The 60,948-nt window shown below is 42.4% G+C and overlaps 1 protein-coding gene across 1 annotated transcript; it reads right to left on the bottom strand.

The window, feature by feature from the left end:
* Positions 1 to 621: 621 nt before the first annotated feature.
* Positions 622 to 49,651, bottom strand: CHRD (chordin). The gene is made up of 23 exons (XM_069726936.1): positions 49,160 to 49,651; positions 47,629 to 47,732; positions 46,900 to 47,035; positions 46,587 to 46,724; positions 43,384 to 43,501; positions 42,902 to 42,998; positions 42,268 to 42,409; positions 41,992 to 42,129; positions 41,579 to 41,655; positions 24,891 to 25,038; positions 23,933 to 24,039; positions 23,685 to 23,801; positions 13,447 to 13,603; positions 12,912 to 13,153; positions 12,137 to 12,250; positions 10,342 to 10,548; positions 6,823 to 6,916; positions 5,581 to 5,631; positions 3,122 to 3,219; positions 2,939 to 3,041; positions 2,542 to 2,696; positions 2,315 to 2,408; positions 622 to 1,725 (listed from the first exon to the last, which is right to left on the bottom strand). The coding sequence occupies exons 1-23, from the start codon at positions 49,287 to 49,289 to the stop codon at positions 1,661 to 1,663; spliced, it is 2,832 nt and encodes a 943-aa protein (XP_069583037.1). The 5' UTR covers positions 49,290 to 49,651; the 3' UTR covers positions 622 to 1,660.
* Positions 49,652 to 60,948: the final 11,297 nt, after the last annotated feature.

Here is a 60,948-nt window from a genome sequence, read left to right as displayed (position 1 = left end):
GAAATACTTAACAAGTAACCGTTGATTTTTATTTCATAAATCACATGTAAAGCAACTTTGTAATATATCTTATCAGAGAAAAGTTCTTCTTTATCCTCCTGAACTGCTCATTCACTCTCAATTCATTGGTAAAATCTGTATTAATTAAAGACAGATCTTCGCATTACTTAGGAGATAACAGGTGGTGCTTCTAAAATTCTATGGAGACGGGAGGAGGAAAAAAGAAGGAAGGAACTAGAGGCAGACATACACGTTCCACTGTAAATTCCGTAGAACTTTATGAGCACCAAGTGCCATCTCCTATCTCAGTAATGCTAAAATGTGTATTCAATGACAGACTGCGAATTGAGAATTTTGAGAATGAATGGTCAATCCAGAAGAGGAAAGAAGCAGATTTGTCCAATACGGTATATTACGAGGTTTTTATTTTCATACTATTAATTTAAGCACAAAAATATAATAAAACGACTGTCACCCTTTAACCACAGTGTGTCAGCTATAATTTCCAACAAAATTGCATGTTCCTACATAGAATAAAAATGTTGGCAATCCCGGAAAACTTCTCTTAAGTATTTTCTGATCCTTTCATGCTTTCGATACACTTAAAAAGAAGTCTCTAAGTAGTTGGAACATTTTCAGCAGTTTATTTAAATTTAATAAATACATTCAACATTAATAATTAAATTGCACAGTCGATGCATCCACCAGAGGCACTATAAATAATACACATTCCTTAAAAGCGTTTGTGGGGAAAAACATAACTGATGTGTATATGTTCACCCATTCACCGTATATACCCACATGCATGTACATATGTACAGTTAGTTAATCCCACATCCCCATTGTAATCGTTGTCGCACAACTGTCTCATCCAAGTGTGCTAAATGGTTATTGTCTCCGAATCTATGCTTGTCAAGCATTGCACATTAGCAGTCTCTATTCAGATCATCTAGCAAAAGTGTTCATTTTTGGAATTGACCTGTGCAGGTCGTAGATGTAGTAGAACTTAGATATGCTTCTACACAACACAACAGCTGTTATGTAAAAAGATGGCTGGAGAGGTGTCCTGCAGTCCTCAAAGGGATAAGCGTAACCCAGGACTGAGGGTAAAGAAGGCCTCTAGTTTTGCAATTCTGAAAACACATACTTACCATGGGAAGCCTTGGTTATTGGTATAACATTAGAGTCCTGCAGATGTCTAAAAACGGAATTGTCTGTTTTTGGCACCAAGTTTTTGGAACCAGAGAGTCTTATAGAATCCCACAAAGTCTGCAGTTTTCTTGAGATGATCGTCAGATATTTTCATTGGGTTTGTATATCTGAAGAAGGTTGCAACAAGAAGATATTACATCTGCCATGCAGTAGTCACAAAATGAGCTAAAATAAGTTATTTCACATCTTCCATGTATTGCCATGACATGCAGAAGCCAAAGTCTTGAATTGTCTTGAGGCTTGCAAAAGGGACTTAAGTCCTCCATATGTCATTGAATGGATTTGTTATAATCTCAAAGCTCTTTAAAAGTGGAGTAGATATGGCCTCATAGATCGCAGCAGTTACTTTAGATTGCTTTGCCAGGGTTGAGTATCAAAGTCCAGCCATTATGTTGAATTACATCTTTTCGTAGGAATATTCTCATTCAACGGTACTCGTCCAAAACTTCTAGTAGCTCCACGTACTAACAGGCTCTTCAGATTTTAATTTCTTTTCTTGATAAACATTGTCACCTGTATAAGAAACATAGTGATTGATTTATTTTATTTAATCAGATCAAGGCAGTTTGTTTGAAGAGTTGCAATATATAATGGACGGTCATTTTCAAATAGATACAATCAACATTTTTTCTTTCACTAATTTTAAGATATCTCCCTCATTGTTTTTACTGGTGAAATAAATGCAAGTTAGGGTATGTTCCCATGGTCAGTAAACGCTGCGGGTTGGATGCTGCGTACATCCGCAGCATCCAACCCACAGTGGCCAGATGTTACAGCATAGTGGATGGGATTTCAAGAAATCCCATCTCCACTATGCGTGCAAGGACACCTCTGGCTTCCCTGCGGTGATGGACATGCGGCGCGTCTTTCCAGACCGCAGCATGTCTATTTATCTAGCAGAGACGCTCAGTCTCCGCAAGATAAATATCACCTATACAATGTATTGGGCGCGGTGATTCCACACAGTTCAATGAACACATGCGGATTCACCTGCGTTCGGCAGCCGGCAGCACTTTAGACGGAGCGGCCAAAGCACTGCCTAATACTGACCGTGGGAACGTAGCCTAACAGTACTGGCAATTGCAGTTGTAGAACGACTTACTCTGGCAGTCACTGCAGCAAATGTTGTCTGGCTTTCCAATACATTCGGGATCACTGCATTTCCATTTCTGTTTTGCACATTTTGGAGTCCCATTCTACAAAGATAAATAGAAGTTTATGCACTCTGTATGATATTTCTTATCATAATTTTTATTTCTCTTATTTTAGTTGCTTTTATAAATTTCACTATTTTCTCACCAATGTTTTAACTATCTGTTGCCCACTTACCACACAAACACAGGTGACACATTTCACCACACCATGGGTTGCCAGTACAGGATTCCACTCCTTTTTGTTTGGATAGCGTTGACCCCTAACTATGCATTGTCGGGGTTCATCAGATTGCATTCTGTCTACCAATTCCAAGGGAGTTTTCTCTTCATCTATGTGAGGGAACAGTATAGCAGTCTGATATTTATATTATGCATGCATTGGTGATCTCCACATACTTGTAGCACAGAAATAATCTCTAAGGATAATAATGTGAAAATGCTGAAATATTAGAAAATGTGTATACCCTTCTTTCTTTACTTCTGGTACTGGTGCTGTAATTTTTTTTTCACTTGGCACTGCTGTTTGTAAGGGACATGGATGCAAAAAACATCTATTCTTATTTTATTCTTACCTGGGCATTTTTTGCAGCAGTCCATTGGGTTGGCACGTATAGGGTTGGCACAAGTCAGACGTGGACATGTTTCTCTTACACAGTGCAAGTCTTGTGAGGAACTCTATAATAAAGTAGCAAAGTAGTTAGTGAAGATGTAGCAGAGGTTGCTGAGAAAAAGAGAGAACATTGTATGAATCTTACTTTGCATGAACAAGTTGCACATAATACTAGTCCAAAAGGTTCGACGACAGGATGCCAACGTGTGCCAGCTGGCCTCCATAAGCCATTAAAATAACAACCTAAAAGGGAACACATGAGTTATTAAAGGGAACATGTTAGCTAATACATGCTGCCCAATGCATAGGCATCATGTAGCAGGCACTGTCTATATTATCTTTGCCAGGTATGTTTGACACTTAAATGATGTGGCATCAAGAAGTGCACAAAACTTCGCTTTTATGCACACCTAAAAAGACGGACACTGCCAGGTACCAGGCCAGACAGCGTCCTCAGTGCCTCCATTTGCCTCATTATAGGTAATATTCCTTCGGGGTTCTGTCTGAATCACTATTTCAGAGATTTACACTGAAACTTTGGGAGGCAGAATGAACAAATCAACAGCAGGCAAAGAATTTGATTTATTAATTTTTTATGCCTTTCCTCGTGTGGTATCAGTGATTAGACAACTTTATTCTCCGGATTAGTGGGATTACAGCGATACCAGATTTATATTTTTTTTTGTTTGGCAGCTGTCACACACTAAGATTCTTTTTATTGCAAAAAACATGTTTTTGCATCTCCATATTTAGATAGCTATAATTTTTCCATATTTCAGCTGATAGAGTCATGTGAGGGCTAGAATGAACAAAAACCAGCAATTCAGGAATAGTTTTTTTAGTTTGTTTTAATGCCGTTCTGCGTGTGGTAAATTTGATAAGACAGCTTTATTCGTCAGGTCAGATCGATATCACATTTATATCTTTTTTTATGTTTTGGCGCTTTTACACAATAAAAACTTTTATAGACATAATAATTATTGTTGCATCGTTTTATTCTGAGAGCTATAACTTTTTAATCTTTCTTCTGACTGAGCTGTGGCTTGGTTTTTGCGGGACGTTTTCAGAGATACCATTTTTATTTACATTTTTGCTTTTGATCGCGTTTTATTCCACGTTTTGTTCTGTGGTATGATGAGAACAAGTTGTTTTCCTTGTTTTTTTTGTTTTTTTTTACAGTGTTCTCTGAAGGGGTCAACTAGTGGAACAGTTTTATAGGTCGGGCTATTCCGGAAGCAACGATACCAAATATGTATACTTTTTTGTTGTTTATTTTTGTTTTAACATAAATAATTGTATTTTTTGGATTAATATTTTATCTTTTTTTTGTTCTTTATTTAGTGATTTTTTTCAATAGTTTTACAATTTTTAATTACTTTTTTACTTTTTTTTAACTTGCCCAGGATAGGACATCAACCTTCCCTGCTCTGAGCGCTGATGTAACACTCTGTAATGCTTCTGCACAACAGGGCATCAGAGCAGTGTCTCACAGGCAGGGAGGAGGTGTGTCAACTCTTGCTCTGAGCAGGAGCTTACAGGCTACCGTCCCAGGGTGACCCCGGGGTCACCATGGACATCATCAGCACAACATGATCACAATCGTGTTGTGCCTATGGGAGCAGAGAGGTAGCTCCCTCCCTCCGCGATGCCCATCGATGTTGCTGTCATGACTGACAGTGGCATCAGAGAGGTTAAACGTCTGTGATTGGTGCTGACACAGATCCTGGGCATTGCTGACGGGTGTCAGCTGACACCCACATTTGATCATGGTGGCGCTCAGTGTCAGACTGCGCGATCGTCACGCAGTATATATATGGTGGTTTGCATGTTGTGAAGTGGTTAAAGGGAATCCATTGGCAGGTTTGGTACCTCATCTGAGAGCAGCATAATGTAAGCACAATCAGAGTTTTTAGAGGTTTTGTCACAGAGTTTTTAGATTTAGCAATGTAGCAGACCTAGGAAAACTGCCCGGCCCACACCAGGCTCTCTATGAACATAGTCTAATGACAATGAGCTGCTTATCACAAGAGAGGGCAGAGAGACGGACAAGCATGCATGTGCTGCTGTAGTCCAGACAATGATAATCATCAGATGATAAAATTTTCATTCTAAGTAAACAACAACACAGAACCTCACATGTGACACATCATTGAAATCTGTGTTTTAACCCCTAACTCATGCTTTCCTCTGATTACATAGCAAAAACCTCTTCTCTTTAATAGCTTTAATTTAGTCTTTAATAGCCGTAGACTAGTTGGACAGGTGGTCCCCTGCAGCTTCTCCCCACCCACTGCCAGTGACTGATACGTCTCTGCCTATACGCACATGTAGGCAGAGACCTGTCTCTCTAGATCAGTGGGAGGGGAGAAGCTGCAGGAGACTGCCTGTCCGACTAGTGTACAATACAGTCTCGGTCCCCAGTGGCATGTAAAATATGGTTTTCTCTGAAATACCGCAGCATTTCAGAGTCAAACATACATGGCTGAGATAAAACCTGTGCCCATAGATTGGGAAGCATATATTAGCTGACATGTTCCCTTTAAATGAATAGGTGAGTCAGAAATGTTAAATAAAAATAAAAAAGAGGACATAGAACAGTCCCACCTTCATTTTGAGGTCTTCCAGTTTTTTTGACATCTTTGTTTTCTTTTTTCTCTGTAAAAAAATGACATGTGAATAATGTTGATGTATCACTAAATAAACTGTGACATAAAGTAAGACAAAAATTAAATGGTTATTCTTATGTTGTCTCTTGAGCAGCTCACAGCATTCCAGTCTCTTTCACTTCCTGGCTTCTAGTAGGGTGGGCATTCCTCCTTGAGTGAAAGTAGAACTGAAGTATTTGTAGAAAAATTAAGCTCAGCACAGGTTCTGCTGTAACACATTCAACTATCGGTGGTTTGTCTTGGGGTGTACCCTGCTATCACTATATTTCCACATAGAGATAACAGGGCATTTGAACAAGCACAGAGCTCGGAATAATAATAATAATAATAATAATCTTTATTTATATAGCGCCAACATATTCCGCAGCGCTTTACAGTTTAACAGTTTCAAAACTGCTCAGAACAGTGAGAGCCCTAACTTGGAGAACTGCTGTTGGAGTAGCTGATGCTAAGAGCTGGTGATTTTGTAAGAATTATAACAGCAGTTTGTCAGGAGCTATGATGGGGGGGGGGGGGGGTCTGGGGAGGGTTTCAAGCAGATAACTGCTGTATAGAAATCAATGGGCTAGAGAGGTGTCTGGGATGTTAGGCGTTAATGGAATATAGCTATTGCGCACACTCAGTCAGGGACTGGGCAGGCACACGTGGCTGAATTCCATGGAAACCACAAGTACTCTATGAAAGGTAAAAGCTCTCATTGCAAATAGTAAAAGCAAGTAAATTGCAAACTTGCTTATTTTCATGTTGTCTTAACTAAAACACTTTAATAAGTTGACAGTGCCCCCTTAAGGGAGGAAGTAAGGGTGCAAGTCTTCATAAAATCTTCTCCTTAAAGATCCAAAGTAGACAGCAATGCCAATAAACTGGATCTTTACGCAACCAAAATAATAATTCAAGCCCCAATTAATAATTGGTCTATTATACAAGCCAAAATGTAGCATGGGTGACTAAAAATCCAGTTAATCCAGTACAGTTGGAGTGCTGCTCTTCTTCGTTGTGGTGAGAAGAACATTAGGACATGAACAAACTTTTTTAACATTCTTTTCATTTCACACCTTTTTGTTATTCTGCAATTATTATTGCTGTATTACAGGTGTGTGCCTTCTAAAATCTGAAATTTACCAATTATCATGAAAATATCCTAATTTGTTTGTGGTGTTAAATTAATGTGATCACTTACCTTCACACACTGGACAACAATGACCAGGCACTCGAATAGGCTGGGTGCAGTTTGATGGTGGACAAACAACGGGGTCACAGATAACTGTGCGTCTCTGAAAAATAGGAGATGAGAGACTGTTGGTGTTACAGCCAGTTTTGTCCTTTAGGATAGATCTTTTTTTTCTTCTTTCTATTTCTCACATTCTATGATCCTTAGCTTTTTTATTATTTCTGTGCAAACTGCCTCTTCAGAGAGGAAGAGGACTAGAACTCTAGTGCCACCTATTGGAAGTAGCAATCCTATCAGTCAATGTCGACCCTTTAACGAGCCTTGTCACATGACTTAGGATAATAGCCAAACCAGAATCTCAATTTGCAGACACTGTGTTTCGGGGTACTGCCCCTCATCAGTGCAAAGTGAATATCTGGTTTGGCTGTGTGAGAGGCGTCTGGGAGATTCTGGTTTGGCTATTATCCTAAGTCATGTGACAAGGCTCGTTAAAAGGGTCGACATTGACTGTTAGGATTGCTATTTCCAATACGTGGCACTAGAGTTCTAGTCCTCTTCCTCTCTGAAGAGACAATTTGCATATTTCCCAGAGGAGCATTGTGGCTTTAAGTCTCCTCACCTCGACATGCTTATCATGTCACTCTCCACAAGGAGAAATGATAATTCTTGGATCCCGATTATTATTTCTGTGTAATATAAGGGCTTGTTGTTTTCAGTATGAGTTGTTTGTCAGTGGCATCATTTTAGGAAACATATGACTTATTATCCCACTTTTATTAGCTCTTCATAGAAAGGAATATAAATAAAAACAACAATTCTGGCACTGTTTTTTTGCATTTCAAATGTTACGATATTTTCCTAAAGTGTTAACTTTATTCTGTGGATGAGTATGAATATAGTGAAACCAAATTTATATAGTATTATTTATTTTTTATTACTTTCGTACACTCTTAATACGCTTTTTGAAAAATAAAAATTGTTTTGGGGTCACCATACTCTGAGAGCCATAAGTTTTACAATTTTCCATCAGTGGAACTGTATGAAGGCTTTTTTTTAGCCATTTTGTGGTATTTGTGACTTTCCGATCAATTTCTAATAACCAGGAGGTAGAAATAACAAAAAAAACAGGCTGAAGATAGACTCAAAATAAACTTCTAAACCTACTTTTTTTTTAAGGCACTTTCATCAAGCATTGGTCTATAGTATGCATCGAAGTCTCCACTGCTTGGCAAGCCAGTTAAGATGAAAGATAAAAGAATAATGACCCCTTCCTCACTTGTCCTAAACTCAATTGAGAACTTGTAGACCCTTCTTAAGGCTATGTGCACACTTTGCGGATTAGCCTTAGGAATTTCTGGTGCGGATTCTGCCTCTCCTGGCAGATTTGTGCGTTTTTTGTGCGGTACCGCAGCGTTTCTTGTGCGTTTATTTGTAGTTGTTTTTATAACACTTAAATATATATATATATATATATATGTATATATATATATATACTGTATATATACAGTACATATTTTCGGAAATACATACAAGTCCAACAAGGGGACGTGAACATGTGATCCTTTTGATCGCATTAATATTACACTTTACAACTTATGCTGTATAGTGCATTATCTAACCTGTCAGTGTCTGACAATAAGGGCTCCTTTCCACTTGCGAGGAAAACGGACGAGTGCAATCCGATAAAAAATCGGATTGCACTCGGACTAATGTTATTCAATAGGTGACATTCCATTTGCGATTTTTTTTCTCAGCCGAAATCGGACTGAGAAAAAATCGCAGCACGTTGCATATTGCTGCGATTCTCGGACGAGAATCGCCAATGCAAGTCAATGGGTGCGAGAAAAAAAACATCACCTTACAATAGCAAGGTGACATTAACCCTTCATTACCCCATATCCCACCGCTACACGGGAATGGGAAGAGAGTGGCCAAGTGCCAGAATAGGCTCATCTTACAGATCTGCCTTTTCTGGGGTGGCTGGGGGCAGATGTTTTTATCATGTCGGGTTTGGGAAGGAGATAGCAAAAGCCGGCAATTGAATTACCGGCTTTTAAGCTATCTAGCGCTGTATTAAATATAAATATATATATATATATATATATATATATATATATATAGGTGTCTCCCTGACATATATATATATGTATATATACCTATTCTATGTGTATATATCTACTCTAATCTAACCTGTCAGTGTGATTTTACTGTACACCGCGCTGAATTGCCGGCTTTTCAAAGGAGACCCGTGCGTAAAAATGAGACAGCAATACGGATGTCATACGGATGTTGCGATAAAAAAAAAAATCGTATGACACTCGCATGACACTCGCATGACAATCGCAGACGTTACATCCATTTTTTCAGTCCATAAATCGGACCGTTTTTTTCTCACAAGTGGAAAGGGGCCCTAAGCCTTACAAACGGTGGGATTTCATTAGGTAAGTTATATGGCAGACACAGAGGTCGGTTTCAGGCCTCCGGTTGCCATTGCAATTTATTAGCATCCTCATGATCATGCTGCAGGGATGATTAATGCGATGACAAAATGACAAAGGAAGCAATCTCCCTTTTCCAACTCCTCACATGCTGCTATCACTATTGACAGCATCATCCGAGGGGTTAAGGTGCTGGGACTGGTGCTGTGCCCGGCCCCAGCACATGCAGCAAGAGCTTGTGTCTACGACCTGGTTCCTGTGCTTTAGAAATGAGATGTAGCTGGATGCCAACTTGCAGTAAATCACTTGTCCAATTGCGGGAAGGTGTTAGTAAAGCTGTGATAGGTAACTAGAATGTGAACAGAATGATGCTTCTAGCTTCTAAGTTACTAGCTTAATCAGTTGTTCAAAGCTAACAATTGTGTGCACAGGCAAAGAACCTCCCTGACCATAGAACCAAATATACTGCATATTACTCATCTTCTTCTCTCCATTTGGGGCTGGTCTCATTCATATTGAGACATATTCAGTAATTGCATTACAGCAAGTTTAATGTATGCCAGATGCCTCTGTTGACTTGAATGATCGTGGTTTTACAAGTTAGTACAGTGAAGCAAAGCTGTTACAAATCACACGGCTCATTACTAATAACGGTATGCAATGAAAGGAGGCACTAAGTTACCTTTCCAAAATAGACATACATTAATCCATATATTAGCTTATGGCAGTACTTTGTTATGGCAACTGTAAGCTAAAGAAGAATCTCTGTACATAAGGCTGCTCCAGTATTGCAGTGGTTAAATGACTGCAAGTGGATGAAATCTATAATCATATGGACATCACAGCCAGATGTCTGTCCTGAAATCCCTACTGTGATTAACACCATGTTTGGCCTGTCAGTCAGGCGTACACTGTAATGTGCCCATTTTGCATCCATCTGACAGGTTCCCTCAGGAAACCTTCTCTTTTGCTGCACCAAATATGGCGTGTAATGCAGTTCGCTATAAATCAGAGCGGTATAAAACAGATGTATACCAAAACTACTAGAAAGTACATAGCCATATGTCACAGCATCCATGATAATCCTCACCTGACAGAAGCATAATGAGCACTTTTTGTCATAGTCAGGGGCAAATCGAGTTCCATGAGCTTTCAGTTTTCCTTCAAAATAGCAGGATCTTGGATCTTTCTGGAGATCTTCAAGGTGATTAACATTTTCCTTCACACTTGGCTCACGCTCAATGTCCCCATGAGATTGTGTTGCACTTCCTGATTCACAAATGTTTGGAATATGCACCTGTGAGAAGAAAAGTAAAGAAGAAAACAGTATTAAAGAAGCACTCTCAACAAAAATATGCCTTAATGCTCTCTAAGGCCTCTTTCAGACGTCCAGATAATTATCCGTGTCCGTGTGTCCGTGTGCTCACGTAGCACATCAGTGTGGCACACGTGCGGCATCCATGTGCCGCCCGTGTGCCGCCTGAGGACCACACGGACTGTGCAGGAGAGACAGCGCTACACTAAGCGCTGTCCCCCCTGTGTGGTGCTGAAGCCGCATTCATCTCTTCTCCCCTGCAGGAGAGAAGAGATGAAAGATCAAGGTTTTCTTTTTTTTTGTTAAAAATAAAGTTTGCTGGTGAGCTCCCGCCTCCCATTCCCCGTGCGCCGCCCGGTCACTTACATAGAAATACTCACCTAGCTCCCGCGATGTCTCCTCTCTCCTCTCAGCGCTGGCAGCTTCTCCTGTGTGAGCGGTCACGTGGTCCCGCTCATTACAGTGAGGAATATGCGCATATTCCCCACTGTAATGAGTGGGACCACGTGACCGCTCACACAGGGCCTGCTGCCGGTGCTGAGAGGAGACATCGCTGGAGCTTGGAGCTGGGTGAGTATTTCCTAGCTAGCGGGGGGGGGCGCACAGGGGATGGGAGGCGGGAGGGGACGCATAAACTTTATTTTTAAGGGGAAAGAAAAAAAAAGATTATTCGATCCTTCTTTCCAGCGAACGCTGCTGGGAAGAAGGGATGAATTCTGGATTCAGAACGACACGAGGGGGGGACAGCGCTTAACTGTAGCGCTGTCTCTCCTGCGGGCGGTACGTGCACACGGAGGAGAGTGCACACTGTATTGCGGTACGTGCTGCCGGCGAAAAACGGACATGTCTCCGTGTTTTCAACACGGACACACGATCCGTGAAAACACAGAGACGTGCATAGACCCATTCATTTGAATGGGTCTACGTGAGTCAGTGTCTCCGGTACGTGAGAAAACTGTCACTACACGTACCGGAGCCACTGACGTGTGAAAGAGGCCTAACTAAGCGTAGGAGCAAAATGGCTTACTGATCACTGTCTTCCCCAGTTTCCAGTGTCGGCCCAATCCTCTTCTGACTCATGTGACTTCCATTTCGACTCACCAGATCACACAGGGGTTTATTTGTGGATCAAAAGTCACTTCTAAGTCTGTGAAGCATCATTTTAATGCTCCATAAAGCTTTGTTGGGAGTGCTGCTTTAAGTAATGTCTACTGCTATCTTTACAGATTTACATTATACATTGTATTCCCGGTGCGGCCACGTTCACACTTTCAGTATTTGGTCAGTATTTTACCTCAGTATTTGTAAGCCAAAACCAGGAGAGGAACAAATAGAGGAAAAGTATAATAGAAACATATGCACCACTTCTGCATTTATCACCCACTCCTGGTTTTGGCTTACAAATACTGAGGTAAAATACTGACCAAATACTGAACGTGTGAACGTGGCCTTATGCAGATATGAATAATTCATTGACATTTACCAGATGAGTTCAAAATTGTACTAATTTATAAAACAAAAAACGATCATATGAAATAAAGACATGCAACCAATGGGGCATGCTACTCACCTGACCCCGAATCTCTCCACGTGGATATAGCTTTGTGCTGACTTGAATGAAGGCTGTTCCATCATTTAGGTGTCTAAACAATTCTAGATCAAGGTCCTTAACGCTACCTTGAGCCTATGAACAGTAAATGTTGAAATACGTTTTGTAATTTTTTTGATTGAATCATCAAACTTGTAGGTTGAGAATTCTCCTTGTTATACTACATGCTGCAAAAATAAGTTAACTCTTCAATATAATTTGTCACCAGGATTTTGCTACTCCATCTGAGAGCAGCATGATGTAGCGGCAGTGGCAATGATTACAGCAATTAATCACTTACTGGGCTGCTTGCTGCAATTTTGACAAAATCACTGTTTTACCTGCTGCAGTCTACCAGTTCTCTAATGCTGAGCCCTGTATAACCTACCCACACCACTGATTGACAGCTCTCTGTGTACACTGTTTATAGCCAGAAATTGACAATCAGTGGAGGGGGTGGAATCATGCAGAACTCATGGCAGCAGGTTAACTAGTTGTCTATTGATAATCTCCTGCTGATAAATCATTAATGTTATCAAATCTACAGCAAGCAGACCAGTAAGTGACACATCACTGGAATCAGAGTCTCCGTCTCTACATTATGCTACTCTCTCATTAGGTGTCAAACACCTTATGACAAATTCCCTTTAAGAATGAAAAATTAGTAATCTAATGCTTATGTTTGCATTTAAAAAGAAAAAAAAATACACAAATGGCCAACATCTTTGTATCACTACTTAAATATTCTTAATCTTACCTCCGAACCATAAAAGCCCTTCAAAAGTCTCTTGTGTCCGTGGGAGCTCTCACTGACCTCACCCAGTTCAGCGATTCCATGTAAATGAGCATTTAGGGCGGCATCCTCTGCACGCCCCAGGCCAGTCACTACAATCTGATAGTGCAGGTGGCAGTGCTCATCTAGAGATACCCATGCATGGCCTGCTGATCCTGTCCTCAGAGGTGGTGACACAAACTGGCCTGCCAGAGGTATTGGAAGCTCTGCAGTAGCAAGAAAAAGATATAATAAATTCCAAGAAAATAAATGTGTCACAATGATCACAGATGGTACAATTCTCATCAACAGTCGTGCAAAGGGCTTCAAGAGGCAGATTCCTTGGGACCCCCACCTCCCTATCAGTATATGAGATTTATATTGCAGAGGCTGGTAAAAGCTGTCCCTTCTTAGGGAAAGCGGAAAGTCACGAAAGCCATATATACTATAGTATAGCTATACATAGTAATACTGAGATGGTACAGTATGTATATACTGCATATATAGATTTTCATATCACCTTCATGTCTGGCCCACAATCCACTATACAGCAAAGGTGTAATTTGCCCCCGTATTTCGCCTTCTGGGAATTCCTTTGTGGCTATATTGAGGAATAGTTCGCTCTGAAGCAGCATATGCAGATCTCTGCCGTTGGCACCTGTCCAGAATCCCCAAGCCTGTGTTGTAGAAAGAAGAGACTTATATCAAACATTATACTATTATTAATCATTATAGAATTATTAATTATTTTGCTATTATTATGTTGCCAGAAAAAAACCGCAGCGTTTTACTGCCCCAGCAAAATGAAATCTCCTGCACATGTTCGCTTATTTTTTCCTTGCAGATTTGGAGTGCGGCGCCCCAGGGTCCTGGGCGTCGCAGTGGTATTGCTTTCCTCTCGGGGAGAGTGATGCTACGTTTGGAGGCAAAGAAGGATAACTGCATCCAGGTATCATAAACATGCAACATATTTCACACTCCAGGCCACCAGGGGGAGCTCTTGCTCCTATTTATTAGGTCACTCCCCACGTTGGTAAAACTGGTAGTCTGTAGGGAAAGTGAGTTCAGTTCCTGTCAGAGAAACAGAGAGGAAGGAAACAGAAAGATGTGCTAAAGAGAGAGATTGCCTGAAGGGAGCTTGTCGTGGAACATCAGCTGAGGCGGAGCTGGTACGATAGGAGAATAGCAGAGCAGACGTGGGAGCCTGCAGCTCCTGGCAGAAAGAGGAAACTGAGAAGGAAAGAACATTGTTCAGTTGCTGACAGAGTGAGTTCCAGACCAGAGTCTGAGGAGGACAGAAGGTTAAAGGAGCTGTGCATGCCCTCAGAGCTGCAGCTCCTAGAAAGAGACATCGAAGGCAGAATCGTATTGCAGCGAGCGTGCAAGGAAGTTGTAGCAAAGGAGTGGATATCAGAAGGGGACCAGCCCTACACAGGCTGCCTCCTTCTGAGGAGCAGAATCCCGTAGCCGGAACACCGAGGGAGTAACATATTTTATGCCTTGCTCCAGAGACCGGCAGGACAGCTAATTTCACGTTACCTGTCCGCCCTACACCCAGGAGGCACGGTGGCACCCCTTAGAGGCTGGGGCATGATAGAGTCCCTATAAACCGCCTCAAGCCACCAGTCATACGGGTTTGTCCTATCCTATATGGGGGACAGAGAGAAAGACATTACATCTGTGAGGACCTTATGTGAAGCCTTAGGCAGTAAGGAACTACAACACTGCAGCGCAAGGGAAGGCTACTGATTTCCACCTGGACAGGGGAACTCTGGACTTGCCTCCAAACCGGCCGGACTCTGCCTGCCCTGTGATCTGATGCTCTGGACTGTGGATGCTGAAGTCTTCAGTAAAGGTAAAGAGACTGCAACCTTGTGTCCTCGTTCTTCTCTGCGCCTCTCTCCATCCTACCATCAACACACTGGGAAGCCCTGGGGACATACGGTACTTCACCTGTGGGAAGGTATACCATCTAGCTGCCATAACATCACCCCAGCGGACCCCTTAAAGCAGCGTCGGTCACCCTGACTGAATACCACAGGTGGCATCACAAACTATCCCTTTAAAGACCTTTCCCTTTTACACGGACGTCCCAGCGCCACAGACCGGGTCAGCCACCATGATATCCCCCTGTGAACACCGGCCCCGGTATCGAGTACCCCACGGACCCATGGGGGCGCTCCAGAAGCAGTTGAAAATATGCCACATGTCCATTCTTTTAGAATTTTTCAATTGAATGGGGAAAAACACATGAAAACCGCAAGCAAAAGCTGGAATATGTTATGCATCGCTTTTCCTCCAAAGAAAATAATTTTGGTACAGCAAATACCCTTGATCTCAATACTTTGTTTCCTATGAAAGTGGACGGAGTGTGTATGTGATAGAGAAGTTATATTGTGAGCTCCAATGGAGACAGTGATACATGAGAGGTACTGGTGCAGTGGGTTGCTCCCCTTGCTGGTGTACTGTCAAATTGGTGGTGGCCAACACATTGCGTCACACCTTTCAGGTTCGAGACCCACTAAGAGGCTTGCCGTGATGTGGCAGTGCGTTTTACACAATCTGTTCAGAATGTTCAGCTAAGAACTTCATGTTCAGTTTTGTAAATTTTTGCCTAGCGGCATTAGATCAGTGTAAGATTTTAGGATTTGTTGTCCATGTCTTTTTCTGCAACTATGGTAAATACTTAACGTGTGCACATACCCTTAATCTCATGACTTTCTTTCCTATGAAAGTGGACCGAGTGTGCATGAGATAGAGAAGTCAAATTGTGAGCCCTCCACTGGGGACAGGAAGATATATTAGGGACCGCTACCAGTATATATTTCTGCACAGCAGCCATTAAAAAGAACCTGTCATAAGTTCACAAATGGCCATTTTTGCCCTTATTTTATTTTCACTGCTCTCCAGTAGGGTTGAGCGACTTTTAGTTTTTCAGGGTCGAGTCGGGTTTCACGAAACCCGACTTTCTCAAAAGTCGGGTCGAGTGAAATCGGCCGATCCTATTGCAAAGTCGGGGTCGGGGATCGGTCGAAACTCGAAACCCAATGTAAGTCTATGGGTTTTTTTTTTTTTTTTTACATTTCCTTCAGGGCGATATAGCAGAAAAGCCGGTAATTCAATTACCGGCTTTTCATTTCTCCTGCCAAAACCCGACATGATATGAGACATGGTTTACATACAGTAAACCATGTCATATCCCCATTTTTTTTGCATATTCCACACTACTAATGTATATGCAAAATTTCGGCGTTCTAGATATTAAATTTAAGGGTTAAATCGCGGAAAAAATTGGTGTGGGCTCCCGCGCAATTTTCTCCGCCAGAGTAGTAAAGCCAGTGACTGAGGGCAGATATTAATAGCCTGGAGAGGGTCCACGGTTATTGGCCCCCCCTGGCTAAAAACACCTACCCCCAGCCACCCCAGAAAAGGCACATCTGGAAGATGCGCCTATTCTGGCACTTGGCCACTCTCTTCCCATTCCCGTGTAGCGGTGGGATATGGGGTAATGAAGGGTTAATGCCACCTCGCAATTGTAAGGTGACATTAAGCCAGATTAATAATGGAGAGGCGTCAATTATGACACCTATCCATTATTAATCCAATTGTATGAAAGAGTTAAAAAAAACACACACACATTATTAAAAAGTATTTTAATGAAATAAGCACACCGTTTGTTGTAATATTTTATTGTACGCTCAATCCACTCGCTGAAGACCCTCGCTCTGTAACAAATAAAAAATAATAAACCAACAATATACATACCTTCCGTAGATCTGTAACGTCCCACGTTGTAAATCCATCTGAAGGGGTTAAAATATTTTACAGCCAGGAGCTCTGCTAATGCAGCGCTGCTCGTGGCTGTAAACCCCAGCGAATGAAGGTAATGTAGGTCAATGACCAGTAGTTACCTTCATTCGCGGTGATGCGCCCCCTGCTGGATGTCCCTGGAGCATGCGAAAAGTTCCCAGGCTCGACGTCATATGAGGACATCCAGCAGGGGGCGCATCACCACAAATGAAGGTAACTACAGGTCATTGACTACATTACCTTCATTCGCTGGGGTTTACAGCCACAAGCACAGCTGCATTAGCAGAGCTTATGGCTGTAAAATATTTTAATCCCTTCAGATGGATTTACAACGTGGAACGTTACAGATCTAAGGAAGGTATGGATATTGTTGGTTTATTATTTTTTATTTGTTACAGAGCGAGGGTCTTCAGCGAGTGGATTGAGCGTACAATAAAATATTAAAACAACCTGTGTTTTTATTTCATTAAAATACTTTTTAATAATGTGTGTGTTTTTTTTTAACCATTTAATGCAAATGGATTAATAATGGATAGGTGTCAGAATTGACGCCTCTCCATTATTAATCTGGCTTAATGTCACCTTACAATAGCAAGGTGGCATTAACCCTTCATTACCCCATATCCCACCGCTACATGGGAATGGGAAGAGAGTGGCCAAGTGCCAGAATAGGCGCATCTTCCAGATGTGCCTTTTCTGGGGTGGCTGGGGGCAGATGTTTTTAGCCAGGGGGGGCCAAAAACCGTGGACCCTCTCTAGGCTATTAATATCTGCCCTCAGTCACTGGCTTTACTACTCTGGCGGAGAAAATTGCGCGGGAGCCCACGCCAATTTTTTCCGCGATTTAACCCTTAAATTTAAGAGCTAGAGCGCTGCAATTTTGCACATACACACTACTAACATTAGTAGTGTGGAATATGCAAAAAAAGGGGGATATGACATGGTTTACTGTATGTAAACCATGTCTCAAATCAAGTCGGGTTTTGGCAGGAGAAATGAAAACCCGGTAATTGAATTACCGGCTTTTCTGCTATATCGCGCTGAAGTTAATATATATATATATATATATATATATATATATATATATATACAGGTCCTTCTCAAAAAATTAGCATATAGTGTTAAAATTCATTATTTACCATAATGTAATGATTACAATTAAACTTTCATATATTATAGATTCATTATCCACCAACTGAAATTTGTCAGGTCTTTTATTGTTTTAATACTGATGATTTTGGCATACAACTCCTGATAACCCAAAAAACCTGTCTCAATAAATTAGCATATCAAGAAAAGGTTCTCTAAACGACCTATTACCCTAATCTTCTGAATCAACTAATTAACTCTTAACACATGCAAAAGATACCTGAGGCTTTTATAAACTCCCTGCCTGGTTCATTACTCAAAACCCCCATCATGGGTAAGACTAGCGACCTGACAGATGTCAAGAAGGCCATCATTGACACCCTCAAGCAAGAGGGTAAGACCCAGAAAGAAATTTCTCAACAAATAGGCTGTTCCCAGAGTGCTGTATCAAGGCACCTCAATGGTAAGTCTGTTGGAAGGAAACAATGTGGCAGAAAACGCTGTACAACAAGAAGAGGAGACCGGACCCTGAGGAAGATTGTGGAGAAGGACCGATTCCAGACCTTGGGGAACCTGAGGAAGCAGTGGACTGAGTCTGGTGTGGAAACATCCAGAGCCACCGTGCACAGGCGTGTGCAGCAAATGGGCTACATGTGCCGCATTCCCCAGGTAAAGCCACTTTTGAACCATAAACAGCGGCAGAGGCGCCTGACCTGGGCTACAGAGAAGCAGCACTGGACTGTTGCTAAGTGGTCCCAAGTACTTTTTTCTGATGAAAGCAAATTTTGCATGTCATTCGGAAATCAAGGTGCCAGAGTCTGGAGGAAGACTGGGGAGAAGGAAATGCCAAAATGCCTGAAGTCCAGTGTCAAGTACCCACAGTCAGTGATGGTGTGGGGTGCCATGTCAGCTGCTGGTGTTGGTCCACTGTGTTTCATCAAGGGCAGGGTCAATGCAGCTAGCTATCAGGAGATTTTGGAGCACTTCATGCTTCCATCGGCTGAAATGCTTTATGGAGATGAAGATTTCATTTTTCAGCACGACCTGGCACCTGCTCACAGTGCCAAAACCACTGGTAAATGGTTTACTGACCATGGTATTACTGTGCTCAATTGGCCTGCCAACTCTCCTGACCTGAACCCCATAGAGAATCTGTGGGATATTGTGAAGAGAAAGTTGAGAGACGCAAGACCCAACACTCTGGATGAGCTTAAGGCCGCTATTGAAGCATCCTGGGCCTCCATAACATCTCAGCAGTGTCACAGGCTGATTGCCTCCATGCCACGCCGCATTGAAGCAGTCATTTCTGCCAAAGGATTCCCGACCAAGTATTGAGTGCATAACTGAACATTATTATTTGTTGGTTTTTTTGTTTGTTATTAAAAAACACTTTTATTTGATTGGATGGGTGAAATATGCTAATTTATTGAGACAGGTTTTTTGGGTTATCAGGAGTTGTATGCCAAAATCATCAGTATTAAAACAATAAAAGACCTGACAAATTTCAGTTGGTGGATAATGAATCTATAATATATGAAAGTTTAATTGTAATCATTACATTATGGTAAATAATGAAATTTAACACTATATGCTAATTTTTTGAGAAGGACCTGTATATATATATATATATATATATATATATATATATGTGTCTGAATGACATTTATATATATATATATAACGAAACCCGACTTTGAAGTAGAGATCGCCGACCGCCGACCCGATCCCAGAGTGGGATCGGGTCGGGTTTCACGAAACCCGACTTTGCTAAAAGTCGGCGACTTTTGAAAAGTGCCGATCTGTTTTGCTCAACCCTACTCTCCAGAGTAATCAGTTTTTATTTTTTATATATCCTGCATATGGTTCCAAAGATATGGGTCCAAAGGGGCGGAGCTTACAGGGTAATAATGCAGAGCAGCCTAAAGACCCACCCTGGGGAATTAATGGAATGCAGCTTCGTGGACTTGCAGTGCTGCGCTCCCTGGTGACATAAACTCATATGAACTCTAGCGTGGGAATTTTTCAGAATATTTACTCGCGCTAGAGTTCATATGAGTTTATGCCACCAGGGGGCGACGCACCGCAAGTCAACGAACCTGCATTCCATTCATTCCCCAGTTTTTACAGCCAGGGGCAGCTGCATTAGCAGGCTCCTGGTTGTAAAATGATTTAACCCCTTCAGATGGATTTACACCATGGGACATGACTGTATGGTGGACAGGTATGGGATATTGGTGTTTTTTTATTTTTCTATTTTTTTCAGAAGATCGAGGGTTATCAGTTGGATTGAGACTACAATAAAGATATTAAAACCTCATGTGTATTTATTTCATTAAAATACTTTATTCATAATGTGTGTGTTTATTTAACCCTTTATTACTATTGGATTAATAATGGATAGGTGTCTTATTGACATCTCTCCATTATTAACCTGGCTTAATGTCACCTTACATTAGCAAGGTGACATTAACCCCTTATTACCCCATATCCCACAGCTATTCAAGAGTGGGATGAGAGAGGCTAAGTGCCAGATTTGGCGCATCTTACAGATGTGCCTTTTCTGGGGTGGCTGAGGGCAGATGTTTTTAGCCATGTGGGGCCAATAACCATGGACCCTCTCTGGGCTATTAATATCTGCCCTCAGTCACTGGCTTTCCCACTCTGGCGGAGAAAATTGCGGGGGAGCCCACGCCAGTTTTTTCCGTGATTTAACCCTTTATTTTAACACATAGAGCGCCCTAATTTTACACACAGACACTTCTAACATTATTAGTGAGGAATATCTAAAAAAATAAGGGATATGAAATGGTTTACTGTATGTAAACCATATCTCATATCCTGTCGGGTTTGATAAGGAGATAGCAAAAGCCGGCAATTGAATTTCTGGCTTTTATGCTATCTAGCTCTGTATTAAATATAAATACAGTATATATATCAAATATTTGAAGCTGAGTGTGTGTGTGTATGTGTGTATGTCCGGGATTGGCATCTGCACCGTCGCAGCTACAGCCACAAAATTTTGCACAGTCACACGTCTGGACCCTGAGAGCGTCATAGGCTATGTTGTGAGGCGAAGTTTTAACCCCGCGCGTTCCAATTCACCAAACAAATTTGCCCCTATCTACATAATGGGGAAAAAGTGAAAGGAAAAGTGTTGGAGGCAAATTGACAGCTGCCAGATGTGAACAAGGGGGACTTAAAGAGTGAGAGCGATGGCGCCAAAGAGTATATACCGTACAGTTGCTAAGGTGGGGCCCAGACATGGGATACTCACCACACAGGGGGATATGAACACACACATAAAATGCGCCACATACTACCACGTGCTTTAACACATATACCACCCTCAGCACACATTTTACCACACATACACCAACCTCGCCACATAAAAGTCGAAACACAAAAGTCGCCGCTCAAAACTCGCCACGCGCAAAACTCGCCACATGCAAAACTCGCCACACGTGCAAAACTTAGCTCATGGAAAACTCGCCACACACAAAACTTGCACACACGGAAAAATTGCCACATGCACAAAAGTTGCAACACATGCCTCACAGAAAACTTGCACATACTCAAAACGCACCACACATAAAACTCGCCATGCACAAAACTTGTTGCACACAACTTGCTACACTAACCTGTCACATGCAACTCGACACACAAAAAGTTGCTACACGCATGTCGCCACACAAAACTCATCTCACAAAAGTCACTACATGCATGTCGCCACATGCAACTCAACACACGCAACTTGACACATGAAACTCACCCTAAAACACACACATGTCTGGTATTATCCTTCAAAAATAAAAATCTGATTAATAAGCAGACAAACTACAAGAGCAACAAATGTACCATATAGGAAATACGGCAGCTGTCAGTCACATGACCTGTCTATTATGTGTATGTGTGAGCTAATATATACTGCCAGGGGGGAGGGCTTCCTGTTGGCTGGGGATTTATCAGGCTGCCAATTTAGCTTACAAATACTGAGGTAAAAATACTGACCAAATAACGTGTGAACGTGGTCTAATACAGGAGGAGATGACAAATATATACTATATACAGGGGAGATGACACACAGATATATACTATATACAGGAGAGATGACACACAGGTATATACTATATACAGGAGGAAATGACACACAGGTATATACTATATACAGGAGGAGATGACACACTGGTATATACTATATACAGGGGAGATGACATACAGGTACATACTATATACAGGGGAGATGACACACAGGTACAGTATAAACTATATACAGGGGAGATGACACACAGGTATATACTTTATACAGGGGAGATGACACACGTATATACTATATACAGGGGAGATGACACAGGTATATACTATATACAGGAGGAGATTACATACAGGTATATACTATATACAGGAGGAGATGACACACACATATATACTATATACAGGGGAGATGACACACAGGTATATACTATATACAGGAGGAGATGACACACAGGTATATACTATATACAGGGGAGATGACACACAGGTATATACTATATACAGGGGAGATGACACACAGGTATATACTATATACAGGAGGAGATGAGACACAGGTATATACTTTATACAGGAGGAGATGACACACAGGTATATACTATATACAGGGGAGATGACACACAGGTATATACTATATACAGGAGGAGATGACACACAGATATATACTATATACAGGAGCAGATGACACACAGGTATATACTATATACAGGAGGAGATGACACACAGGTATATACTATATACAGGAGGAGATGACATACAGGTACATACTATATACAGGAGGAGATGACTTACAGGTATATACTATATACAGGAGGAGATGACACACGTATATACTATATACAGGAGGAGATGACATACAGGTATATACTATATAAAATAGGAGATGATTCATAGGTATATAGAGGAGGAGATGACATACAGCAGGTATATACTATATACAGGGGAGATGACATACAAGTATATATATATACAGGAGATGACATACAGGTATATACTATATATAGGAGGAGATGACATACAGGTATATAGTATATACAGAAGAGATGACATAAAGGTATATACTATATACAGGAGGAGATGACACATAGGTATATACAGTATACAGGAGGAGATGACATACAGCAGGTATATACTATTTACAGGGGAGATGACATACAGGTATAGACTATATACAGGAGATGAAATACAGGTATATACTGTATATAAGGGAGATGACAAACATGTATATACTGAGGGGAAAATGAGAGGTGTGAGGTGAAAATGAGGGGAGTGAGGTGAAAATGAAAAGGTGTGAGTGCAAAATTAGAGGAGTGAGGGAAAATAGTGGAGTGATCGGAAAATGACAGATGTGAGGTCGAAATGACAAGTGTTAGGGGGGAATGAGAGGAGTGAGGGAGAAAATTAGAGGTGTGATAGGGAAAATGAGAGGCGTGATGGGAAAATAAGAGAAGTGAGGTGCTATAACTAACCACCGATATTTACTATGCCCAGGCAACGCCGGGCTCTTCAGCTAGTATATATATATATATGTGTCTCACTAACATATATACACTCTATATACTGTGTATATATATATATATATATATATATACATATATGTTTTCACGAATATTTGAGCCCATGGATCCATTATATGTCCATTTTTCAAGCCGGCGAGAAAATCTCACCGTACGGATGCCATACGGAGGATTACATGCGCAAAATACGCAGCCACACCTTTTCCAACGGATGACATATGGATCACTGTTCAGGAAACATTTCTGCGTATTTGGTTCGTAAAAAGCGGACAGTATTTTTATACGTTATGTGTAACTCCAGCCTTACTATTACCTTTCCATCATGGTAGTCGTTTGTCAGATCATGCAAAATGTTTCTCTTACTCTTCCTTCGAGGTTTAGTCTCCAAGGTCACCGATGTCACTATGCTCATAATGCCAGCAACTTGGAGCTGCAAACAGACAATTATGCATTTTGACGAGTGCTACTTGAAATTAGAAACCAAAGACATTGGTATTAAAGTGAAGAATCGGATTCCAATATAAGTCACTGAAATACCCAGAGACATACTAGAAATCATACCTGATACTCCAGAGTTCCATTTTCATGCAGTGTGATGGTTGCTGAGCCCACTGATCCAGTCTTCGTAGGGCTTAAAGCATCGCCTCCTGCCATTACACTCTGCAGTGCTACGTTGCAAGATGATATGTGTTAGATTTTAAGGCCGGGGTCACACTTGCGTGTACAATGCAAGAAACTCGTACGAGTCTCTTGCATCAATACTCTGCACTGCTGCCAGCACTCGGGACCGGAGTGTCGGCTGCATGTATTTCTATGTATCTGAACACTCCGGTCCCGAGTGCCAGCGGCAGTGTCCTGGGAAGCTAAAATTCAGAAACAATGTAAATATAAATATTAATTAGTAAAAAAAAAAGTCAACTTCTTAATTTATAAACTTTTTAACTGATTTTCCTCCAAACACATTAGTCCTAGCTAAGATTAAGACAATTGTAATGTTTATACAATTTTTTTGTTTTTTATTTGGGAGAGCATGAAAAAATCTCAATATGGGTATGTTCACATGTGATGATTTTGCTGCGCTTTTTGTTTCTTTTATATGCAAATGTATATGCAAATTTTCAGTTGGGCTTTAAAATACCAGCAAAGTCTATGAAATTTCAGAACTCTCACGCACACAGCTTGTTTTTTTGTCCTTAGTATTTTGTGCTTTGCATGCTTTTTGCAGAATAGAGCATGTCACTTCTTTCAGCGTTTTCACCTATTGAAAGTAATGGGTGGTCAAAATAAGCTGAAAAAAACGTAGGTGTCAGATTTTACTGTGTTCTTTGGGCCAAAATCTTATGAAGTAAAATATTTTTTTGTCACTAAACTTTATTGGCATGCAAAAGAGACAAATAGCATGTAGCATGACAAAAAAGCAGTGAAAATTAAGCAAAAAATGCAAGAAAAACAAGCAGAAAAAAAAAATGCTGCAAAAACGCCATGGGTGAACATAGCCTAACATGTCATAAGTACTTACTGTCACATGACTTTCTGACAGTTATAGGGCCTGAAATACGTTGCTTGTGTCTTCCCTCTGTCTGTATTGCAATCATCAAGTCTCCCTGGGCAAGCCATTGCATTTCACTACTGGAGAGGTCTGGCAAAACCTCTGCAAAGTCCGGTTCCTAGAATAGGCAATGCAAACATTAAAGGTAATGTGTCATCCAAATCTTTTTTCTTTCAACAATTGTATTTAAGTATTAATGTTTTAATTTTTAAAATATTTAAAAAAGTGTTGATGGAATAAGGTATGAAAAATGATTATCAAAGTTTTGTTATTTTAAGCTTTTAAAGATCTAGTGTACTGCTAGCTTGCATTATGGCTGCAGTTAATGTAGGCAGGATCTGTCCGCATTTGTCTGATGTCACTTCATCTCTCCCCTTCTTGGCATTTGAAAAAGGATAAGGGAGGATGAAGTTTAGGATCATAGTGCAGCAGCATCTTTATGGACAGTGGCACTGGGGACCACTAGCAGTGCGTGCTGATTCTCTTAGTTGCTACAGAGATCTGAGTGGAGCAGTCATTTGTGGCTGCAGTGCTCAGATCACAGTAATTACACAATTAAGCAGTCAGTATCAAGCATGATAGGATTAGATACATAGTTCAGCAGTCAGTATCACACATCAAAGGATTAGATTCCCAGTTCAGCAGTTAGCATCGCACATGATATGATTAGATACATGGCTGTGCAAACTGTATCACACATGATAGGATTAGATGCATGTCTCAGCAGACTGTATCACACATGATAGGACTAGAAACACGGTTCAGCAGACTGTATCACACATGACAGGATTAGATACATGACTAAGCAGGCTGTCTCACACATCATACATGGCTCAGCAGACTGTATCACACATGATTAGATTAGGTACCCAGCTCAGCAGTCTGTATCACACCTGATGGGGTTAGACACATGGCTGTGCAGACCGTATCACACACGACAGGATTAGATGCATGTCTCAGCAGACTGTATCACACATGATAGGATTAGATACATGGCTGTGTAGACTATCACACATGATATGATTAGATACACTGCTCAGAGTACTGTATCACACATGATAGAATTAGAACCGACCACTATAAATACTGGTGTGCACAGAAATATGGCGGTGATGTCTTTCAATGTTGTGTTCTCACTGCAGGAGGAAGTCACTGCCACAGCCCTGGTGCTCGCATCTGTGCTTACTGGTAATTATAGTGTTATCAGCAGAGCAGTTATGGTATTGTATCACATATGATAGGATTAGATTCAGAGCTCTGCAGACAGTATCACACATGATAGGATTAGATACAGTTCAGCAGTCTGTATCACACATTATATGATTAGATACACAGCACACTGTATCACACATGATAGGATTAGATACATGTTTCAGCAGACTGTATCAAACATAACAGAATTAGATACATGGCTTAGCAGACTGTCTCAAACATCATACATGGCTCAGCAGTCGGTATCACACCTGATAGATTAGATACATGGCTCAACGGACTGTATCACACATGACAGGATTAAATACATGGCTCTGCAGACAACTACAGTGATCTGAGTAGTAGCAGCCACAATAATATAACCACTCTGCTCAGATCACAGTAAATACTGGTGAGCACAAGTCTAGGCACCAAGACTGTGGCGGTGATTTCATCTGGTAACGTGTACTCACCGCTGGAGGAAGTTACCGCTGCAGCCCTGGTGCCCGGACTTTGTTCACTGGTAATTACAGCTATTTCAGCGAAGCAGTTATGTTATTGCAGATGCGCTACTCAAATCACTGTGAGCACAGGTCCGGACACCAGGGCTGAAACGGGGACTTCCTTCAATGGTAAGTACATGTCACTAGATGAAATCACTGTGACAGCTCTTGTGCCAGCATACATGCTCACCTTTCATTACTGTGATCTGAGCAGAACAGCTGCAATCACATGATGGCTCTGCTCAGATCAGTCATTAGCCAATGCATAGTGCTAGGCTACAAAAGAATGTAATGCTTGGATCCACCAACAGCTGTGAACCAGGGCACGCCCAGTTCACTGCTTCTATGGTCAAAGCATAGGAGATATGGTCAGAGGCCGACAACAGTCCCCTATGGCCCGGGGCTGCCATATTTGCTGTGTGTAAGTCTTGGGCTTTTACACATACACACCAACAAAGAAAAATGTCAGCCCCCAGCAGCTCAGTTAAAAATTTTAAAAACACACAGTACACCATTTAATTTTATTCACTAATAAATATTAAAAAAGAGTGATTTTTGGTACTCACCGTAAAATCTCTATCTTGAAGCCTTCATGGGGGGGGACACAGGTAACTATGGGTGTATGCTGCTGTCACTAGGAGGCTGACACTAGGCAAAAAAGGAAAAATAGCTCCTCCTCAGCAGTATAAACCCACTGACAGGCACCAAGAACCTCCGTCAGTGTTAAAGCAGTAGGAGAAGCAACCAAAAACTGAACATATGTACCAACCCAACAACAAAGGCACACAGGCCCAAAAGCGGTACAAAAAGTTAGGTAGGGTGATGTGTCTCCCAAATGAAGGCTCCAAGAAAGAGATTTTATGGTGAGTGCCAAAAATCCTTCTTTCTTTATCGCTTCATTGGGTGCACAGGTAACCATGGGATGTCCCAAAGTAGTCCCAAGGGTGGGAACAGAAAGAATGCAAAGAAAACAGACTTAGGTTGTCAGTGTGTAACCACCGCCTGCAGCACCTTCCTTCCCAGGCCTGCATCAGACAAGGCATGGGTATGAACCCTATAAAGCCTTTTGAAATTGTGCGATGATGACTAAGTTGCAGCTTTACAAATCTATAAAGCCAAAGCCTGGTGACGAGCTGCCCAGGAAGCTCCAACCGCCCATGTGGAATGAGCCTTTACCCCCTGAGGAGGCGGTTTGTCCTGAACGCGGTATGCCTCCAATATTGTCTAAATAATCCAACGGGCAATAGTGGGTTTGGAAGTTGGAAGCCCCTTAAGACGACCTTCAGAGATGACAAATAGGGCATCAGAGAGGCGAAAGGAAGCAGTACTTGAGAGGTAGACTCTGACCAGATCCAACTTGTGGAGGGACTTTTCCAGGGGATAGACTGGAGAGGGACATAGAGAAGGAAGGACAATGTCTTCATTAATGTGAAATGAAGAGACCACCTTAGGCAAGAAAGAAGGAATAGGTCTGAGAACTACCTTGTCCCGATGTAGAATCAGGAACGGAGAATGGCAGGATAATGCCGCTAACTCCGAAACTCTCCTGATGGACATAATAGCAACTAAAAAGGAAACTTTCCATGACAGGAGAGAAGACGGAATGTCTTGAATGGGCTCAAAAAGAGCGAGCTGGAGTATGCCAAGGACAAGGTAAAGATCCCATGGATCTATTGGGCGAAGAAAAGTCTTTACCTGGGAGCGAGAAGCCAGATTTAGTAACATAGTAACATAGTTAGTAAGGCCGAAAAAAGACATTTGTCCATCCAGTTCAGCCTATATTCCATCATAGTAAATACCCAGATCTACGTCCTTCTACAGAACCTAATAATTGTATGATACAATATTGTTCTGCTCCAGGAAGACATCCAGGCCTCTCTTGAACCCCTCGACTGAGTTCGCCATCACCACCTCTTCAGGCAAGCAATTCCAGATTCTCACTGCCCTAACAGTAAAGAATCCTCTTCTATGTTGGTGGAAAAACCTTCTCTCCTCCAGACGCAAAGAATGCCCCCTTGTGCCCGTCACCTTCCTTGGTATAAACAGATCCTCAGCGAGATATTTGTATTGTCCCCTTATATACTTATACATGGTTATTAGATCGCCCCTCAGTCGTCTTTTTTCTAGACTAAATAATCCTAATTTCGCTAATCTATCTGAGTATTGTAGTTCTCCCATCCCCTTTATTAATTTTGTTGCCCTCCTTTGTACTCTCTCTAGTTCCATTATATCCTTCCTGAGCACCGGTGCCCAAAACTGGACACAGTACTCCATGTGCGGTCTAACTAGGGATTTGTACAGAGGCAGTATAATGCTCTCATCATGTGTATCCAGACCTCTTTTAATGCACCCCATGATCCTGTTTGCCTTGGCAGCTGCTGCCTGGCACTGGCTGCTCCAGGTAAGTTTATCATTAACTAGGATCCCCAAGTCCTTCTCCCTGTCAGATTTACCCAGTGGTTTCCCGTTCAGTGTGTAATGGTGATATTGATTCCCTCTTCCCATGTGTATAACCTTACATTTATCATTGTTAAACTTCATCTGCCACCTTTCAGCCCAAGTTTCCAACTTATCCAGATCCATCTGTAGCAGAATACTATCTTCTCTTGTATTAACTGCTTTACATAGTTTTGTATCATCTGCAAATATCGATATTTTACTGTGTAAACCTTCTACCAGATCATTAATGAATATGTTGAAGAGAACAGGTCCCAATACTGACCCCTGCGGTACCCCACTGGTCACAGCGACCCAGTTAGAGACTATACCATTTATAACCACCCTCTGCTTTCTATCACTAAGCCAGTTACTAACCCATTTACACACATTTTCCCCCAGACCAAGCATTCTCATTTTGTGTACCAACCTCTTGTGCGGCACGGTATCAAACGCTTTGGAAAAATCGAGATATACCACGTCCAATGACTCACCGTGGTCCAGTCTATAGCTTACCTCTTCATAAAAACTGATTAGATTGGTTTGACAGGAGCGATTTCTCATAAACCCATGCTGATATGGAGTTAAACAGTTATTCTCATTGAGATAATCCAGAATAACATCCCTCAGAAACCCTTCAAATATTTTACCAACAATAGAGGTTAGACTTACTGGCCTATAATTTCCAGGTTCACTTTTAGAGCCCTTTTTGAATATTGGCACCACATTTGCTATGCGCCAGTCCTGCGGAACAGACCCTGTCGCTATAGAGTCACTAAAAATAAGAAATAATGGTTTATCTATTACATTACTTAGTTCTCTTAGTACTCGTGGGTGTATGCCATCCGGACCCGGAGATTTATCTATTTTAATCTTATTTAGCCGGTTTCGCACCTCTTCTTGGGTTAGATTGGTGACCCTTAATATAGGGTTTTCATTGTTTCTTGGGATTTCACCTAGCATTTCATTTTCCACCGTGAATACCGTGGAGAAGAAGGTGTTTAATATATTAGCTTTTTCCTCGTCATCTACAACCATTCTTTCCTCACTATTTTTTAAGGGGCCTACATTTTCAGTTTTTATTCTTTTACTATTGATATAGTTGAAGAACAGTTTGGGATTAGTTTTACTCTCCTTAGCAATGTGCTTCTCTGTTTCCTTTTTGGCAGCTTTAATTAGTTTTTTAGATAAAGTATTTTTCTCCCTATAGTTTTTTAGAGCTTCAATGGTGCCATCCTGCTTTAGTAGTGCAAATGCTTTCTTTTTACTGTTAATTGCCTGTCTTATTTCTTTGTTTAGCCACATTGGGTTTTTCCTATTTCTAGTCCTTTTATTCCCACAAGGTATAAACCGCTTACACTGCCTATTTAGGATGTTCTTAAACATTTCCCATTTATTTATTTATTTAGTTGGAAAAGAACTGACAGAGCGGAAACCTGACCCTTTAGGGTACTGGGAGATAGACAAGAATCGAGACCCGCTTGTAGAAACCCCAGGATGCAAGCAAGGGAAAAAGACATAGAGACCAAATTGTTGTCCTCACTTCATCGAAAGAAGGCCTTCCAGTATCTGTGGTAGATATGCGAGGATGCTGGTTTTCTTGCCCTAATCATGAATGACCTGATGGGAAAAACCGGCCTCCCTCAGGACTGCGGCCTCAACGGCCATGCTGTTAAACTTAGAGACTGTGAACTCTGGTGGAAGAGGGGGCCTTGTGAGAGAAGATCTGGACAATCTGGAAGCCTCCAGGTAGCATCCATGAGCATGTTCAACAGTTCCGCGTACCAGGCCCTTCTTGGCCAGTCTGGAGCTACCAGGATTACGAGAATTCCTTCTGTCTTTATCTTTTTCATGACTCTCGGAACTAAGGTGAAAGGCGGAAAAAGATAAGCTGGAATTGGGACCACGGGATCACTAGGGCATCACAACCGATGGCTAATGGTTCCTGGGAACGGGCTATGAACTGAGGAACCTTGTGATTCATTTGAGACACCATCAGGTCGATGTCCGGTGTGCCCCATCTCTGGCATATTTGGTTGAAAATGGCGAGATTCAGATGTGATGCGAGACCCCTGATAACTCAGGAAATCGGCTGCCCAGTTTTCCACCCCCGGAATGTGTACGGCTGATATGGCGAGAATGTGACGCTCCGCCCATCGCAGAATCCTTGTTACCTCTGCCATCACCTGTTTGCTTTGAGTCCTGCCTTGATGATTTATGTAAGCCATGGTAGTGGCATTGTCTGATTGTATCCGGACTGGCTGGCCTGCGAGGAGGGACTGCCAGCGGCAAAGGGCAAGAAAAATTGCCCTGATCTCCAGAAGGTTGATGGGGAGAGCGGCTTTTTGGGTGTTCCAGCAACCCTGCGTTTTGTGGTGAAGAAAGACTGCTCCCCAACCAAGGAGACTGGTGTCCGTGGTGAAGACCTGTCACCAGAGAGGAAGGAAGGACTTTCTGCGCAGGACTGAGGCAGATAGCATCCACCAAGTCAGGGACTGCCTGACCTTGAGAGGCAGAAGCACGGGCTGGTCCAGGGAGACTGTCATCTTGTCCCAAGCAGACAAGAGGGCCAGCTGAAGAGGACGAGTATAGAACTGGGCAAAAGGCAAGGCTTCCATGGCGGCAATCATCTTCCCCAGAACTCTCATGCAGGACCGTAGGGGGAGAGGAGTTGGTCGCTTTAGAATGCGGATCTCCTGGCAGAGAAAGAGAAACTTTTCCTTTGGAAGGAAGACACGAAATTGGGCAGTGTCGAACCTCATGCCCAGAAACACAAGATGCTGAGCTGGGTCAGGGAGGACTTCTCTCTGTTGACAATCCAGCCAAGATGGACCAGTGTGTCCAAGGTGATCTGAAGACTCAGGTCGCAGTCTTGGTGGGACGACCCCTTGATCAGAAGATCATCCAAGTAAGGGATTATGAGAATCCCCTTAGAACGAAGGATGGCCATGACCGCTGCTATGACATTCGAGAACACTCTGGGGGCAGAGGCCAGGCTGAAGGGAAGAGCAGTGAACTGATAGTGGTCCTCCTGGATCGCAAACCGTAGGAATCTCTGGTGCTGAACTCAAACAGGAATGTGAAGATAAGCATCCTGAATGTCTACAGAGCAAAGAAATTCTTCCGGTTCCATGGAGGTGATTACCGAACGTAGGAGCTCCATCCTGAAATGACGGATCCGAACATGACGGTTGAGTCGCTTGAGGTCCAAAATCTGATGGAGCGATCCCTCTTTCTTTGGGACTATGAAAAGATTGGAATAGAACCCTGAAAACCATTTGCTCTGGGGAACGGATATGATTACTCCTGTGCTTAGTATGGAAGAGATGGCCTGAAGAACCCCTGGGCCTTGCGACAGGAGTCGTGGTGGGCGAGACAGAAAGAAACATCTTCCTGGGGGGAAGAAAAGTTGATTTTGTAACCGGACTTCACTATCTCTCTGACCCAGGCATCGTCCACCACCAACAACCATGTGTCCCGGAAGAAAAGAAGCCAGCCTGCCACAATGGAGAGATTCCCGGGTGGGGATGACCCATCTCGTCGAAGAGAACATGTTGGCTCGGGACCCTGAACGCTTGGAAGAACAACCCTTTGGTCACCAGTGAGGAGCTGGTTTAAAGGACGGCTTCTTCCTTTCCCCTTGGGTGGAATAGCAGTCCTGCTGGGAGGGAGTCCCTGAAGAAGAGAAGGGCTGAAAGGAATGAAATTGAAGCAACTTTTTCTTATTGAAAGGATGTTTAAGCCTGGACTGGGGCAGAGAGGTACTTTTCCCACCACTAGCATCTGAAATTATCTGATCCAATTTGGACCTGAAAGCCAAGGTTAGTGAGAGTGTTTTTGAGGGTGGATCTGCATTCCACGCTTTCAACCAGAGAATGCGGCATATAGCAATGATGCTGCTGTATGCCCTGGCGTAACAACCGGCCTCATCCAAGGAGGCGGTCAGAAGATATTTGCCGGCATGCGCAATCTGGTCTGTCAAATCTGCCATCTCATCCGGTGGAGCTGCCGCTAGGATATCATGTCAAAGCATTCTTGCCCAGTTCGACATGGACTTTGCCACCCAGGTGGAGGCAAAAATGGAATTGAGGGAGGCACCAGCCGCTTCAAGGGCTGATTTAGCCAAGGCCTCAATCTACCTATCGATAGCATCCTTAACCCCTTCAAGACCCAGCCTATTTTGACCTTAAAGACCTTGCCGTTTTTTGCAATTCTGACCAGTGTCCCTTTATGAGGTAATAACTCAGGAACGCTTCAACGGATCCTAGCGGTTCTGAGATTGTTTTTTCGTGACATATTGGGCTTCATGTTAGTGGTAAATTTAGGTCAATAAATTCTGCATTTATTTGTGATAAACACGGAAATTTGGCGAAAATTTTGAAAATTTCGCAATTTTCACATTTTGAATTTTTATTCTGTTAAACCAGAGAGATATGTGACACAAAATAGTTAATAAATAACATTTCCCACATGTTTACTTTACATCAGCACAATTTTGGAAACAAAATTTTTTTTTGTTAGGAAGTTATAAAGGTTAAAATTTGACCAGCGATTTGTCATTTTTACAACGAAATTTACAAAACCATTTTTTTTAGGGACCACCTCACATTTGAAGTCAGTTTGAGGGGTCTATATGGCTGAAAATACCCAAAAGTGACACCATTCTAAAAACTGCACCCCTCAAGGTACTCAAAACCACATTCAAGAAGTTTATTAACCCTTCAGGTGCTTCACAGCAGCAGAAGCAACATGGAAGGAAAAAATGAACATTTAACTTTTTAGTCACAAAAATTATCTTTTAGCAACAATTTTTTTATTTTCCCAATGGTAAAAGGAGAAACTGAACCACGAAAGTTGTTGTCCAATTTGTCCAGAGTACGCTGATACCTCATATGTGGGGGTAAACCACTGTTTGGGCGCACGGCAGGGCTTGGAAGGGAAGGAGCGCCATTTGACTTTTTGAATCTAAAATTGGCTCCACTCTTTAGCGGACACCATGTCACGTTTGGAGAGCCCCCGTGTGCCTAAAAATTGGAGCTCCCCCACAAGTGACCCCATTTTGGAAACTAGACGCCCCAAGGAACTTATCTAGATGCATAGTTAGCACTTTGAACCCCCAGGTGCTTCACAAATTGATCCGTAAAAATGAAAAAGTACTTTTTTTTCACAAAAAAATTCTTTTAGCCTCAATTTTTTCATTTTCACATGGGCAACAGGATAAAATGGATCCTAAAATGTGTTGGGCAATTTCTCCTGAGTACACCAATACCTCACATGTGGGGGTAAACCACTGTTTGGGCACATGGTAAGGCTCGGAAGGGAAGGAGCGCCATTTGACTTTTTGAATGAAAAATTATTTCCATCGTTAGCGGACACCATGTCGCGTTTGGATAGCTCCTGTGTGCCTAAACATTGGCGCTCCCCCACAAGTGACCCCATTTTGGAAACTAGACCCCCCAAGGAACTTATTTAGATGCCTAGTGAGCACTTTAAACCCTCAGGTGCTTCACAAATTGATCTGTAAAAATGAAAAAGTACTTTTTTTTCACAAAAAAATTATTTTCGCCTCAATTTTTTCATTTTCACATGGGCAGTAGGATAAAATGGATCATAAAATTTGTTGGGCAATTTCTCCCGAGTACGCCGATACCTCATATGTGGGGGTAAACCACTGTTTGGGCACACGGCAGGGCTCGGAAGGGAAGGCGCGCCATTTGACTTTTTGAATGGAAAATTAGCTCCAATTGTTAGCGGACACCATGTCGCGTTTGGAGAGCCCCCTGTGTGCCTAAACATTGGAGCTCCCCCACAAGTGACCCCATTTTGGAAACTAGACCCCCCAAGGAACTTATCTAGATGCATATTGAGCACTTTAAACCCCCAGGTGCTTCACAGAAGTTTATAACGCAGAGCCATGAAAATAAAAAATAATTTTTCTTTCCTCAAAAATGATTTTTTAGCCTGGAATTTCCTATTTTGCCAAGGATAATGGGAGAAATTGGACCCCAAATATTGTTGTCCAGTTTGTCCTGAGTACGCTGATACCCCATATGTGGGGGTAAACCACTGTTTGGGCGCACGGCAGGGCTCGGAAGGGATGGCACGCCATTTGGCTTTTTAAATGGAAAATTAGCTCCAATCATTAGCGGACACCATGTCACGTTTGGAGAGCCCCTGTGTGCTTAAACATTGGAGATCCCCCAGAAATGACACCATTTTGGAAACTAGACCCCCAAAGGAACTAATCTAGATGTGTGGTGAGGACTTTGAACCCCCAAGTGCTTCACAGAAGTTTATAACGCAGAGCCATGAAAATAAAAAAAAAAATTATTTTCTCAAAAATGATCTTTTAGCCTGCAATTTTTTATTTTCCCAAGGGTAACAGGAGAAATTTGACCCCAAAAGTTGTTGTCCAGTTTCTCCTGAGTACGCTGATACCCCATATGTGGGGGTAAATCACTGTTTGGGCACATGCCGGGGTTCGGAAGTGAAGTAGTGACGTTTTGAAATGCAGACTTTGATGGAATGCTCTGTGGGCGTCACGTTGCGTTTGCAGAGCCCCTGATGTGGCTTAACAGTAGAAACCCCCCACAAGTGACCCCATTTTGGAAACTAGACCCCCAAAGGAACTTATCTAGATGTGTGGTGAGCACTTTGAACCCCCAAGTGCTTCATAGAAGTTTATAATGCAGAGCCGTGAAAATAATAAATACGTTTTCTTTCCTCAAAAATAATTATTTAGCCCAGAATTTTTTAATTTTCCCAAGGGTAACAGGAGAAATTTGACCCCAAAAGTTGTTGTCCAGTTTCTCCTGAGTACGGTGATACCCCATATGTGGGGGTAAACTACTGTTTGGGCACATGCCGGGGCTTGGAATTGAAGTAGTGACGTTTTGAAATGCAGACTTTGATGGAATGCTCTGCGGGCGTCACGTTGCGTTTGCAGAGCCCCTGATGTGCCTAAACAGTAGAAACCCCCCACAAGTGACCCCATTTTGGAAACTAGACCCTGAAAGGAACTTATCTAGATGTGTGGTGAGCACTTTGAACCCCCAAGTGCTTCATAGAAGTTTATAATGCAGAGCCGTGAAAATAATAAATACGTTTTCTTTCCTCAAAAATAATTATTTAGCCCAGAATTTTTTATTTTCCCAAGGGTTACAGGAGAAATTGGACCCCAAAAGTTGTTGTCCAGTTTCTCCTGAGTACGCTGATACCCCATATGTGGGGGTAAACCACTGTTTGGGCACACGTCGGGGCTCAGAAGGGAAGTAGTGACTTTTGAAATGCAGACTTTGATGGAATGGTCTGCGGGTGTCACGTTGCGTTTGCAGAGCCCCTGGTGTGCCTAAACAGTAGAGACCCCCCACAAGTGACCCCATTTTAGAAACTAGACCCCCCAAGGAACTTATCTAGATATGTGGTGAGCACTTTGAACCCCCAAGTGCTTCACAGACGTTTACAACGCAGAGCCGTGAAAATAAAAAATCATTTTTCTTTCCTCAAAAATTATGTTTTAGCAAGCATTTTTTTAGATTCACAAGGGTAACAGGAGAAATTGGACCCCAGTAATTGTTGCGCAGTTTGTCCCGAGTATGCTGGTACCCCATATGTGGGGGTAAACCACTGTTTGGGCACACGTCAGGGCTCGGAAGTGAGGGAGCACCATTTGACTTTTTGAATACGAGATTGGCTGGAATCAATGGTGGCGCCATGTTGCGTTTGGAGACCCCTGATGTGCCTAAACAGTGGTAACCCCTCAATTCTAACTCCAACACTAACCCCAACACACCCCTAACCCTAATCCCAACTGTAGCCATAATCCTAATCACAACCCTAACGCCAACACACCCCTAACCACAACACTAACCCCAACACACCCCTAACCCTAACCACAACCCTAATTCCAACCCTAACCCTAAGGCTATGTGCCCACGTTGCGGATTCGTGTGAGATATTTCCGCACCATTTTTGAAAAATCTGCGGGTAAAAGGCACTGTGTTTTACCTGCGGATTTTCCGCGTATTTCCAGTGTTTTTTGTGCGGACTTCACCTGCGGATTCCTATTGAGGAACAGGTGTAAAACGCTGCGGAATCCGCACAAAGAATTGACATGCTGCGGAAAATACAACGCAGCGTTCCCGCGCGGTATTTTCCGCACCATGGGCACAGCGGATTTGGTTTTTCATATGTTTACATGGTACTGTAAACGTGATGGAAAACTGCTACGAATCCTCAGCCAAATCCGCACCATGTGCACATAGCCTAATTCTAAAGGTATGTGCACACGCTGCGGATCCGCAGCAGTTTCCCATGAGTGTACAGTTCAATGTAAACCTATGGGAAACAAAAATCGCTGCACACATGCTGCGGAAAAACTGCACGGAAACACAGCGGTTTACATTCCGCAGCATGTCACTTCTTTGTGCGGATTCCGCAGCGGTTTTACAACTGCTCCAATAGAAAATCGCAATTGTAAAACCGCAGTGAAATGCGCAGAAAAAAACGCGGTAAATCCGCCATAAATCCGCAGCGGTTTAGCACTGCGGATTTATCAAATCCGCAGCGGAAAAATCCGCAGAGGACCAGAATACGTGTGCACATTCCTAACCCTAACCCTAGCCCTAACCCTAACCCTACCCCTAACCCTACCCCTAACCCTACCCCTAACCCTACCCCTAACCCTACCCCTAACCCTACCCCTAACCCTACCCCTAACCCTAACCCTACCCCTACCCCTACCCCTAACCTTAACCCTAACCCTACCCCTAACCCTAACCCTACCCCTAACCCTAACCCTATTCTAACATTAGTGGAAAAAAAAAAAATTCTTTATTTTTTTATTGTCCCTATGGGGGTGACAAAGGGGGGGGGGGTCATTTATTATTTTTTTTATTTTGATCACTGAGATAGATTATATCTCAGTGATCAAAATGCACTTTGGAACGAATCTGCCGGCCGGCAGATTCGGCGGGCGCACTGCGCATGCGCCCGCCATTTTGGAAGATGGCGGCGCCCGGGAGAAGACGGACGGGACCACGGCTGGATCGGTAAGTATGATAGGGTGGGGGGGGACCACGGGGGGGGGGATCGGAGCACGGGGGGGGGAATCGGAGCGCGGGAGGGGTGGAACGGAGCGCGGGGGCGTGGAACGGAGCACGGGGGGCTGGAATGGAGCACAGGGGGGTTGAACGGAGCACGGGGGGGGTGGATCGGAGTGCAGGGGGGGTGATTGGAGCACGGGGGGGTGATTGGAGCACGGGTGGAGCGGACACGAGCACGGGGGGGAGCGGAGCACTGGACGGAGGGGAGCCGGAGCAGTGTAACGGCCAGATCGGGGGGGTGGGGGGGCGATCGGAGGGGTGGGGTGGGGGCACACTAGTATTTCCAGCCATGGCCGATGATATTTCAGCATCGGCCATGGCTGGATTGTAATATTTCACCCGTTATAATGGGTGAAATATTACAAATCGCTCTGATTGGCAGTTTCACTTTCAACAGCCAATCAGAGCGATCGTAGCCACGAGGGGGTGAAGCCACCCCCCCTGGGCTAAACTACCACTCCCCCTGTCCCTGCAGATCGGGTGAAATGGGAGTTAACCCTTTCACCCGATCTGCAGGGACGCGATCTTTCCATGACGCCGCATAGGCGTCATGGGTCGGAATGGCACCGACTTTCATGACGCCTACGTGGCGTCAAAGGTCGGGAAGGGGTTAAGAGATGCACCGTCCGGCAGAGACAAGACTGTCTTGGAAGACAGGCGAGAAACTGGCGGGTACACATTAGGGGACTCTGCCCATCTACCAACGAGGTCTGGGCTAAAGGGAAGAATGTTTAGCTGCTTGCTTCCCAGGAAGCGCATTTGAGGATGTTCCCAGTGTTTGGCCATAATCGCTTCAAATTCCCTGTGATTGGGAAAGTCCGGGAAAGACGTTTTACCCATTTGAAGGAAATAGAGTGCTCCTGAGCAGGTGCCTTGTCCTCCTTTAGGTTAAGAGTTTGGGTAATTGCCAAGATAAGGCTATTAACCATATCCTGCATTTTTAAGACCTGGTCCAAATCAGACTCATACTCAGACCGGGAATTCGCATCCGACCCAAAAGCTGCCTCCGAGGAGGGGGTATGGGAAGAGGAGGGCATCCTAGAGAATGTAGAGGGACCCGGGGAACTGGAGGAGGAACTGGAAAGGGCCTGCTTCCCTTGCTTTGTACCCAATCTATCCCTGAGAAGGTTGTGGTCAGGTGCGTGCAAATCACCGTGAGAGGCATTCAGAGCACTGGTGTCGGCAGACAAATGTGGAAGACACTTCAGGACCTGGACCAGGGACTGAGATACGTATGTCAGATCAGAGACCGACTGTGACATGGCAACAGCCCACTCTGGAGGGAGAGGTGTGCTCTCATCCCGGGTGTTAAGGTGCTACCATGGAGCAGACATGGAAGGACGGCAGGATGGGCAGAAAGGGGAAGGCTGACCTGAAGACCACTTTCTTTTGCAAAGGGCACAGGCATAATGAGCCACAGTAGGCTTAGAGGGGCAACGAGAAGCCTCTGGAGGGTTGGGCATAAGTCGAGCCTTGGTAATACTGCTGAGAAGGGCTATATAGGGGGACAGAGAAAGGAAGGAGAGGGAGAGGGCAGAGCTTACCAGATGTCAGCATCGGTCAGCAGATGACTGTGAGATTAGCTGTGTGCCCCTGTGCCAGATGTCTGCAGGTAGATGTAAAGAGGAAGGCGCAGGAAATGTGCAGAAAAAGGCAGTGTCTCAGACAGGATTTACGATCTGTTGAGGCACACATTTCGAAATAGCATCGGCTGTGCTGAATACAGCAAGGACGATGCAGTGCGGAGGGCATGACTGAAATGCCGGCCGGTGAAAGAGAAAGAATCCCTCTGATTGGCTGACAAACTGGGAGGCGTGAACAGCCAGGAAGATCTGCTGGCCGGCGAGAAACAGAAGATGCCCCTCCGATTGGTGAATCCCCGGGGTCGTGTACCGGCAGGGAGAGGGAGCTCCACGATAGAAGCAAAAAAGGGCGCTGAGGAGATGCACGTGAAGCGGGGTGAGTGGCCAGGTCAGAGCAGGAGAATCTCTGACCCAGCAAAGACCTCCTATTGGTCTAAAAGAGCACAAAATTCAAATGCACGGTGGTGAGTGGCTGGGGAAGCCAGTGAGGAAAGAAAGAGTGTTGTTCCCAAGGTCTGGGACCAGCCAGGAAGAAATGGCTGCAGCTGTGCAGGGATCACTGCACTAAAGCCGCCCTGTCCCCTGTTAAGGAACAGAGATGCTGTCAAGTTCTGCCATGCGCCGCTGTGGGGAAGGAAACATACATACACTACCTGCAAGCTCCAAGGTCCACTGTTCCTCTTCAACGATGAGGATGCCTTCAGGAGCCCTCTGGTGCATGAGTTTCCTGGTATGATAAATCCTGCTTCCCGCACCATCTCCAAATGGCGCAGAAGACGGCATCAACCCCTTACAAGAAGGGGGATGGCCACCAATAGTGACCAACGTCTTCCTCCCAGCTCTCTCTGAGGAGAGGGGTAGGGAGGAGAAAAGGCTAGGACCGGCCACCGGGAATCACCCTGAAACACCTGTAAAGGTGACAGGGGATCAGGTCCTGCCTGCATGTCCGAGAGTGGGCGATGTGGATGACGCCACACTGCTCTTTTGGTAACATAAATACTGGAAAACAGGGTGAGAAATTACACCCGTTTACCCTAAGGTAGAAGACATGAAAGACAAAGAGAAAAGATTAATAAAAACACACAGGTTACGTGAAAAGGAAAATGCAGATCTGGGATCACATCCAGGTCTGCATCCTACAGACACTAAGCTTAAACTGAGGTGCTTGGTGCCTGTCAGTGGGTGTATACTGCTGAGGAGGAGCTATTTTTCCTTTTTTGCCTATTGTCAACCTCCCAGCGACAGCAGCGTACACCCATAGTTACCTGTGTCCCCCATGGAAGTGAAAACAAAATTTGTTATACATTCCCTTTAAGTTCAGATAAAGGTATTATATGGACATGCACTGATAAAAAAAGGCCAATACACTAACCAATGTACAGTACTTTAATTGGGCTGTCCAGATGAGGTTTTTCACACTGCCCGAGTGTCCATGTGAAAAAAAAATTGCAACATGAACTATTGACTTCCGTATTGTGGATGAGATTCATTGGATCAGCAGATTTTTATGGATACAATACCATAATTAACATAGGAAACTGAATTTTACCATGCATGTTTAAATTGTTGAGATATAACTATGGATGCCACATGGATGTCACATGGACATGAATTTTGGACACACGAATGGTACATGCATGAAAATCATCTGAGTTTTCTAGGTGAAAATCGGATGATTTTTCATGCGCTCGTTTGACCTCAGCCTACAGCAAGTAAAAACAAAGATATAATAATCATACATGCCAAAAACCTGCAAACTGTGGTGGTTTATATTATGCATATACAGTATGATACACACTTAAATTATATACCATCAGTCATAGAACTTGCATATGACTCACCTGTTCTGTGATATTAGCATAGAGTTCTCGTATAACGTGATTCTGATGAATAATTTGCATAGTTATTGGAATATTTTCTGCAATGGAAAAAAAAAACATGTTTGACTCCTAACAGCAATCCATCTTCTCATTTCCAAAGTCTCCCCCACCTAACATTAATAGTTTAATCACGATTCCAAAATGTATGAAAAATATTTGCACACAGTAGTATGTCATCATTAACCCCATCACTTTTATTACAGAATAACTTTATCTTTTAGGAGCTTCTGCTAATCAACAAGACGAATTTCAGCTTTAAGACTCGATAACACTTTATGCCAAGTGCATTTTCCTGACTCTTGTAGAATAAATAATAGCATAACTCCTCTAAAATCGAATACTTTTAAAGTTGTGCTGATTTCTAAGGATCCTACCTCGTTCTCCTCCTTGTAGTCCTCTGAGCATAAGAATAAAGTGCAGATTGTCATCCACATCACTAAGTGTTAGCATAGCGAGACCTCGTTCACCTGATTCCTCTGGGGAATCCGGTATCAGAAGGGCATTAAAAGACTCTGTTAGAAAAAAAGTCATGCTAATTTAAATGTTATTATTTTCCGCTTTTACTTCTTTGTTCCACAAAATCCATTTCAGACGTTAAAATCTTTATTTTACTTTTTCTATTTTTATGAAAATGAATAATAGCTAATTACCTGTAAACAGAGCCCTGTGACGAATAATCTTGCCCGAAATTTCAGGTTCAGAAAGCGTTGTTGTCATTAGGGAAACAAGGATGTGTCCCAAGCGCAGAAGTTGTAGAGAAGTACGAGGAATGGATCTCCATATACCACAGATCTGGTTAAAAAAAATCTTGTTACTGAAAGTGAGTCAAGGTGGTTCAGAGAATTAAAGGAATTGTTCAGTACTCGAACAACCCCTTCTCCATCACTATGTTTCCCCCAAGTAAATTCATAACACTTATACTTACCTCCATTGTCAAAGCTGTTCCAGCGGTTTCGGCATACGCCTCTCCTGGGGCTCGCGTGACATCTCTCCGGCCAATCAGCGGACTTTTCACTCTTCCTTCCTTCAGACAAATCAGACATCTGGAGGAAGTGAGATAGCAATCACAGATCTCACCTGCTCTGGATATCAATTATGTCCTAGGGAGAGTGAAAAATTTGCTGATTGGCCAGAGGGATGTCACGCGAGCCCCAGAAGAGGCGTACATCGAAACTGCTGGAACAGCATTGGCACTGGAGGTGTGTATAGGTGTTATTATTTCATTTGAGGGAAACAGTGATTGAGAAGTGGTTGTCTTTAAATTAGATATGCTTATTTACTTACTGTGTCACTTTGGGGGTATCCTACTCTGTGTACAGGATGCTCAAACAGCACATTACCATCAAAATCAGAGAAACGAACACGGGAAAGACTATCAAGCCTACAGTCAAAGCAATTTGAAAATATAAAATAAATAAAATAATGGGATTATTCATTTAAATTTTATTTTTCAATTACATTTTAATTAGGAACAAAATTATATAACAGGAGATAAGCAAAACTTTCTGCTGTCAGCACAGATTCAATCCAATTTTGACACTTCTGCTTACAGTAAAGGGCTGTCAGACAGAGTCTTCCCAGAAACTAGCTTTACATTATGCAGACAGTGTATCATGGCTTTCTTGCTTACAGACACAATCTTTGTAAAAATTAGAGCGGAAAACTTATCTAGAACACATTGGTATGTATAACATGAGACAAGAAAGTGATGAAAAGTAATAATATAAAAATAGGAGAACATGTAAGATAATTACACCAAGACATACCCTTTATAGTTGATAGAAAAGAGTACATTGGAACGCTGTACATTAAATTTAGCCTTAGCAAGACCACTGGTAACTGGGGGCCACACACGACTGGAAGCAGTCAAAAATGCCACATACTCTGTCAAAATAAACACAAGCATGAATTCAACACAACCCATAATAGCCGAGTACAACTGAAAAAATAGCTTGGCATTGTATACAGTGGCATGTAAAGGTTTGGGCATCCTTGGTCAAAATTAATGTTATTGTGAACAGTTAAGCAAGTTGAAAATGAAATGATCTCTAAAAGGGCTAAAGTTACAGATTAGTGATGAGCGAGTATACTCGTTACTCGGGTTTCCCCGAGCATGCTCGGGTGATCTTAGAGTATTTGGATGTGCTTGGAGATTTAGTTTTCCTCGTCACAGCTGCATGATTTGCGGCTGCTAGACAGGCTAAATACATGTGGGAATTCCCTAACAAACAGGTAACCCCCACATGTATTCAGGCTGTCTAGTAGTCGCAATTCATGCAGCTGCGGCGAGGAAAACTAAATCTCCAAGCACATCCAAAATACTCGGAGACCACCCGAGCATGCTCGGGGAAACCCGAGTAATGAGTATACTCACTCATCACTATTACAGATGAAACATTTACTTTGTTCTTTAGGAAGAAAAACAATACTGTAATTTTTTACATTTAACAAATTACAAATAGAAGAATGAACAGATTCAAAACTTTGGGCACCCTATATGGCTAGTGCCTAGTAGCACCCCCTTTTGCAAGTAACACAGCTTGTAAACTCTTTTTGCAGCCAGCCAAGAGTCTTTCAATTCTTGTTTGAGGGATTTTCATCTATTCTTCCTTGGAAAATTCTTCTAGTTCTGTGAGATTCTTAGGATGTCTTGCATGCACTGCTATTTTGAGGTCTAGCCACAGATTTTCAATGATGTTCAGGTCAGGGAACATTGAGGGCCATTGTAAAATCTTCAGCTTGCACCTTTTGAGGTAGTCTATTGTGGATTTTGAATTGTGCTTAGGATCATTATCCATTTGTAGTAGCCATCCTCTTTTCAACTTCAGCTTTTTTACAGATGGTGTTATGTTTGCATCAAGGATTTCATGGAATCCATTCTTCCCTCCACCCATGAAATGTTCCCTGTGCCATTGGCAGCAACACAACCCCAAGCATGATTGATCCACCCCTATGCTTAATGGCTGGTGAGATGTTTTCCTGAAATTCTGTGCCCTTTTTTCTCCACACATGCCTCTGATCAGTGTGGGCAAAGAGCTCTATTTTAACTAATCCAAAGGACTTGTTTCCAAAATGCATCAGGCTTGTTTAGATGTTCTTTTGCATTCTTCTGAAGCTGAATTTTGTGGTGAAGATCCAGGAGAGGTTTCCTTCTGATGACTCTTCCATGAAGGTCATATTTCTGCAGGTGCCTCTGAACAGTAGAACAATGTACCACAACTCCAGAGTCTGCTAAATCTCTTTAAAGGTATTTTGCAGTCAAGTGGGGGTTCTGATTTGCCCCTCTAGCAATCCTACGATCAGCTCTCATTGAAATTTTGCTTGGTCTTCCAGACCTTATCTTGGCCTCCACTATTTCTGTTTACTTTTTGTAATTTTTAAAATGTTAAAAATGAAAATATATATATATATATATATATATATATATATTTGCTTAAAATACAAAGTAAATGTGTCATCTTTAAAGGGAACCTGTCACCCCCAAAATCGAAGATGAGCTAAGCCCACCGCCATCAGGGGCTTATCTACAGCATTCTAGAATGCTGTAGATAAGCCTCCGATGTATTCTGAAATATGAGAAAAAGAGGTTAGATTATACTCACCCAGGGGCGGTCCCGCTGCGGTCCGGTCCGATGGGCATCGCGGTCCGGTCCGGGGCCTCCCATCTTCTTACGATGACTTCCTCTTCTTGTATTCTCACTGCAGCTCCGGCGCAGGCGTACTTTGTCAGGTGCCGGGAAAGGTCAGAGAGGCCCATCACCTTCGCACTGCAGTACTTTGCTCTGCCCTCAGCAGGGCAGACAAAGTACGCCGGAGCCACAGCATGAAGACAAGAAGAGGACGTCATCCTATGAAGATGGGAGGCGCCGGACCGCACCGCGACACCCATCGGATCGGACCCCCCCCCCAGGTGAGTATAATCTAACCTCTTTTTCTCATCTTTCATGATACATCGGGGGTTTATCTACAGCATTCCAGAATGCTGTAGATAAGCCCCTGATGCCGGTGGGCTTAGCTCATCTTCGATTTTGAGGGTGACAGGTTCCCTTTAACTTTAGATGGTTTAGGGATAATTTCATCTTCAACTTGCTTAACTGTTCACAATAACAGTAATTCTGACCTCAATGCCCAAACTTGTACATGCCAATGGAAATCTGAAGAAGTCCGTGGATACAGGTGCTGCATACTGATCTGCCAAAATAGAATTAATTCTGTATATATTGAAATATGCAAAGTATTAAGGGCGTTCACCACTAGGAAAACTCCTTCTCAATTTGAATGTTTGACCTGTTAAAATAAAAACATCTATACTCACCTCCCGTGCCAGCACTGTTCCAGCGGTGTCGGCACTGATATTCCTGGGGCTCATAAGAGGTTTTTACATTATGTGAGCACTGGGCCCAATCAACACCAATGTCTCTGTCCCCAAATTCAGACATACAAGTAATCTCAAAGGAGTGAACGACCAGCCGCAGCTCTGACTTCCTCTTGATTACTTAAACGTCTGAAGGCGGTGACAGTGATGCCAGCACTCTTTGGGTGCAGTGCTCAGATGACATGGCATAACCTCACGTCAGCCCCAGGAACACGAGTGCCATCTCCACTTGAACGGCGCCGGCATGGCCGGTGAATATAGGTTTTGTTATTTTAAAGTGGGGAAACATTCAGATTGAGAAGGGGTTTTCCTAATAGTCGCCAACCCCTTTAAGAGAAAAAACACCAATAGAAAAATGACACCATTAAAATAAGAATTGTTAGCTCAAAAAGAGCACAGAAGGAGTTAATATTGGGGATCTGATCTCTATTCACAAACCATTGTGCACATTTGGCTCTGGTCCCGAGGCCACACTCCATTTCTTAATAAGCTAAAGCTGTATTAAATACGTATTCGACAGCAATTTGATGGCTGTTATATATATAAAAGCCATGACCTTGTGTTCCTATATGTCTTTATCTATGCTGTAATTACCTGAGCGGCTATCTTCCACACTGACATCATCAGAGCTTAGGTAGGAACGATCATTATAAAGATCATCTTTTTCTTGGAAATACTCAAACTCGTCAAACATAAACTCAGATTTTTTCAGAGGGAGAGAGGGCGGAAAAGCTGCATAAAAACAGGAAAATAAAGTTAACGCTGAAAAAAAAAGGTTGCATAAGTTGGCAAGAAAAAGACCGGTACATAGTTCAGTAGAGAAACATGGATCATGTAGGAATGTAGGAGACTATGACAGAATTAGGTAGTTGTAAAGAGCACTAAATACATTTTTGAAAAGTCTTACAAGTTTTACTTTTCGGGCAAACCCGACAGCACTGCCCAGGGATTTCTATGGGATTTGCACAGGTGGGTGTAGGGCATTGATTCTTAATGCTCTTACAGCTGATCTTCCCATAATCTTTTGTCCAACGGTTTCGATGCTTGAAAAGAAACAAAAAGCCAGAGATTCATAGGAGGAACTATTGTAGTCTCAAGACACAGACCCAAATACAGAGGAGACCAAAAGGGTACTGCAAGAAAGAAAAGTGACGTAGAGTTGCCTTCTTGCCCTAGAGCAGGTCTCTGTTGAAAGCCTTCCAGCACACCATCTTTAACCAGGAGATAATTAATAACATTATAATGAATGACTAACTCTTCCTATTACCTCTCATTAATTGCCACAAAGGAAGCTTTCTACTATACAATACAAAGACTTTCTCTTAACACATTTCTGCGTGCTCCTATTGTCCTGCTAATTAATTATGCATCTAGTAATCATCAATCACTGCATGGCCTGACCATTCTTTACTACCTTCTGAATAGCCAGCCTTTATACTTTACCTAAAGACTACTTACTGTGTATTCTTACACTACCGGTAGCTACATGCACACATATGTTCATCTATTACATCTGCCGCATGTACCACCTTCTTTCAAACTACAAGTTATTCGATTTTCATTATTTGTCCCCATGCTCCCAAAGTTTTCGCCATTGTAATCCTCCAGGAAATCACACCACCAAATCATTTCTTACCGCTTCACAACGGCATACTACACAGTGGGCTATCCCAAATGGTTTCCCCAGGTCTGGGTGCCAAGTATGTTCGAGGGGGTACGTTTTACCTCCAAGACGACAACCTAAATGGATAAAATACATGAAGAAGTGAATACAGTGAGGAAACATTTAAACCAATAACTAACAAAGAGGAGATATGGTTGTTACATATTATACATCGAATGTAGCCTGCCGTCTCTCATTCCTGGAATATACTACTTGGTTGGCTGCTCTGTGTGCACTCATTCCTACCAGGGGTTACGAGTGTCTTAGAAGAATATGCCGGAGCCAGGCGCTGCCTCTGAGGGTCCGCAACCAAAGAAATGCAGCTCCAACTGCAAACCCACAAGCAGCTTATGCTAACCCTTGCTTCGCCATGATGAGCCACAGGCAAGTCACTGCGCACATGCACAACCAGCAGATGCAGAAGGTATGGATGCTCAAAACTACAAGCATGTGACCAAAAATACAGTGCTTTAGTGAGATCAAATAATCCCAAAAAGCCACAAACATATGCCAGACAGACGTTTTCATAAGCATAAGACCTGTAGATACACAATCTATGGATTCCATAGGTCCCAATAAGCTGGGTCTGGGAGGTTCTGACGAGACTTGCAGTTCCACAATGTCTGGGATGTGAACTCAACTGGATCATGCAGATCACAGAAGACATACAGGCGCTGCCTGTAGTCATATTGCACTGTAACATCGTGAGGAATTTAAGGGGAAAATGTGACACAAAGTGCAGGACCCCGAATATACGACTGGGACATGACTGAATGAAGTTCTGGCAGCTGAAGAGCTCTGTGTAATGGGGCTGAGTTACATAAACATTCCCTCATAGCAACTAATAAGCAATGCTATTCCCTTACATTTACTGTGACACAACATTCCCGAGTCTCCTGAGTGAATCCATAGAAGTGTAAAATAATGATAATATGGCCACATTCACATGTTCAGTATTTGGTTTACATCAATATTTGTAAGACAAAATCAAGACTGGAAAAGTCAGAGGAAAAGTATAATAGAAACAGGTCACCACTTCTGTATTCATCACCCACTCCTGATTTTGGCTTACAAATACTGATGTAAAATACTGACCAAACACTGACCGTGTGAACAAGGCCTAATAGCAAAACTCCTGCTGCTACCTCTTCTCAGCACAGGTCACAGCTCAAGGGCCACATTCGCCACAATTACTACATTAACACATGGAGCTGAGTGAAATTTGTCCTTTAACTCTTTTGTGATGTCTGCTTTGTGCATCTGAGGTACCCGTAGGTTTACCTACAGCCCTGTGTAAACCACATCTAACAGATTGCAATAATAGGAACAGTTCTGCAGATGACAAACTTAGCTCTGCTGCTTGTGTAAGCCCGTAGACTGTTCTATGCATGAAGGTGGATGGTCAATGTCTCAGTGCGCAGACATTACCTGTTGCGTCACTCACAGTGTATATATATGTCTATATACAGTACATAACATGATAAGAATTTGTAGTGCCACTCACCGAGCTGTGCCTTTGAAGGAAGAGGATCCTGTTCAGGTTTGATGGGCAGAATAACTTTACGCCGTGAAGCCTCAGCAGCCAGAATCCATAGAGTGAGCAGCCGCAGGAGGTGGGCATATAATACCTCCATGATAACCCTCTACAGTCAGTGGAGATACCCCTTGAAGAAGTTCGGTACCCTTTTCCCTTTCTTTTCCGTGTAGTCACCAATGTGGGGGACACGTGTTCTCCTTGTCACTTGTGGTCCAGCTCTGCCAGCACCCCTGTCTCTGTCCCTGCACCAGGTCACTGTCCAGAGGGCACAGTTATGTCTTGTTGCTGAGGTACTTTCTAATAGCTGAGAGGGTCAAGAGCTGGATTTATAGAGGAGGACACAGCTAGCAAACAAAGCCCCCCTGCCCACCCCGGCCCCCTTTGCAATCTTGCTGAAGTATATTGCACTCACTCTGAGAGTTGATGAGTCGCTCAGCAGGGTCTCAGCCTGAGGAAAGTGTCTGTTAACAACATTGAATAGCCCAGCGGGGACTCCAGGCTCCCCCCCAAGCCGACACACTCAGACATAGCATCCTGACTCAGCCTGGACCCACCCAGGAGTGAGGGAAGAGGATGAGCCCAGAGAGGAGAGATGGATACACACAGACAGGGAGAGAAAGCTCAGACACTGAGGAGACCACAAGTCAGGGTGCCCACCATCCAGAAATTCCCGGACAGTCCGTTAAAAGTGGGCATGTTTATAATGTCTGTAAAAAATTTTTTAAGGCGTCTGTGAATTTTTTAGAAGTTGAAGAAACATATACAGATTATTTTGATTGTAGTTTCATTGTTTTACAGTTTAACGTGAGCACAGCTAATGTCTTCTTAGCAGAATTATGGGCTGTAGACATGTATCACTTATAATCATAGTAGTTTATTATGGTTTTCCAAAGTATCTGTAAAAAATATTGTCTGTTCATGATTTTTGGTAAGCTGTTCAGAAAAAAATAAAAAGTCAAGTTGGCGACTCTGCCACAAGTATTGGGAGACGTATGGAATGTGGTCATCGTAAAATACCGACCCATTATACACCCGCCAGGAAGAAAGACAAGAGACTCTGAAATGATGGACACGTTATACAGTATATACAGTACATCTCCATAGGAGACTAATGGTTACCGATCCATTCTTTTTATTAATATAGCACAAGTATAACTCTTTCTGCAGCAATATACATCAGTCTCGGTCAATACTAAGTAATCCTAAATTATAGTAGGGTTAAACTCACCTTAATCCTGCAGACTGTCATCAGGGTAGTTATGGTCCAGGCCCAGGACTGCTAGGGTTAGGGTACCGTCACACAGTGCAATTTTCATCGCTACGACGGTACGATCCGTGATGCTCCAGCGTCGTAACAATATCGCTCCAGCGTCGTAGACTGCTGTCACACTTTGCAATCTACGACGCTGGAGCGATAATTTCATGACGTATGTGCGATGTAGAAGCCGTTGGTTACTATGCGCACATCGTATACGATATATGTTACACCATGCAATCATGCCGCCACAGCGGGACACTAGACGACGAAAGAAAGTTTCAAACGATCTGCTACGACGTACGATTCTCAGCGGGGTCCCTGATCGCAGGAGCGTGTCAGACACTGCGATCTCGTAACTATATCGCTCGAACGTCACGAATCGTGCCGTCGTAGCGATCAAAATTGCACTGTGTGACGGTACCCTTACACTAGATCACCTGAGGATGCTCTTGGGGGGTCCAGGTTCTGTTGGAATAACTGGGCCCATGAGGCTCAGTACAAACTACCCCATCTGAATCCGACTTCAGAGCATATCAATTGCTCCTGGTGTCTATCACTTTTAGGGTTAGTTAAAAATATTAATTACTAGTCCTTGCTGGTGATATAACCTGAGACTGCAATGAAAAGTAGACATAGACGTGTTGTGTTTAGTTGGTGGGTTAGTCCTGACAATCACCTCCAATGGAGGACACTATAATTAACACCCTGTTACAGATTCAAATTATACCCTGACTGTCCTATAATGAATTATGAGAGACCACCGGGGACCCCTAAATCAATAGGGCGGAGAACATAAGCCTCACACATCAATTGTCCTATTTAGATTTATATCCATGTAATTGTGAGAAATTGTCAGAAATCCACAATTTTAGCTAAAGACATGGAGGCTCCAAAACACAACTTCTTTCTTCATATTAAAGGACAATATGGTTCTAAGAAAAATAAAACATTATCATTCACAAATAAATACACTCTGTTCTGGATGCTACATCCTCTTTTCTATTGTAACTTCGGGTAGTGAGCCAATTGCATGGCAAACATAGTATGGATAAAAAGAAGTGTGCATGGTGTGTATGAGACCAATTACCTGACCACCATCTTCCTTGTAAAGCAGTTGGTGAGATGATCAATGATCCCAACTGGGCAAAAAGCACGAAAATTCTTATCAGAGATGTCAAAAATGTCTGATCAGTAGGGCAAACCTTTGAGAATGGAGTCTCAGGATGGAGATTATCCATTACCTACAGTATTTCCAGGAGAAACTGTCTACAAGAGATGTGGAAACAGCTGAGTAAACTGACTTGGTTGTTTCTATATCTACGCCTTCAACAAGGAGAGAATACCTCTTCTGCACATTGTAAAAGGGTTAACTTCTAGTGATTATATCCTCAGCAATCTGTCATTGATAAAGTATCAAATTGTAAACCAAGCCCTCCCTTTCCATGATCAGCATTTGACACTTTTTATACCATAACAAATAATATAATACATTTTGACTTTAAGCCACTTTTTAAGACCATCACTTCTATACACAACCTCCAGTATCTTGAGACTTTGCACTTTTACTATCACTGCAGGTCTAAAGAAAACTACATAAACTTCCCCATTATTCTCTACCTTAACGTCTGACTGCTTTCTGTATTTCTCATCTACTTTCATATATTTTATTATTTTCTACTAATAATTGCTATCAGCATAATTTATACATTATCTCATATAACTAGAAGCAGTAAAACATGACTTTTATATAGTGACAAACATATGGAAGTGTTTGGATAAAGAATTAGTATTGTGGCGATGGCAGTATTGTCTGGAAGTTACATGTCTTAGAGAAATTTAGATTTGCTGCAGTCGCTTCCAGGAAGAAAAAGCACCGTTCCCATCCACCTCTGCATAAAGAACATTCCAATAAGATCATGTTCACACGGTCAAGATTTACATATCTTCTGTAGATGTCCTAAAAGTTGAAAATTCGAAATCCCCTTTAACTATATATCTAGTATGCTTTGCTGATCTAAACAATTTCCCATCTTTCTACAACATGTTTTGTCTAATATTGTTATTTTTATGTGTTTATACACATTTAATATTTTTCCTGTCTCTCCAGTCAAAGCTAGGGTTAAATCTTTATAATTTATGATCAGTATGGTAGGACTGCAATGGACACATAAGTCACATAGTCATTGCACTTAAAGAAGCACTCCCATAAAATATTTCAGTCATCATATTATATAGCACTGTGTATTTACAATTGCTCATTTTGCCTTTCTGCCCAGCTAATTCTTCTCTTTTCATTTAGGTCTATGACATCACATGATTAAGAACAGACTAGCTGAATCCTTCTAAGCTCTGTGTAGAAACAGGAAGTCTCTTTTCCCTGCATGAAGCATCATTAGAACTACAATTCTACATTGCTGCAATGTCCCTGGCAGGTGGAGGAGAGGAGCAGCTGGGTCATGAGTTGAAGAGGAGGTGGAGCTGAGCTGCTATAGACTTTGCAGTGATGTAGAATTGTAGTTCTAAGATGACTCATGCATGGGAAAGATACTTTCTGCTACAAAGAGCTTAGAAGGATTCAGCTAGTCTGTTTTCAATCACATCATATCATAGACCTAATGGATAAAAGGAGAATTAGCTGGATAGACAGGCAAAATAAGCAATTGAGCAAAACTTTGATGGGAGGGCCTCTTTAAAAATATGATGCTTTAAAGCTTGTTGGGTTCTTATCTTTTTTGATTATGGAATTCTAAATTGAAGAATATGCTTAAAACAACAAATCAATATATAATATTTTGTCATATTGTGCTAAAGAAGATATTTGCCAAGTTATATTATTTACATGTATTCTATAAAAGTTATACATTGAAGGCAACCCCTCTATACAGAGTGAACTGCTTCATGTACATCACTGATATGTCTGTATGTTTCCAATTACAGAATCTAAATTGTAAATCCGATGAAATAAGGATCTTCAAATTCCTCTAGTTACAATGGAATCACACTCGCTTTGGGAACTATTACTTTGGCTGTAGCCTCAAATTTTATATTTTAAGGAATCTAATATATAAAGCTGAATGTGTGTGTGTATGTGTGTATGTCTGGGAATGGCATATGCACCGTCGCAGCTACAGCCACAAAATTTTGCACAGTGACACGTCTGGACCCCAAGAGCGTCATAGGCTATGTTGTGAGGCAAAATTTTAACCCTGCGCATTCCAATTCACCAAACAATTTTGCCCCTATCTACATAATGGGGAAAAAGTGAAAGGAAAAGTGTTGGAGGCAAATTGACAGCTGCCAGATGTGAACAAGGGGGACTTAAAGAGTGAGAGCGATGGTGCCAAAGGGTATATACTGTACAGTTGCTAAGGTGGGGCTCTGACATGGGATACTCACCACACACCGGGATATGAACACACACACAAAATGCGCCACACACTACCACGTGCTTGAACACATATACCACCGTCAGCACACATTTCACCACACATACACCAACCTCGCCACATAAAAGTCGAAACACAAGAGTCGCCGCTCAAAATTCGCCACGCGCAAACTCGCCACATGCAAAACTAGGCTCACGCAAAACTTGCACACGCAGAAAAATTGCCACATGCACAAAAGTTGCAACACATGCAAAAGTTGCCTCACACAAAACTTGCACATACTCAAAACGCACCACATATAAAACTCGCCATGTGCAAAACTCGCCATGCGCAAAACTTGCTGCACACAACTTGCTACACTAACCTGTCACATGCAACTCGACACACAAAAAGTTGCTACATGCATGTCGCCACACAAAACTCATCTCACAAAAGTCGCTACATGCATGTTGGCACATGTAACTCAACACACACAACTTGACACATGAAACTCGCCCTAAAACGCACACAAGTCTGGTATTATCCTTCAAAAATAAAAATCTGATTAATAAGCAGACAAACTATAAGTGCAACAAATGTACCACATAGGAAATACGGCAGCTGTCAGTCACATGACCTGTCTATTATGTGTATGTGTGAGCTAATATATACTGCCGGGGGGAGGGCTTCCTGTTGGCTGGGGATTTATCAGGCTGCCAATTTAGCTTACAAATACTGAGGTAAAAATACTGAGCAAATAATGTATGAACGAGGTCTAATACAGGAGGAGATGACATACAGGTACATAGTATATACAGGGGAGATGGCACACAGGTATATACTATATACAGGAGAGATGACACACAGGTATATACTATATACAGGAGATGACACACAGGTATATACTATATACAGGAGGAGATGACACACACATATATACTATATACAGGGGAGATGACACACAGGTATATACTATATACAGGAGGAGATGACATACAGGTATATACTATATACAGGAGGAGATGACACACTGGTATATACTACAGTATATACAGGGAAGATGACATACAGGTACATACTATATACAGGGGAGATGACACACAGGTATATACTATATACAGGGGAGATGACACACATGTATATACTATATACAGGGGAGATGACACACAGGTATATACTATACACAGGAGGAGATGACACACAGGTATATACTATATACAGGGGAGATGACACACACATATATATTATATACAGGGGAGATGACACACAGGTATATACTATATACAGGAGGAGATGACATACAGGTATATACTATCTACAGGAGGAGATGACACACATATATACTATATACAGGGGAGATGACACACAGGTATATACTATATACAGGAGGAGATGACACACTGGTATATACTAAATACAGGGGAGATTACATACAGGTACATACTATATACAGGGGAGATGACACACAGGTATATACTATATACAGGGGAGATGACACACAGGTATGTACTATATACAGGGGAGATGACACACAGGTATATACTATACACAGGGGAGATGACACACCTGTATATACTATATACAGGAGGAGATGACACACAGGTATATACTATATACAGGAGGAGATGACATACAGGTACATACTATATACAGGAGATGACACACAGATATATACTATATGCAGGAGGAGATGACACACAGGTATATACTATATACAGGAGGAGATGACACACAGGTATATACTATATACAGGGGAGATGACACACGTATATACTATATACAGGAGGAGATGACACACAGATATATACTATATACAGGAGTAGATGACACAGGTATAAATAAATAATAATAATAATCTTTATTTTTATATAGCGCTAACATATTCTGCAGCGCTTTACAGGTTGCACACAGTATTGTTGCTGTACCCGTTGGGGCTCACAATCTAAATTCCCTATCAGTATGTCTTTGGAATACTATATACAGGAGGAGATGACACACAGGTATATACTATATACAGGAGGAGATGACATACAGGTACATACTATATACAGGAGGAGTTGACACACAGGTATATACTATATACAGGAGCAGATGACACACAGGTATATACTACATACAGGAGGAGATGACTTACAGGTATATACTATATACAGGAGGAGATGACACACATATATACTATATACAGGAGGAGATGACATACAGGTATATACTATATAAAAGAGATGACACATAGGTATATAGAGGAGGAGATGACATACAGCAGGTATATACTATATACAGGGGAGATGACATACAGGTATATACTATATACAGGAGATGACATACAGGTATATACTATATATAGAAGGAGATGACATACAGGTATATAGTATATACAGAAGAGATGACATACAGGTATATACTATATACAGGAGGAGATGACACAGGTATATACAATATACAGGAGGAGATGACATAAAGCAGGTATATACTATTTACAGGGGAGATGACATACAGGTATATACTATATACAGGAGATGACACACAGGTGTATACTATATATAAGGGAGATGACAAACATGTATATACTGAGGGGAAAATGAGAGGAGTGAGGTGAAAATGAGGGGTGTGAGGTGAAGATGAAAAGGTGTGAGTGCAAAATGAGAGGAGTGAGGAAAAATAGTGGAATGATCGGAAAATGACAGATGTGAGGTCGAAATGACAAGTGTTAGGGGGGAATGAGAGGAGTGAGGGGCAAAACAAGAGTGAGGGGGAAAATGAGAGGTGTAAGAGAGAAAATGAGAGATGTGAGGGGGAAAATGAGAGGCGTGATGGGAAAATAAGAGAAGTGAGGTGCTATAATTAACCACAGATATTTACTATGCCCAGGCAACGCCGGGCTCTTCAGTTAGTATATAAATAAAAATATGCATACTTTAGTCTTATGCTGAGCACGGTAATTTATATTAGCATTATACAGTTGAGTTTCACTGGACAAGAAGATTTCTCTAAGAAAAACAATAACAGATTTTGTCTAATTATATTTTGAAAATCGTTTTAGGTTTGAGGGCATAAAATTTCCTGCATAAAAGATATACAGTGGAAATTGACCTGCAGTGTGGTGCTGAAGATTTTTACTGCAGATTACACCCTTTTAAATGCAAAAAGTGACAACTGCAGCCATTCCACAGCACATCAACAACATAATGCAAATGATTTAAAGCTGATTTTGCTGAAAATCCATAGTGATTATGCGCATTGCAGACATATCCTTAAAGGGGTGGCCCAATACCAAAATGCCCTTTATAAATATCTATCTTTATTATATAATTCCCTACAATTCTCTCTATACAGTGAATCCCAATATCTGTTTTTTTCACTTTACTCCCTGTGACGTTTCGCTTGAGAAGGGTCCCAAATGGGATGTCACAGGAGGGTAGACTTTGGTCACTTCCCCACAGTTTCTATCACCCCTCTTATAACAGGACATCATTAGGGGATGTCACTGTTGTCACCTACCACAGCTTTGTTCCCTGATGATGTGTTGTTTTGGGGGATAAGTGGTGATAGAGAAGTGATTGCAGCTACAGTAGCTGCTGCCACACTGCGTCTTTGCCCACTGCCCACATTTTCAGTGGCCACACAGTCCCTGCTTCATTCACCACCATCTCTTTCCATGAAATGAGACGTCATCAGGAGGCAGTGGTAGAAGCAGGGTGAGTGACAACAGCAACTAATCATCAGTGGCAAAGCTGGTGTTACTCACCCTATGAGTATCTGTGGTGGCGGTGACAGAGGATGCGGGCTGTGATAGAAGCCCAGGGGAAAAAGACTGCAGAACCAGGTTCCTCTGATGTTTCATTTCTGAAATTATAAAAGTGGTTAGCACGTATAGATTGATATTGAAAAAGGGAATTCTAGGTGTTGGACAACCCAATTAAAGACATTTTAGCGTAATAAAGAAATACAGGCCGATTCATCAAGATAGGCATTTTGTATGCCAGGCTTCACGCAAAGCCTGCTAGAACAAGATGTCCTAAATCCATTAAGAGATGTGTGCTTCCTAATGAACTTTGTGAACCTTTCAGCTTTTGTGTGCCAGAGAACGAAATGTACTCCAGTTGTGAACTGGAGTACATTTCTGCCATGATTTATGCCAATTTTCAAAAAGTTGGTGGAGGTACCATAAAAATACCAAAAGTTGTACATTCTTGTCCAACTACAGTACAGACCAAAAGTGTGGACACACCTTCTCAATTAAAGATTTTTCTGTATTTTCATGACTATGAAAATTGTAAATTCACACTGAAGGCATCAAAACTATGAATTAACACATGTGGAATTATATACTTAACAAAAAAGCGTGAAACAACTGAAAATATGTCTTATATTCTAGGTTCTTCAAAGTAGCCACCTTTTGCTTTGATGACTGCTTTGCACACTCTTGGCATTCTCTTAATGAGCTTCAAGAGGTAGTAATCGGAAATGGTTTTCACTTCCCAGGTGTGCCCTGTCAGGTTTAATAAGTGGGATTTCTTGCCTTATAAATGGGGTTGGGACCATCAGTTGTGTTGCGGAGAAGTCTGGTGGATACACAGCTGATAGTCCTACTGAATAGACTGTTAGAATTGTATTATGCAAGAAAAAAGCAGCTAAGTAAAGAAAAATGAGTGGCCATCATTACTTTAAGAAATGAAGGTCAGTCAGTCCGAAAAATTTGGAAAACTTTGAAAGTGTCCCCAAGTGCAGTGGCAAAAACCATCAAGTGCTACAAAGAAACTGGTTCACATGAGGACCGCTCCAGGAAAGGAAGACCAAGAGTCACCTCTGCTTCTGAGGATAAGTTTATCCGAGTCACCAGCCTCAGAATTTACAGGTTAACAGCAGCTCAGATTAGAGACCAGGTCAATGCCACACAGAGTTCTAGCAGCAGACACATCTCTACAACAACTGTTAAGAGGAGACTTTGTACAGCAGGCCTCCATGGTAAAATAGCTGCTAGGAAACCACTGCTAAGGACAGGCAACAAGTAGAAGAGGCTTGTTTGTGCTAAAGAACACAAGGAATGGACATTAGACCAGTGGAAATCTGTGGTTTGGTCTGATGAGTCCAAATTTGAGATCTTTGGTTCGAACCACCGTGTCTTTGTGCGATGCTGAAAAGGTGAACGGATGGACTCTACATGCCTGGTTCCCACCGTGGAGCATGGAGGAGGAGGTGTGATGGTGTGGGGGTGCCTTGCTGGTGACACTGTTGAGGATTTATTCAAAATTGAAGGCATACTGAACCAGCATGGCTGCCACAGCATCTTGCAGCGGCATGCTATTCCATCCGGTTTGCATTTAGTTGGACCATCATTTATTTTTCAACAAGACAATGACCCCAAACACACCTCCAGGCTGTGTAAGGGCTATTTGACCAAGAAGGAGAGTGACGGGGTGCTATGCCAGATGACCTGGCCTCCACAGTCACCAGACCTGAACCCAATCGAGATGGTTTGGGGTGAGCTGGACCGCAGAGTGAAGGCAAAAGAGCCAACAAGTGCTAAGCATCTCTGGGAACTCCTTCAAGATTGTTGGAAGACTATTCCCGGTGACTACCTCTTGAAGCTCATCAAGAGAATTCCAAGAGTGTGCAAAGCAGTCATCAAAGCAAAAGGTTGCTACTTTGAAGATCCTAGTATATAAGACATATTTTCAGTTGTTTCACACTTGTTTGTTAAGTATATAATTCCACATTTGCTAATTCATAGTTTTGATGCCTTTAGTGTGAATTTACAATTTTCATAGTCATGAAAATACATAAAATCTTTAAATGAGTAGGCTTGTCCAAACTTTTGGTCTGTACTGTATGTGTCATGCTAAAATCATATCATATTTGCAACAGTTTTATTCCAATTTCCATTTGGGTCTGTGTGACTCCAGACTAAACGTACCGTCACACTAGACGATATCCCTAGCGATCCGTGACGTTGCAGCGTCCTCGCTAGCGATATCGCCCAGTGTGACAGGCAGCAGCGATCAGGCCCCTGCTGTGCTGTTGCTGGTCGGGGAAGAAAGTCCAGAACTTTGTTTCGTCGCTGGACTCCCCGCAGACATCGCTGAATCGGCGTGTGTGACACCGATTCAGCGATGTCTTCGCTGGTAACCATGGTAAACATCGGGTTACTAAGCGCAGGGCCGCGCTTAGTAACCCGATGTTTACCCTGGTTACCATCGTTAAAGTAAAAAAAACAACCGCTACATACTTACCTACCGCTGTCTGTCCTCGGCGCTCTGCTTCTCTGCTCTGGCTGTGAGCACAGCGGCCGGAAAGCAGAGCGGTGACGTCACCGCTCTGCTTTCCGGCTGCCCGGCGCTCACAGCCAGACCAGAGAAGCAGAGCGCCGAGGACAGACAGCGGTAGGTAAGTATGTAGCGTTTGTTTTTTTACTTTTAGGATGGTAACCAGGGTAAACATCGGGTTACTAAGCGCGGCCCTGCGCTTAGTAACCCGATGTTTACCCTGGTTACCCGGGGACCTCGGGATCGTTGGTCGCTGGAGAGCTGTCTGTGTGACAGCTCTCCAGCGACCAAACAGCGACGCTGCAGTGATCCGGATCGTTGTCGGTATCGCTGCAGCGTCGCTTAGTGTGACGGTACCTTTATGAATCCCTCCCGCGCATGCACTGAACAACCCGGTTATATCACAAATCTTAATGAATCGGCCTATACTGCATACAGTAGCTATACATCTGGAGTGCAAACAACAAAATGGGTAGCAGTCATCACATTTCACAAAGGCATTTAGGCCTGACCTACACTGTGACTTCTTGTAGCACTACTGATTGATTTTAACTATTTAGTGACAGTTGCAGTCCAAAGAAATATTTTGAGTTGTATCCAACTGGCTGGACTGCAAGTGCCACTTAATAGTTAAAATGCAAACTAGTTGGAAAAATGGCTGTGATACCGCACTACCAATCATCCACCAGGTGATGAGAAAACGATAAAATATATTATAACTGAGGGTTTTATTTGTCAAAGCGCTTCGAAGCATTCAAAACTTCTTCATCAGAACAAACCATAGTAACTTAACAGTTAAAATCAATCAGCAATATACGAAAAGTCAGTCTACCCCAGGCCTTAAACTGACAAATATATATGCCAAATATG

Source organism: Ranitomeya imitator, chromosome 5 (genome assembly GCF_032444005.1).
Source record: "Ranitomeya imitator isolate aRanImi1 chromosome 5, aRanImi1.pri, whole genome shotgun sequence".
NCBI classification, from domain to species: domain Eukaryota; kingdom Metazoa; phylum Chordata; class Amphibia; order Anura; family Dendrobatidae; genus Ranitomeya; species Ranitomeya imitator.
The sequence above is the reverse complement of the archived record's forward strand: the minus strand, read 5'-3'. Positions and strand labels throughout refer to the sequence as shown.

Coding starts and splice junctions, on each gene's coding strand:
- CHRD (XM_069726936.1), bottom strand. CDS start 49,289: ATGGAGGTATTATATGCCCACCTCCTGCGGCTGCTCACTCTATGGATT. Junction 5,632..6,822: donor TTGTTGTCCAGTGTGTGAAG/GTAAGTGATCAC, acceptor ATTTTTTTACAG/AGAAAAAAGAAAACAAAGAT. Junction 3,220..5,580: donor TGGAAGACCTCAAAATGAAG/GTGGGACTGTTC, acceptor GTTCCCTTTTAG/GTTGTTATTTTAATGGCTTA.